General features: G+C 46.6%; 1 protein-coding gene across 2 annotated transcripts; it reads left to right on the top strand.

Annotated features, from left to right (window-relative positions):
- Positions 1-12,652: 12,652 nt before the first annotated feature.
- On the top strand, positions 12,653-46,592 carry GLRX3 (glutaredoxin 3). Of its 2 annotated transcripts, none has more exons than XM_020978346.2 (11): positions 12,653-12,849; positions 15,890-15,998; positions 30,743-30,817; positions 31,651-31,846; positions 37,271-37,443; positions 37,997-38,058; positions 40,061-40,118; positions 41,393-41,445; positions 43,039-43,078; positions 43,174-43,266; positions 46,320-46,592. In XM_020978346.2, exons 1-11 carry the CDS (start codon positions 12,689-12,691, stop codon positions 46,368-46,370), a joined length of 1,071 nt encoding a protein of 356 aa, XP_020834005.1. In that variant the 5' UTR covers positions 12,653-12,688; the 3' UTR covers positions 46,371-46,592. The 2 variants fall into 2 exon arrangements, with proteins under 2 accessions (XP_020834005.1, XP_078006810.1); XM_078150684.1 differs by having other exon boundaries at positions 43,174-43,346.
- The last annotated feature ends 24,115 nt before the right edge of the window (positions 46,593-70,707 follow it).

The raw sequence follows: 70,707 nt of genomic DNA, 5'->3' as shown, positions 1-70,707 counted from the left end.
TCCGAGAATGCAGTGTTCCTTAGAGGTGTGCTTGTCCAAGGAGAGGATTCTCAGGGGAGTATTCATCCCAGCCATCCCAATCTGCCCTGGGCAATCCACTCTGGTAAATCTTGTGAAGGACGGATCCTTGCAGAGCTGGCTCAAACCCAGATCCATTCTCGGCAGTTCAGTGTTATTTTCTTATTTCCAAGCCTCCCTCCAAAGTGCTGCGAGCTTCCCTGGGAGCTGCTGCCTGAAGCCACTGACTGGTCTAATTAGCTGCCTCCTCTGCAGGGGAGCAGGCCTGTCCGGCTAAACAGTGGACTACCCTGCAAGGAACATGCCTTCTTGGGAAGCTGTCTGAGCACGTGGTGGGAGAATCTTTAGGGTGGGGACATTTACAGCCAGTGTTCAAATGCAGGCCTGGAAGGACCTCAGTAGGACAAGAAAGCTGAGGTCATCTGACCCATCACAGAAAAGAATTAGAGATGTTTTTGTCTTTTTCCTTAGGCAAAACAAAACAAAACAAAAACGAGCCCTCCTTCCCTATACACACAAACACTCATTTGGAAAAATTATGGAAAGGTTTAGAATTCTTTGCTATTTATCAGGGTCCCTCTTGTAAAAAAAAGCTAATGATGATGCCTGGAAGTGGTTACCGTTCAGCTCCCCACTTACAGTGGGGACAGGAGTGCTTTGGGGTCAATCTGGCACTCACTGGTTAAGCTCCCCATGTACTGGGGACTACATTGGGCTCCCGGAATACAAAGATAGAAATGTTCTCTGCTTTTGGGGAGTTTATATTCTCTGGTGGAACTCCAGGTTAAGAGCTTTGGTTTTCCTCATAGCTACTTATCCTTAGAGTTGGTGTGGATGACTGAACTGATCTGTAAAGTGTGGTGTGTGCCCTGGGTGATGCCATGTTCCCTCCTTCCGTCTATCAACACTAATTTTCCAAACAATCACTATCAACAGCAATAAAAATGGCTGCTAGATTTCTGACTAAGGCTTTAAGGTGTGCAAAGCACTTTATTCACCCAGACGGCCTCACCAGAGCCTCAAAACAAGCCTTCCAGGAAAGTGCTTTATGATCCCCATTTTACAGAGGACATTAGGTAAATACCTGTTTTGTACAGGCATCATGGGGTGTTAACAAATGAATGTGGAATCACAGTCAAGACAGATCTGGGTGGAACCAGATCCCACTTCTGGCATTTACTACCTGTGACCAAGGTAAAGTCTCTTCAGCTCCTCAAGCCTCAGTTTCTTCATCTGTAGATTGGGTACAGTAACACCAACCATATTATTCTCTTCTCTAGGCTGTTGTGAGGATTACATATGACAATAAATGAATGATGGGAAGGGAAAGGGGTGGGTGGGAAGGGAATGGAATGGAATAAATATTCATATGGTGCCTCCTACATGCTGGACACTGTGCTAAGAGCTTTGGATAAATATCATCTCATTTGATCCTCCCAACACCCCTGGGAGGTAGGTGCTATTATTCTTCTCATTTAAAGCTGAGGAAATCGAGGAAAACAGAGGTGAAGTGATGTGCCCAGAGTCACACGGCTAGTAAGGGCCTGAGGCTAGATCTGAACACAGGTTTTCCTGACTCCAGGCCCAGAACTATTTACTGCGTGTCTCCACCTGCTCTATCAATGCTAGCCACTCTTCTTATTCCAGTGTGCAGAGCCCTGGGGACATAGAAAACTTGGCCAGCACACAATGTTTGCCCTTGTGGAGCTGAGGGTCAAGGAGGAGGAAAAGGCATGAGGACAGACAGCCACTTTACACGTTTGCACCTGGCAAATATTTTCTTCCTTTCATTCCCTCCCCGGCTCCATACTGGCGTCGGTAGAGGACAATAACATCACCTCCCACTTATCTTCCTACCTATCCTCCTGTAAGTTAATCGAATTGGGAATATAGGACTGACAGCGACATGATCATAGGCTGGAGACTGGAAGAGACCTTAAATGTCACTGAGTCCAGCCATGGGTCTTCTTTTACAAATGAGGAAACTGAGGCTCAGCAAGGGAAAATGATGTGCCCAAGATCACTGAGATAGTAAAGAGCAGGGATTTGAACCCAAGCCCCCAGGCTCAAGTCCAAGGGCTCCTTCCACTCTGACAGCTGTCATGACCCCCTCAACGACCAGTCCAACACATCAGAGTGATGGGTGTGGGTAAAGCAGGTGGTGACAAGGCCGGAAGGAGGATTGAAGGAGAGGGGCTGGCCAAGGTGTCTCTAGATGGCAGGAAGGTTAAGTGTAGGAAGAAAAATCCAAAAAACAAACAAAAAGCATAGTCCACATATCCTCTGCTGGCGTGAACACCCCATTCTTTTCCCTGAAAATAGCACCAGCTTTTTGGACAGTGGATGCTTTCAGTGGATTAGGAAAAGGCTAGGTTTCTGTGAATCTGGAATCACAACCTACCTAGATGAAACGAAGAGCAGATTTAACAAAGGACGCTTTCCCCTTCTGCCTGTAGAAGCTGCTGACGCCATCTACAGCCTCGAAGCTCTCTCTACAGCCCACGCCATCAGCCTTGGAGGAGGGGGCCGTAGCACAGGATTAAGGGATGCTAGCTAGACCTAGCGCTGGGCAACTTAAATACTAAGGACACCTACTCTAAAGTGATTCTAGCAGATGATTTTTGACCCCTAGGGAGTGTGGCAATTGAGTCATGAAGTGATAAATCAAAATATTCCAACCCCTGCCTGGCTACACTGCTCGGCCCTATGCTGGGCAGTCTCTCATTTGCTCTGTCTCATTATGCCCCAGACCATTTTAGAAAGCATCTGTCTATCCGGGTGTGTTTTGGGAACAGTGTAACCATGGCCCCATGAAGCTACCAGATACAATGCTCGTCTTCTGGAAAGAAATAGAATTTTTTTCATTGGCAAGAAGAATGCCAAGATGAAGTATGTCCTGAAATCTATTTTACAAATAAACTTGCACATAAATTTTCCATTCACTGCTTTGAAAATTTTTTTCACTTTCTGAGGGGCTGTCAGACATCCCAATAAACAGTAAGCCTTATTTAGTTTACTGGATATGTAATTCTTCTTTTCTTTGAAAATAATTATTTTTCAGGCAAGTGCAGCAAAAATACTACCAATAAAAATCTCACTATGACAGCATAAACCACATTTATGGCAAACATATACATACAGGTCTTCTAATAAAAGCAATTCTTTGTCAGGGAGCCAACAGAGGAAATTGTAGTCCTTGGGTTTTTTGATCTGAGGTTCAGGACTCATGGATGTTATGAGAAGAAGCCAAACAAAATAGCTCCCTTTCTGGGTCACTAACTGATTCTGGCTGCTAAGATATGATCTCAGTAACACGAACTGTCAGAGTGTGATGATGGCCAAGAATAAGTTGGAGGCAGCTTCCAATTTGGGAAGCCAATAATGGATTAATCCAAAAAAATTGGGAGAGATACGTTTTCTTATTATGTTCATTAAAAAGAAAATCTGCACTTCAGTCTAATCAACCAAAGAAGCATACATCCATCAGTGCCTCACATCCGAGAGGACCTTCCTACAAATGTCCTCCCGGCTTCTCTGCTGCCCCATCTGTGCCCTTCTGGTCTCGCCTTCATTCCTCTCCATCTCTGTCTACATTTTTCCTCTTGTATATTTACAATCAAATACTTCCAGTGTTCTGGTTCTGCCCCTCTTTGCTCGGCATTACTACATAGAAGTCTTTCCAAAAATCTTTATATTTTCTTTACTTCATTGCACAACAGGATCACTTTCCACTTTGAGGGTAAAGATCATCCAACTCTTCACCAATGGGTAGGTTGTGTCCATTTTAGAGCTGAGAAAACAGACTAAAGAAAGGAAGTGATCAATAATAGGTCCTTGAGACTGACACTCTGACCTCTCTGACCTGCTAGGGCGAGCTTTTCCTGGCCCAGAGTTTCGTACTTTGTTAACTTCTCTGTGGTCTCCCCATTTGTTATTAACCTCATAGTTTTGTTCTTTTATTCCTAACTGGACAGGGACAATCCTTATGGAAATATTCCTAGCCTCGTGTCCCTGCCTTCCAAACCCACTGCAAGCACCTCCTTGCTGGGTTGCTGGGCTTCCTGGGCAGCTTGGGGAGGCTGAAGCTGTTGGGTCTGTCCTGGATGCCCCTCCATCAGCCCCAGCTAGTTACAGGGTGGCACTCAGGGCTAATAGTGACGGGGCATGTCAGGGGTTGGTCCCCAGGTGCTGCCTGTATTCTCTTGGCCCTGGTGCTAATGGACTCACTGTTGAGCATGGTGTTAACAAGTTCCTTGTGGAGACACTCTTGCTCATTTATGCTTTTTATAGTGCTGGAGAAGATGTTATCACAGCTTGAGAACAGAAATTAAAATATGTTTCCTTCAGGTGCAAATCGGCTGTACTTACGGCTGGCCTACTTCTCCGCAGGGGGCTCTGTTAATCTGGGAAGAGTGAAATTCCAAAGGAAATTAATTCCCTCCAGTTGAGATGATTCTCTACTGGTCTTTGGGGGAGGAGTAATTGGAATGGCCAAGTCTTGCTTAGAGAAAGGAAATGGTGGCTGTTTGATAGGAATGGCCCTCATTTTCAAGGCCAGGCTTTCCCTGTTCTTGGAGTCCTCTTTCTCAGTTCTCCCAGTCCTTTTAGACTTGGGAGGTGTTTCTCCATCGCTCAGCGTGTCTCACTATGATGCTGCAGTGGGATCAGGCCATCTGGCCCCCAGACCTTTTCTCCTGGTTCACACCGTTCACAGGGGTTAGAAGGGATCTGGAAGATGGTCACACATGGAGGAAAGGTAGGGTTCAATCCAAGGTCTTTTGTCAATACTTCATCAACACTTGGACATTTTTTTCAAACTTTCTATAGTGTTTTAGTGGAAATATTATTTGCCAGTGAAGGCAAACCTGAGAGAACAGAAATTACTCTAAGGCCCAAATTGTGGAATGATGTGAAACACCCTAAATTTGGAGTCAGGAGACAGAACTTCTCACCTATGGGCAGCTAAGTGGTAGAGTGCACAGAGAGACAGAGAAATGAATTCAAATCCAGCCTCAGACATTTTCTAGCTGTGGGATCCTCGGCAAGTCAGTCACCTCCTTTAGCCTCCATTTCTTCCTTTGTAAAAAGAGAATCATAATTACCTTTCTCTCCCAGATTGCTGTGAGGATACTATTTCTAAAGCACATTGCAAACCTTAAAATACCGTACAAATGCGCGCTGTTACTTCAGCTGTGTGATCTTGGAGAATTCACTTTCCTGGCCCACAAGTGTTTCCTGATCTGTAAAATGAAGTGGAGAAGGAACAGCAAACTGCTCCAGTTGTTGAAGAGGACCTGGACATCAGGGAGGTGATGCAGACTGCTTCAGTATCTCTGCCAGTTCAGCCCAGAACGACTGAGACACCAGTGTTTCCTCGTCTACAAAATGAGGACGAGATGACCAAAATCCTTTCCAGCGCCAGCTCTCATGATCCTGGAAACCACACGCCCAGGGAGGTAACAGGGTCTTCAACTGTTTTGCAAATTTGAAAGTCATAGTCCTGTTTTTCCATAGGTACAGTGCAAAGAGCTCTGGTTTCTAAGCCACAAGATCTGCTTCTCTCACTCACAACCTGTGTGACCCTGGGCAAGTCACTTCCTCCATGGGAACCTCAGTTCCCTCAACTATGAAATGAGGGAGTTTAACCAGTGGATCCTCTGAGGTCCTTTCCAGTTGGACCCCAGATCCCATGATTGCTGGAAGGGGTTTCTCTGGGCTAATGGGAAAAAGGAACTGAACCACTGACTACAAACGCTTGGTAAATTTCTATGTCATTTGCATGGCCAAAGGGTAGCTACATGGCTCAATGGATAGGGCCTGGGGCCTGAAGTCAGGAAGACTCATCTTCTCGAGTTCAAATCCAACCTTAGAAACTTATTAGCTGTATGATCCTGGGCAAGTCACTTAACATGTTTGCCTCAGTTTCCTCACCTGTAAAATGAGCTGGGGAAGGAAATGGCCAATCACTCTAGGATCTTTGCCAAGAAAACCCCAGATGGCATCCTAAAGAGTCAGCCACCAAACAACAACAGCACGAATGGTCAAAAGGCTCAGGATGCTCTCTTTCTTTCTTCTCCGGCCCCTTCTGGCCCTCTAGGCCACCTTGTACTCCTCCAGTTCCCACAGCCCAGGCTGCTTCCTCATAGGTGGCCCCAAGGCTCTGTACTCTCCACCTAGTCTGATGGTCCCAATTCTCCCAAAACTTTATTGACTTACCTACTCGAAGCAGCTTTGAAAGTGTTTTTTTTTCAATTGGTCAACAGGTATTTATTAAGTACGTACTTTCAATTCAATTCAATAAACATTTATTGAGCAAGTCATGGGGGATTTTTTGAAATTAAGTGTCATGTATGAGGAACAACATGTAAGTAATTATAATAAAGTACATGAAGGAAAATAGTACATGAAAAGAGTACCAAGGCAGGATATGAATAAAATGTGAAGGGCTTTAAATGACAAAAAGAGAAGTCTCTGCTTCATCTCAGATATACAAGGGAGACACCGGAATTTTTTGAATATATTTATTGGCGAGAGGTCTAAACATTTTGGTAAACCATAACACACTCTTGACCTTGAGATGTCACCAAAAGACTTCACCATGTTCTTCAATGCCAATTAATTATTCAACAAGCATTTATTAAATACCTACTTTGTACCAGGCATGGGGGACAGCCTTTGCAAAGATACACAGAAGGGAAATGAAATGTCATGTGTGAGGAAAAGCCAGCAGGCAAATCTTGCTGAATAGAGCTCCAGAAGGGGAATAGTCACTTCCTACCTTTCCAATCTTCTTGTACCTTAGTCTTTCAACCAGAGACACTGGCCTCCTGGCTATTCCACAAGGAGAACACTCCATCTTGCAGCTCCCAGAATTTTCTTTGGCTGTCCATTATGCTGGGAATGCTCTTCTTTCTCATCGCTGCCTACTCATTTCCCTGGCTTTAATTAAGTCCCCACTAAAATCCCTTCGTTTGTAAGAAGACTGTCCTACCCCATCTTAATTCTAACGTCTTCCTTTGGTTAATTATTTCTCATTTATTCTGTATACGGCTTGTTTGTATGTGTTGGTTTCTTGTCTCCCCAGCTTTGGAAGTTGGTGCGAGGTTCACCACAAAATCGGGCCCCACGAAGCAAGGCAGTTAATCAGGAAGTATCAGCATCCTAGTGGGAGCAGGAGGTTGGGCAGACAGAAGCCGGAGGATGCTTATAAATGGGTCACCCTAATGACCGACGTAGGTAGCGACTAGCTCCCTTGAACACCAGCAATCCTGCTCCCTAATGTCATGCTTTCAAGGTGTTTCGAGCTACTGAGCACTAATTGGGTGATCAGGGTGAGTTATGAAAGTACCATATAAATGTGAACACTTCAGCCAATTCCCTTTTACAATGTTTTTTTTTTTTAAAGACAGAGAACATGGCAAGATTAGTATGATCTTCATACTCTCCTACTAGTCAAAGAAAGCCCTTTGTTAAATCTGGGGTCACAGAAAACCTGTGTACTTACCTACAACTTGGGCCTTGTTCAAGGGTGATATTGAGCACAGTGTCTAGGATACAGTTAGCATCTAATAAATGCTTGTTGTCTGACTGACTCTATGGCATCCACAAAAAGTGGTCATCCAGCCTTTTCTTGAAGATGTTCAGTGAGAGGAGTCTCTGGGAGACTTATTGGTCTTAGGTTTCTAAGAATTACATTACCTTAGTATATGCCATCAACATAATGAGCATTAAACAAGTGTGTGTGGAAAGGGACTGAATATACATCTACTTATGAAAGGATAAACCGTCCATTATAGCATGAGGGCATGTTGGACAGAGGATAGAGCAGAGGATTTGGATGCAGAAGAACTGGGTGCAAATCCTGCTTCAGATACTAAGTCAAGTCAGCAAAGATTTCTCAAGCACTTACAATCTACCAGGCATGCCAGGCTCTGGACTAAGTGTTGGGAAGACAAGCAGAAAGAAATAGAGTCATGGGGCTTCCATGATAATGGGGGAAGAGAACCCATAAAAGGCAGCTGAAGGGGAAGAAGAGGGGGACCAAGGGAACTGGTAGGCAGGGCATGGTAGAGGAAGTCCTGCAGTGGAGCCAGGAGAAGAGTGAGACTTGAGATAGCTCAAGTGCCTGCCTTAAGTGGAAGATCTAGGAGGTACTAACTACTGAAGAAGAGGGAGAGGCCATAGGGCAGACAGAAGTTAAAATGTGTGAATTCCAGGGCTAGAGTGAGGATGCTTCCGGAGGAAAGAAGTTTCTTGGGCATGGAGATCTAGCATAGTCCTAAAGCTATGATCCTATTATACCTTACAAAGAGATGTGCTCCTATGGTCAAAGGATATGCATAGGCAGTTTTCAGATGAAGAAATTAAAGCTATCTATAATCATATGAAAAAATGCTCTAAATAACTATTGATTAGAAAAATGTAAATCAAAAAACTCTGAGGTACCACATCACACCTATCACATTGGCTAACATAACAAAACAGGAAAATGATAAGTGTTGGAGAAGATGTGGGAAAATTGGAACACTAACGCATTGTTGGTGGAGTTGTGAAATGATCCACTTTGGAGAGCAATTTGAAACTATGCCCAAAGGGCTATAAAACTGTGCATGCTCTTTGACCCAGCAATACCGCTTCTAGGGCTGTATCCCAAAGAGATCATAAAAATGGGAAAAGGACCCACATGTATAAAAATATTTATAGCAGCTCTTTCTGTGGTGGTGAAAAATTGGAAATTCAGGGGATACTCACCCATTGGGGAATGGCTGAACAAGTTGTGGTACATTAACGTAATGAAATACTGTTGTGCTACAAGACATGATAGGCAGGCAGACTTCAGAAAAGCCTGGGAAGACTTGCTGATGGTGAATGAAGTGAGCAGAACCAGAAGAACATTGTACATAGTAACTGCCACACTGTTCGATGACTTTGATAGACTTAGGTCTTCCCAGCAATGCAAGGATCTAAGATGACTCCAAAAGACTCATGATGAAAAATGCTGTCCATACCCAGAGAAAGAACTATGGAGTCTGAATGCAGATGGAAGCATACTGTTTGCTTTCTTTCTTTTTTTTTTCCTTCTTTCTCATAGTTCTTCCCATTCGTTCTGATTCTTCTTTACAACATGACTAATGGGAAAATACGTTTAATAGGAATGTATATATATAGCCTATTGCATGCCATCTTGGGGAGGGGGAAGGGGAGCGAGGCAGAGAAGACCTAACACTCAAAATCTTATGGAAGTGAATGTTGAAAACTAAAAAGAGAGAAAGAGAGAGAGAGAGTCAGAGAGAGACAGATGGTGAGACAGACAGAGAAAGAGAGAGAGACAGAGATGCATTCCTGGCCTTTTTTAAAATAGAAACCTGGAAAGTCAAATATGACTTGATTTACAAAATCTGGATTTCCAGGCAGCTCTTTAATGTTTATTGGTAAGTGAGGTTCTTTTCATACTCATTCCTTAAAAAAAATCACATAGGCCCTTTCTGACAGATGCCCAAGTAGCTGTGTTCTTTCCTTGCCTCCCTTCCTTTCCCCTCCACCCTGTCCTCCTCCTCTTCTCCCCCCCAACTCCACTTCTTCACCCCTTAGAAATGTCTCTACATACCTGTTCTCTCCTGTTCTACCTGCGTAACTATCAGCTAGCAACTAGTGCTGACTTTCATCTATGTACCTCAGTCCCTGATTCTGGCCTTTTCTCATACTTAGGGTCCTCTCATATTATTCATTATTAACTGCTCTCCTAAGTCACAGAAAATAGGTTAGGTGTGGGACACAGAAGGAAGAACAGGATGGACATACCAGGTTGTGTTAAACCTAGGAAACATTAACACATTGATTTAAGCTCCAGAGCATGACTATTCTGTTGTTGCTTGCCTGTTTTACTGGGAGAAGGTATTTCTTTACATTTTTTTTCTCCTCAATTTCCCTCACTTTTATATTTATGAAGTAATAAAAAAAATTTTTAGGGCATTTTCACCATCTGGGATGGCCACAGCCCTTTCCATACCTTCATGTACAATTTAATTAGCTGCTGTGGGGTTCTGGGTTGTCACATGCCACAAACGCTGAAGAATTATGGGCCACCCAAAGAGGGAGAATGTGTTGTAGGCCTGAGTTGGCTGTGATCCATTACCAAAGAACCACGAAGAAGTAGAAAAGAGGACATTATCCAAGAGCAGTGACCAGAAAAAAGGATCATAATGGTGAGGGATGGTGGATAGACAGTCTTGGGCACCATTGACATCCCCACAATGTTGAGTGATGTGATGGAAGGAATTATTAGAGGGTACAGAGAAGGCTCATGGGCAGCTAGGTGGTGAAGTGTCTAGAATACCCAGCCTGGAGTAAGGAGGGCCTGAGTTCAAATATGGCCTCAGATACTTACTAGCTGTGTGGCCCTGGGCAACTCACTTAACCTTGTTTGCCTCAGTTTCCTCATCTGTAAAATGAGCTGGAAAAGGCAAACCACTCCAGCATATTTGCCAAGAAGACCCCAAATGGGGTCATGAAGAGTTGGACATGACTGAAAAACAACCGAGCAACAATGAAATAAGGTTTATGCAACATGAGAAGGCTTGGGTGGATGGTGAGCTTCATTGTCAGAGGGAAAACCCACATCATTGCTGTCAATGATCCATTTAAACATGGAAACTGACTGAAAATGCTTATACTCTAGAGGTGGCATGGCAGAAAAACCTCTGCCCTGACCTATGCTGGTACTCATGGCACATGGTAGGGTGGACTGGAAGATGACAGACTCATCAAACCATGTTAAGGAGATGGGACCTCAGAGGTCACTGAGTCCAACTCCCGTATTTTAGAGATGAGGAAACTGAGGCCCAGGGGGTAATGGACCTTGCCCAATGTCACACCGGTGATAACTGGCAGAATTAGAACCAATCCTCTGGTTCCAAATCCAATAGCCCTCACACCAGGCTGCCTCCAGTGATTCATTGGGTGTAAGAGGCCCTGGAGGACACCTATGCTAAAGGAAGCTATATTTACACAAAATACAAGAGAAAAGCACCCAGGGACAGATGGGGCAAGAGTTGTGGTGGACATGAGGCCTAGAGGAAGGGGCTGCAAGGAACGCCAGGTGCCAGGGGGTGGAAGCCTTGCTGGGCCTGGCCTCACCCATTGTATAAGGCTGAGGGACAGTCAGGTTTAAGTGGCAGAATTTTCTTGACTCTCTATGGGACTGTGAGTGAGCCCTTTTGACTAGCCCTGTGGGAAGTGGGAGACTTTCTTCTTTTCTTTTTTGCTACCTACAGGCTTGGTTGGGAGCCCTTTCTTTGTGTTTTTCATTTTGCCAGGCGCCCACTACTGACCGCTATGGCTTCTTTCCCACCCCAAATTGCGTCTTTTTCGCTCATTCCTCAGTGTCAGATGTTAGAGATAGAACGAAGCCAGGCCGCCCGGGAGGCCTGAGCGCTAAGAGCATTGTAGATCGTGTAGTGAGAAGCACCCTTAGCACCCGCCTGCCTCCCACCCCCACGGGCCTTCCCAGAGCAGCGGATACAAAGTATCTTGGGAGTCTTCGAGGGGCAGAGGCCACAAAGTATCCCAGGGGGGCTGGGAGGGCCAGGATCACGGAGATACTCGTCTCGGGGCCACTCGGGCCCCCCACTGACCCTGAGGGGCTGGCCTTTGGCTCTTCCACCGGGACGCTGATGCCCTTCAAGGGTCTAGGAGGAGGAGAATGACGCCAAGGTCAAAGAGCCCGGTGCGGCTACTGGTGACCTCTTGTGAGGGGAGGGGAGGCACGGGGTGCTGGGCTCCAGAGGGGTGGCAGTGGTCACATCAGGTATCAGTTTCCTCAAATGTAAAAAAGGGGGGGAAGAATAGGCTGGTGACATCACGGGTGACATCACGGGTCCCATCCGGCCCTGGGGGTCTAGGAAGTCACTTCCGCATCCGAGCCTCGGCTGGTGTACCTATAAAATGGGCGGGCACCTCATGAGGCAGCGCTGGCCTCCCGTCCGGCCCTGCACGAGTCTTCGTTAGGAATGCGTCTTCCCACTTCCAAGCCCGGGCCCAGAAGCCTCGGACGTAGAAGCGTGTTTGACCCTCGGGCCTACACAGCGTAGCAGCTGCGCCCTAGAATGGCCCCTGTGCGCCTGCATCTGCGCCAGAATGACAAGAGGCCGACAGGGAAGGGAAGGGTGGAAGAGGTAGGGGAGGGACTTCTTTTGACTTCCCCATTCCACGCCCCACTTTCACCTCGCAGTCAGAATCGGACTAGGCAAACTCCTCCCCCTCCGCCTTCGGGTGACCCAATCATAACCTCTTCTGGAGCCAAAGGGGAGGGGCGGAGGAAAAGAGGGAGTGGCCTCCCTCGACCTCTCGATCAGCCTTTTCTTCCTTCCTCTTGCTGCTTCTCCGGTGATCCAATCACGGCCTCTCCTGGAGCTAGAGGGGCTGGGCGGGTCTTGGAGCGTCCGCCTTTGCCTTTCGGCTATCCAATCCCAGCGCCGGCCGGGTCGGAGGCGTGGTCTCTTGGGCTCTCTCTCAGCTTCATCCGCTCTCGTGCCTGGCCCCCGGGCTTGCGCAGTCGTAGCTCGGCGCTCGGTGCTCGGTGCTGCTGCCTGGCCGGAGGCGGGGCCGTGGACGGCGCTCTTTTACTTCTGCCTGACGGCGGCGGCAGCGGGGCGCGCGGGCGGTGGGTAGCATGGCGTCCGAGGCGGCGGCGGCGGCTGGGGCCGAGGTGGCGGCGGGGGCCGGGGCAGGGCGCGGGCCGGATGCCGAGGTCAAACCCAAGCCCAGGCCGAGGCCTCTGCTGGAGGTGGCGTCCCGCGCGAGGTTCGAGGAGCTGCTGCATCTCCAGGCCAGGTACGGGCCGGCCGGGGCGCCATTCCACAGAGAGGGAAACTGAGGCTGCTGGGACGTGGCTGCCGGGGCGGGGGGATGGGCGGTGCTCCGAGGCCTTGGAACCCCTGAGGCAGGTAAACTGAGGCCCAGCCCGCCGAACTCGCCCCCAGCGTGCGTTCATCTAGGCCCTGGCCGAAGCCCGCTGGGGATGGGCAGCTCACTACCTCCGAGAGACAGCCCGCCCCCCCGCACCCTGCCACACCCAGCCCGAAGCGGGTTTCGGGGTTTCTCCTGGGGGCCCTTTTCCCAGCCGAGCTGTTGGAACGAAGCGGTTAAACGAGGCGGCCCTGGTTCCGGTTGGCCGGGGTCGTTCTAACCTGGGCTTGGGGCGGGGTCCCTACTGCGGGACCCTGGGGGCTCTGGCGCTGGGTGGGGCCGCGGGCCTGCCGGCCCCCCCCGTAGGAATGACGCCCCGAAAGCCGCGTTAGGTGCCTTGGGCTCGGTTGAAATGGGGGAGGGGCCGCCGGCCCTGTGCCCGGGGGGGGGCGGGGAGACGGGTGCGCCCACCCCGGCCTGATCCTTCGTGCTCACACGTGCCTGAGTGCAGAGTGCCGGCCCGCGGGCAACCCCGTCCGGGGACGACGCGTCCTGCCACCCACGGGTCACTTCACCCAGTTTGCCTCAGTTTCACCATCGGTAAAATGGGGCTTATGAGAGCACCCCTCTCCCAGGGTCGTTGGAAGGACCCAGTGAGGCCTCCGTTGTAAAGCCCCGTGGAAAGGGGCGACTTGGAGAAGGGCGTGCAATGTCGAACCTCGGCTTAAAGAAGCCTGGCTCTGGGAACGAGAGACGAGGCCCCTGCCCTGGTGGGGCTCTGCACGGTCTGGAGCAGCCAGGAACAGCGTGGCCGTGCTTGTCGGGCCCCTGTGGACCCGCCCCCGAGGAAGCTTGAGCCCGCTGACCCCGATGCACAGGCCTGGGGTCGCAGCCCCCGTCAAGGGGGTGCGCCACTGCTTTATCCGTGTTCTTGTTCCTCTCAGATCCACAGGGATTAATTTAAATTGAGCCCATGGGAGCCCTTGGCAGGTGGGGAAGGAAAGTATGCTATCAGATTTTCAATAGTGAGTTGTAAATGCACTAAAAAAAATCTCTTCTGCCCTCCTCAGTTACTTGTTAAACTCACACGTTAAACAAACCTTTTTCATGGAGGTTTTGGGGCCTGGGGGACCCACGTTGGGGTGTCCAGAGCTGCCTCAGTGCCCCCACAAGTTCTTTTATCAGCCGAGTAACACAACTGTGTCTTGTGGCTCCTTTGGGGATCACAGGGCTCCATGGAAGTGAATTTTCCAGATACCTGCAACTTACTCTTTAGGTGGAAAGCATCCTAAGTTACATCACTTCTTCCAAATTGTTTGAAACACAACCTGTTGAATTGCTCCTGGCTCCCAGTTGAGAGGTGGCAGGGCTTTAGAAGCTATCTTGTCCAATCCCTGCTTTTTAAGATGAGGAAACTGAGGCCAGGCAGGCTAAGGAAGTCCAGTAACCTTGGGGCTCAGTGATGAAGTGGCATAACCCTTTGGTCATGTCCATTAGATGTGCAAACATGGTCGCCAGCATCAGCCCCCCATTCAGGATTGGGCTCAGGGTGGTAGAGTGCTCCAAGCCCTTTTTGTGTGCCTACTTCAGTGGGGCTGATTGAGGCCTGGGTGTGTTCTGAAGGTTTGTGCTTAAGCTGGGTGTGGTGGGGGGAGTAGAGTTGGCCATCTGGTCTTGTTCTCTTGGAAAATATGTTACAATGGGGGGGGGTGTTATGTCACAGTGTTTCCCCAAGAGCACCCTCCTCAGTCTTTTCCCAGCATGGCAGTTGGGGCCCCTTTTCAATTCTAGAAGATGTCACTGGGGACTCTCAACTTCAGGTGCCCATTGGTCTCTCCCTGGGGGGGCAGGGTCTCCAGCAGAGGAGGCTTGGTGGGGCTGGGGGCTTTAATAATTAGGTGCAGTGATGGAATAACAGAGAGCTCCAGACCATTTCCCCTTCCTTGGCTGGCTCACCACTCCTTCCTTGTCTTTTTCTTCTGTGAGTTGCTTCTCTTACTGTTGCCGGGATTTAAAAACCATCTTTTGCCCTTCTCCCCCAGCTTCTTTTCTAAAAGATATTATTAGCCTTGTGGGGCTAAATTCCAGGGAGAGGCTGGCGTAGGCCATCCTGGGATCCCAGATGGGGACAGGGACCTTGAGGTGAAGGACAGGATGGTAGACCATCCTGGGATCCCAGATGGGGACAGGGACCTTGAGGTGAAGGACAGGATGGGGGGATTATCCTTCCTAAGCCTAGTCTGCTTGGACTCAGGCCGACCAGACAAGGAAGGAAGACATTATGGTTTTGGGTTGTCTTTCTTGCTTGAAGGCCCTCCCCTAGGCCAGTCCATCCTCCCTGCTTGCTCACCTGTCCTCCGATTCTTCTTCAAGCTTAGCTTTGACTGCTGCTCCCCATCAGTTAGCTGCCTGAAGCATTAAATAGAAAATCCTCCATTGGCATTCAAAGCTCTTCACCCCCAGCTCCCTGCTTCCTTCCTTTCCCCCTCATGGTCTGCCTGCCAGTGACATTGGCCTCCTGGAACCAGAGCAGTGATCTCTCTGTTCTGCATTTTTCCTGGCTGTCCCCCATTCCTGGAATCCTCTTCATCTCCTGACCTCCCTGGCTCCCTTTAAATACGTGCCAAAATCTCACCTTCCACAGGAAGCCTTTCATGAACTGCCTTCATGCACCAGGGCATGAAGATTTTCTTGTGATCTGTCATGTAATAATGGCATTTTGGTACAGAGTTGTCTGCCTGTTGTCTTCTCCCACTGGGGTGGGGTGGGGCGGGGCAGGGTCCTTGAGGCCTGGAACGGGCTTTTGTCTTTCTTTGTACTCCCAGGGCTTCACCCAGCTTTGTACCAGGGTGGACTAAATGCTGGCCTAGTGGCAGTACTTGGCTTGAACAGTATCTGCATTTGGATAAGTGTATCTTTAAAAAGACTTTAATATGTATTTTAAACCTAGATATTTGGTTTACAGGTCCCTCATTGTCATCCATTTCTGGGCACCGTGGGCTCCTCAGTGCACACAGATGAATGGTGTCATGGAGGAATTAGCCAAGGAATACCCCCAAGTGGCATTTGTGAAGGTACGTCTAATTGTTTCTACTTCTTTCTTTTGAAGATTAGTTGCCTTTTAGGGATGAGAGGGCTACAGTTCTCCAGCACCTCTTATAAGCTGTTCCATTTCCCGTATTAACCTTTCTCTTCTGTATCCCCTGACTTGAGCCACCAGCATTTTGAAAGTAGTTTGGGGAATAATATTGTAGGTAGTCAGAAAGGTACTTTTAATTAATTCTGTAATTAATTACATATTGCTTCTGGCAGCAAATTGACCATCATGACTGTCTTGCTTAGACTATGCAGACTAGGCGCAGTGGGTAGAACTCGGCCTGGAGCTGGGAAGATCTGAGATCAAATCCTGCTGCCCACACTAGTTAGCTATGTGACTCTAGGCAGGTTACTTAGGTTTTCTCAGCCCTGGTGTCTGATCTGTAAGAGTGGAATGCTAATAGCCATTGATAATGGTAATGATAAAACCCTGCTGGTTGTTGTGAGGATCCAGATCTCTGAAGTACTTTGCAGATTGTTCCCAAGTGCAATATAAATGCAGTCTTTCTCCTTCTCCCCCCACCCCTTCCTTCCCCACCTCCTCCTCCTGCTCTTCATCTTTCTTTCCCCTCCCCAGTGCTGCCTACCTGGGTAGCCTTGGGGGAGCAGCAGCTCCATGGGGCTGGGAGTGATTACAGACAGTCTCTTTAGCAAGCAGAAGGATTGACTTTAGTTAAAATATTAATAGGAAATGGACAAAGTGGAAAGAAAGGAATGTTAAAACATAGGATAAAGAAGGAACATGTAAGGATTAGGGGACCTGATGGAAGTGAAAGGCAGCTGGTTGTGAAGCAGGTGATCTTGAGGAAGGAAGCTGTGCTGTTTGAGTTCAGTGCTCAGAGGGGAAGAAGCAGGCTGCGTAGGGAGAGGCCTCTTTGGTCTTCACATGCTTGGTCCTTCTCCAAGGCTCCAGGCTCTGCTGTGCTGAGGAATAACCTGGTTTCCAGTTTTTGCCTTGTTTAGTAATAGAGAATTCCTTGGAAATGTTCAGCTGTTCATTTTTCCCTGACTCTAATTCATTTTCCTTCAAATATATAGCTTAATAAAAAAGAGTGCTAGGATTAAACTTTGCTTAATACAGGACAGTGATAAATTGTGACGGTTGTCACTACTGGTCAAGGCACTTTGGGGAACCCCTGCCCTCCTCCGCCCCCATTTTGAGAGTCTTGGAAGTGACTTTTTGCCATGTGATAAATCCAGTCTAAATCAAGTGTACTCAACATTGAATTCAGAGATTCAATGAGAAGAAATAAAAAAGTATTCAATAACTTTCCAGCTAGTTGTAGCTATTTCCATGTACAGAGTTTGTGTAGAGATACACATACTCCCCCACACCCCCTTCAGGATCAAAACCCTTCATCTGTTTCCTCCTCCCTTTCCCGGCTTCCTACACCTTACTCCCCAACTCATACTCCTTGATCCAGTAACATTGGCTGGCTGTGCCACGAATAAGACCCTCATCTCATGGCTCCAGACATTCTCTCCAGCCTCCCCTAGGTCTGGAAGGCTCTCCCTTCTTTCTGACCACTGGCCTCCCTGGCTTCCTTTAAGTGACAACTAAAATCCCGCCTTCCCCAACCCCCCTTAATTCCAGGGCCTTCCCTCTGTTAATTATCTCCAGTTTATCCTGTATAGACCTGGCTTCCTTTGCCTGTCGTCTGCCCTATTAGATGGTAAACTCTTGAGGGTAAGACTGTCTTTTGCCTCCTTTTGTAACCCTAGCACTTAGCACATTCATAAATGTTAGTTGATACACACACACACACACACCCTATTTCTCTTCCAACTTTGTACATGGAAACACAGCTGATATACATATATAATATATTATAAGTACATATATTACACACAATATACATATATGTATAAATATGCATTTTTCTGTTTTCTGCAGAATGAACTGAATTCTGACAAGCTGATACATGCTACAGTTGACATCACAGTTTTAAAGTAGTGAGCTTTTAAACATTTTGGTAGGCACATGGAAAATGGCAATGAAAGAGATAATGTGACCTTAGACCATAACCCTAAAAAAAACCCAGCCCTGATATCAACTCTAGGAGGTGTAACATTATAACTTTGTGTTTAGCCTCAGATAAAAGATAATGATTACAGGAAGTGAGATTAATGATTCATTATTTCAATCCTGGGATTAATCAAGATAAAGGTAATTGTTCTGTGTTAGTTTTGATGGGAATCATGTTACTAGTTTAAGTAATGCTGCTCACCCCATGATTTATTTAGAGTGAAGACAGAATTACCTGCACATTGGTGCTCTGGCTGTAAGGTTTTAAGTTGTTAAGATGCTTAAAGGCACTTGTGAAGGCTTTATCTTCATTTCTGACACCTGAGCTTCAGATAAGGTAGCCAGAGAGTAGTTCAGGCCTGGCTTGGTCTGCCATGACCTGAGTGAAGACACCTAGAGTGGATTGGAAATCCTTTCAGGATTCATGACTTTCCTAAAATTCTCTATTTGCTTTCATTTTTTTTTTACTCAGGAGGTCTCAAGGGCAAATTGTAGCCTTTGTAGAATTTTTAAGGTAGCTCATTGAAAGTACTGCACTTCTCTTTGGTCTGAGGTGTTCTGGGGCAGTAAGGAAATAGAAGGCATTGTTTTCTGAGGGAGAAGCTGAATTTCTTAGTCCAGGGGGCCATGTAGGCAAAATTAATACACTAGCTAGTGCAGGTCATTTGAAAACAATTCTCTTCTTTCTGAGACTTTGGGATCACAAGGGCATTGACTTCGTAAGCACATGGGATCAAGATTGGATTCACCATTTCCGCCAACATCTTGGTTTCCTTCTTAGCTCGGTGTGGTCTTTTGGGAAGGGCAGTGACTGTTTTGTTTTCAGTGCTACAAAGTTACAAATTCACATGAATTGTCAGAGGACTCTGGCCCAGCCCTCTCATTTTACATAAGGAAACTGAGGCCAGCACATGTCAAGTGACTTGTCAGTAGCCATGAAATTACTAATAGAACTAGGTTTAAACCCGTATCTTTAGATTCCTAGGAAGCCTCCTGTTTTTTATTTTTATTCTGTAAAATTCAAATTTTTTTGGTGGACTTCAAGCAGTTTCATTTTTTAGCAAATGACAAAATAGTGTCTTAAATAACTAGCAATATGTTTTGTTTTATGTGGTTCGATTTTTTTTCAGTATATGTTTTTTGTTAAATATTTTCCAGTTACACGTAAAATCTTTAACATTCATTTTTAAAAATTTTGAGTTCCAAATTCCCTCTGTCCCTCCTGATGCTCTTTTCTCCTTGAGAAGGCAAGGAATTTGATATCGATTACACGGGTGAGATCATGCAAAACATATTTCCACATTAGGCATGCTGCAAAAGAAAACACACACAAAAAATTGAAGTTCAAAAAAGTATGCTTCAGTCTGCATTCAGAGTTCATCAGTTCTTTCCCTGGAGGTGGATAACATTTTCCATCATGGGTCTTTTGGGATTGTCTTAGATTATTGTATTGCAGAGAATGGCTAAGTCATTTACAACTCTTCATCGTACAGTATTGCTGTTACTGTGTACAATGTTCTCCTGGTTCTGCTCACTTCACTTTGAATCAGTTCATAGAAGTCTTCCCAGTTTTTTTTTCTGAAATCATCCTGCTCGTCATTTTTTAAAACTTTCTTTTTATTTATTTATTTTTTATGATTCTTTTTTATTAATTTATTTTAATTTATCAATAATCACTTCCATAAGCTTTCGAGTTTTAAATTTTTCTCCCATCCCTCCTCATTTCCCTCCCCAAGATGGCACACAGTCTGTTGTAGGCTACACATATACATTCCTATTAAACATATTTTTACATTAGTCATGTTGTAAGGAAGAATTAGAACCAATAGGAGGAACCACAGGAAAGAGGAAACAAAACAAAACAGAAGGGAAAAAAAGCAAATAGTATGCTTCGATCTGCGTTCAAGCTCCATAGTTCTTTTTTTTGTTGTTCAGTTTTCACATTAGTCATGTTGTAAGGAAGAAATAAAACCAATAGGAGGAACCACAAGAAAGAGGAAACAAAACAAAACAAGAAAAAAAAAAGACTGAGCAAGTCACTTAACCCCAGTTGCCTCACCAAAAAAAAAAAAGAGCAAATAATGTACTTCGGTCTGCATTCAGACTCCATAGTTCTTTCTCTGGATGTGGACAGCATTTTCCATTATGAGGCCTCTGGAGATGTGTTTGATCCTTGCATTGCTGAGAGGAGGTGAGTCTATCAATATCAGTCATCGCACAACGTAGCTGTCATTGTGTGCAGTGTTCTCCTGGCTCTGCTCACTTCACTCAGCATCAGACCATACACGTCTGTCCAGGTTTTTCTGAAGTCTGCCTGTTCATCATTTCTTATAGCACAGCTGTGTTCCATTACATTCATAGACCACAGTTTGTTCAGCCATTCTCCGGTTGGTGGACATCCAGTGTAGTTTGATAGAAAGGAGGTAGAGGAACATGTCCCGGAGACTCTCACACGCCTCACTCGGGCTGCATCCCTTCCCTGAGTTCAATATGGCAAACAGTTTTGAAGTGCCTGTTAGGTGCCCTGTGCTGTGCCAGGTGCTAGAGAGATCAAGACAGCAATACAATGATGCCTGAGCTTAAAGTCATGCTTTACTATTGGGCTGTAAGAAATGATGAGCCAAAGGCTATGAACAGGCAGTTTTCAAATGAAGAAATTAAAATTGTCTAGAGCCATATAAAAAAGAGCTCTAATCACTATTGATTAGAGACATGCAGATTAAAGCAACTCTGAGGTACCACCTCACACCTATCAGATTGGCTAATATGACAGAAAAGGAAAATGATAAATGTTGGAGAAAATTTGGGAAAATTGGAACACTAATGCATTGTTGATTGAACTGTAATCCACCATTCTGGAGAGAAATTTGGAACTATGCCCAAAGGGCTATAAAGCTTTGCATGCCCTTTGACCCAGCAATACCACTGCTAGGGCTGTATCCCAAAGAGATCATAAAAATGGGAAAAGGACCCACACGTACAGAAATATTTACAGCAGCTCTTTTTGTGGTGGCAAAGAATTGGAAATGGAGGGGATGCTTGTCAGTTGGGGAATGGCTGAACAAGTTGTGGTATATGAATGTAATGCAGTACTATTGTGCTATAAGAAATGATGAACAGGCGGATTTCAGAAAAACCTGGAAAGACTTTTCATGAACTGATGCTGAGTGAAGTGAGCAGAACCAGGAGAACGTTGTACACAGTAACAGCAACATTGTGCCATGGTCAGCTATGATTGACATAGCTTTTCTCAGCAAGATAATGATATGAGACAATTTTAAAAGACTTATAACGGAAAATGCTGTCTACATCCAGAGAAAGAACTATGGAGTCTGAATGCAGATCGAAGCATGCTATTTTTGCTTTTTTTGTTTTTTCTTTCTCATGGTTTTTCCCTTTTGTTCTGATTCTTTGAGAACATGACTAATGTGGAAATATGTTTAACGTGGTTGTACATGTATAACCTGTATCAGATCACTTGCTTTCTTGAGGAGGCGAGAGGGGAAGGAGAACAATTTGGAACTCAAAATCTTATAAAAATGAATGTTAAAAACTGTCTTTGCACCCAATTGTAAAAAAGTAAAATACTATTAATTGGAAACAAGCAAAAAGAAGTGATGAGCAAAATGGTTTCAGAAAAATCAGTGAACTGATGTGGAGTGAAGTGAGCAGAAGCAGGAAAACAAAGTACACAGTAACAGCAACTTTGTAACGATGATCGACTGTGAAAGAAGTAGCTACTTTGATCAAGACAATGATCCATGGCAACTCAGAAGGACTCAGTGATACAAAATGCTATCTACCTCCAGAGGGAGAAATGAGAGACCTTAAGTGTAGATTGAAGCATTTTTTTCTTTTATTATTTTTTTACTGGAACTCAGTTAATGCAGAAATATTATTTTGCCTGACTTCATGTGTAAAATGGGTATCCTACTTTTTACTTTCTCAGTGAGAAGAGATGTAGGGGAGAAGGGAGAGAATTTGGAACTGAAAAATACAAAAAAGTGAAAAACCACATTTTTTTAGAGGAAATGCAACATACACAAAAGTTTGTTTAGTACAAGTTGATTTGAAGAGAAGGAAATTTTAGCAATTGGAGAATGTCAGGGAAGGCTTTTCTTTCCTTTTCTCTCCCCAGTTATTGAGCATTTATTTTCCTTCTCTCTTACCTTCCTCTTCCGCATTGGAAAACAAATAAATCTAGTGACATAAATATAGTCAAGCAAAATTAAGTCACCTTTGGCAGTGTCCAAAATTTTTGTCTTGGTCTGCATTTTGAATTCCTTACCTACTTGTCTGTGAGAGGGGAGGTGGCGTGCTTGGTTGTCCTTGGGAATAGTGGCTGGCCATTGCAGTGATCAGAGTTCTTAAGTCTTTCCAAGTTGTTTGTTGTTTACTGTTGTTGCATAAATTATTCTGATTCTATTCCATCTCCTTCAGTGGTAGATACAAATCTGTCCCGGTTTACTTTTTGTCTTGTCGGATAACGCACTAGTATTTCATTATGTTCATGTCATAATTTGTTCTGCTGCTCCGCAGTGGTAGACACTACCTTAGTTTCCATTTCTTTGCCTTCATACAAAAGAGATCCAGGAAAAGTTCCCTGAAGATTTGGTATTTGAGCAGAGCCTCTATGGATGTGAGATTAGAGTGAGTAGAGATAAGGAAAGAAGGAATTGCTGACCCTGAGGCAGCTTGTGTGAATGTCTGAGGGTAGGAAACTGCTAGGAAAGAAGGGGAGTGGTCTGAAGCCCTGGGATTTTGTGTCATTAGGGCCATTCTACAGCATGCTTTTTGTGTGGTATAGAGATGAGATCAGAGACTTAGAAAGTTTCTTAGGAAGGCTCCTTGGGTGGCTGGAGAGGGGAGAGACTGAAGGCAGGCTGGTAGACTAGATGTCCTGAGAAGCAGCAGCCTGCCTGCCCCCCATGACTGCAGGGCCGGTGCCTGGGTGCCCAGAGTCAGGGACAGACTTTGTGGGTCAGGAGGGACCTCAGGGGCTCTTGAACTGGGGGATTACAACTCAGTGGCTGTTTCCTGGGGCAGCTAAGAATGGTGGGACTTCCCTGGACAAAAGGGAATTTTGAAGGCAGCAGGGTTATGGAGGTGGGGTGCTCCCGTGACTTCCGTCTGGGCCTGTTGAGTATGAGGTGCTGCCAGCTTCTAGACGAAATTACGCAGCAGTAGATGGGTGATGTGGACCTGGAGCTCCCAAGGGAGCTCAGGGCTGGGCCTATAGATTTTCCAGTCATCCTTGCAGTAGAGAGCATGCTTGCCCCTCTGGCAGTGGTGAGGTTAGCCTGGGAGAAGGTGGGAAAAGGGGGTCTAGGACAGCACCTGGTAGGGCACCCCCCCTCCTTAGGCAGTAGCATGGGAAGCATTGGTCTTTTGTGTGTGAGAGGTACTGTAGTATTGTCAGGGGACCAGTTCTGTCCTGATTTTCAAAAAAGGGTTGACGGTGGATCTGCCAACTCGAGTTAGCCAGTTTGCTTTCAATTCCTTGTCAAATTCCTGAACTCATTAAACGAGTGATTAGTGAGCGCTGAGCAGAGGTGTTGATCACTGTAAGCCAATATCGCTTCAGCCAGAACAGATCATAGCAGACTAAGGTTATTTTTGGTCTTGAAGCCTGCTATGTTAGGGCAGTTTCCCAGGATTTTCATAAAACTTTTGACAAAGTCTTTTCTACTGAGACAGTATAAAAGATGGAGAGATGGGGTGGATGTCAGCGCCTTTGGGATGACTTTAGAACTGCTTGGTTTGGGCCTTGGCTGCTGTCACTGAGAATGCCAGAGGTAGAGATGTCTCACCTGCCACGTTTACAGGTAACACAGGAGAAGGGATGCCGTGTGGGGTGTAGCTGACCAGAATCCACAAAGACTTTGGTGGGCCAGAATGTCAGGGCAGGCAAGTGAGAGGCACCATGGTGGAGACCAGGAGTAAAGCGTGGCTCTTGGGTTTCAGAAAGCCACTTCCCAAGTCAAGGCTGTGGAAGTCATTCGGCCTGTGCAGACCCTCCCTGCGCGCTGGGACGGTTCTGGGTTCTACACGTTAGCAGAGACTTGGGCAGCCCATGGATGGACTGGGAGGCCCTGGCTGTGTTGGATCCGAGCAAGAGAAGGTGGGGAGACAAAGGCACCTAATCAGTCAGCAGACATTTATTAACACTAGTTACCATGTGCTGAGCTCTGTGCAAAGGACTGCAGATACAGAGAAAGGCCAACCACAGTCCCTGCTGCCAAGGAGGAAGCTTTCTTGTTTGGTTCCCCTCTGGCTAGCTGAGCCAGGAGCCACAGGGGGACGTTGCAGAGGGGCCAGCTGAGCTAGTCCCCCCCCCCAAGCTCTCAGGGGAGACCATTTAATACTGAGAGATGTCTTGGGCTGTCCTGGGAAGGAATCCATGGCTCTCCTTTGAGGCAGACTGAGCATGCGTCTGTGGGAGGCCAAAGGAATCTGGGTTGAGAGCTGAGCTCTCTTCAGCCCTAGGGCTGAGCGCCCGTAACCCCAAAAGAACCATTTTGGTAGAGCTGGGAGATCAGAAACCCGAGCTGTTCGGTCATTTCACTCATGTTCAACTCTTTCTTGAGCCCATTTGGGGTTTTCTTGGCAAAGAGGAAAGAGAAAGGTTGGTTTGCCATTTTTTTCTCTAGCTCATTTTACAGATGAGGAAACTGAGGCAAGCAGGGTCACACAGCTAGTAAGTGTCTGAGGTTGAATTTGAATTCAGGTCCTCCTGACTCCAGGCATGATGCTGTATCTGCTGCAGTGCCCAGATGTCCCCAGAAACCTGAGAGCTAGGGGTTAAAAATGAGTGGGTAATGAGGAAGTGGAGTCAGTGAACAGAGCTGCCTCTTTCTTGGAGGCTGGCTGTGAAAGACAGGAGAGAGGTGTTATTAATAACATAACTGATGTGCAGTATTTTAATGTTTGCAAAGCATGTCACCTATAATGTCCTTTCACCAACTCTGTGAGCTAAGTGTTGCAAGCACTTTTATCCTCATCTTATTTATACAGAATACGGAGATGAAGTGTTAGGTGAAGTCATTTTGCCATGTTTGCAGTGAAATTGGAACCTAGGGCCTGCCTAACTCCCAAGTCTAGTCTCTTTCTGCTAGACTAGGTCAAATCAAGGTTTTTTTTTTTTCCCCTAAAGGTAAGTGGTTTTGTGTGTGTGGCCATCAGAGGAGCTAGGACAAGGTCAGGTGGAGGGGATAGGAAGAAGTGAGCCCTGGTGAGGTGGAAGTCTACCTCTTCCCCACATGCAGGGGCAGAAGAGAAGAGGAGAGATGAGGTGTGAAACAGGAGATGAGAGGGCTCCAGACATACCTTTGATTTTCCCATCGGAGAGGAAGTGAGATCATCTGCGGTTGAGAGAGGATGGGGCATGGGCCTTAGGGAGGAGGTGGGTGGGAAGCAGGACTTTCTGCGGAGGAGCCCCAAGATGCTTGCTGGACAGCCCCAAGGGCTCAGCTGAGAGGGGAGAACTTGCCTTTGTGGTGTGTTTGTGTGGAGTGGATGCAGGACTTCTTCCTCCTCTCCCTCCTTCACCTTCACAGTTCAGCAGCTGGGAATAGGAGCAGAGAGTGGCAGCATGGGGCTGGCCAGGGGCTGAGGTGGGCAGAGTACACTGACTTGAGGCTTTCAAGCTTGTGATGCATGCTGCATGCATCTTGTTACTAACTTGTATCCCCATTTTGAGATTGGGGATGCTAAGATTCTGAGAGGCTCAGTGACCTGTCTGTGGTCACTTAGCTAGGGAGGGTCTGAACCCTGATTTTCCTGACTTAAAACTGGCCTCTGTCCGATGTTGCTTATCTATGATATCAGGACTGCAAACAGGAGAGATGGAGGATAGAGCCCGGATGCAGGCCTGGGAGAAGAGAGAAAGTGGGATGAAGGGAATGGATAGAGGATTAAGTTTAGAAGGCATGAGATCAGAAAGAAACTTGAGAAGTGAGGATCATAAAATCAGAGCCATTTGGGGGGATGATGAGTTCTTTGGTGTGGCTTGCCAGTGGGCCACTGAAGCAGACAGCTGACAATTGAGTTGGATGTGAGGGTGTTCAAAGGACCATGCTAGTCATTTGGGGAGGTGAAGAGGAGGACTTGGCTTTCTGCAGATGCTAATGGAATCTGGGAAGGAGGGCTGTGGAGGGCAAAACCTGCTTTGTGCTCCTTGGGAATGCCCCACTGGCTGTTGCTGCGTTCCCCCGGCATTCTGTCTGTCACCCCAGTTTCCCAGAGGAGCTAGCTTAAAGAGCTCGAGTGCTTCCACAGTCCTTTTCCTTTATACAATAGTTCCCTGCCTTTCTGGGATGACTGCACTGACTCTCCCACTGTGCTGACACACAGCAGTGGGAGAAGAAAAGGTAAGGAGAGAAGTAGAAGTTAGTGTGTCGATGTTCTTAAGAAAATGAGCCCTCAATTCCCTTTGTGGCTTTAGGGTTGGATTCCCACTGTAGTGCGAAGTAGAAACCTTGACTTTCTGCAGAAATATTCCTTCTCTTTGGAAGAGTCCACCTGACCTTTTCCTTGATGGGGTTGTATTTGTGAGTCATCTGGATGGCATCCAGGCATTGGTGAGAGTTCCCTGGTCAGGGAGGGAGGTCCTGTTCCAGGCTCCATCTCAGGGTGTGGTTCTGTGAAACCCAGAAGGGTAGGTCACCTAGGAGAAAGCAGGAAGAAGGTCACAAAGAAGAGGCTTGTAAAAACCTATCACAAATTTCAGATAGGTAGACAATCCCTATGTCTCATTCTAGCTTTATAGTAGACTATTTTGTGTCTAGCTTGGCTTTTATTTAGTTTCTGGTTTTAGGTTTTTCTATATAATTATTGATTGCATGCCACAATGAAATTGAATTTTTTAACAATTATAGTAAAGAAGTAATTGGTATATGTGGCTTAAGCTTTCTTGCAGTTAAAATTATTTTTTGAAGGGGTTTTCATTATCCAAACTTTGTTACGTAAGGTAAGGACGTGTTTTGGCAAAAGGAATTCTAAACACATGTCTAGTTAGTACAGTCCAGGTCTAATTCATTGAAAAAATACAAACATTTTTATTTTACAATTTATAGAGTAGGCAAAAATATTTATAATTATGATGAGTAGGTACCTTGGTGTTAAAGTGTTTAATGGGTAGCCTGAGTATTGAAAGTGCTATTTCCATCCCCTGACATCACTGATTTTGTTTTGAAATATTTCTTTTTGGATGTATTTTCTGGGCTCTAAGGGGCTGCAGAGTCGCTTCTTGCTGCAGAATACCTCCTTCTTATGGGGAAGTGAAACGGAGGCACTTCTTCATTGCTTTCTTTTCCTTTTATATTTGTGGGAGGGAGGCAAATTTTTTTTTAGCTACATGACTATATTTTTTTGAAAAATGATTTATTTTAGCTTCCATTATTTATAATATGGAAATGATACAAAGGAAAATAAATCAAGAAAAATGAAAATCAGAATAATCTTTAGAAAGTCAGTGATTAGATCTACATGATAATGAAATGATTTCTGAATAAAGATACTCTCTTGAAGGGGGATGATTTCTGCAATAGAAAACTAGTAGATTGTAATTTGTCCTGAGGTCTCTGTTCTTTACATTTTATTATAGTCTAAAAGATCACCCTTTTCATTAATTAACCTAGCAAGCTTTTCAAGAGCGATGGAACAAAGAAAATACAGAAATTAGATTACACTGGAAACTCAGAAAGTCAATCAATATACAATGTTTGGAGCTCTTGAAAGAATCTCAGAGTATCAGTCTTTGTGGACCCTCAGGGGAGAGTCCTAGGACCTGGAGGCATGAGGTTAGAGGCATCAGTGTAACAGCAGGGCAGCGTCTCCTTGCTAGCTTTTAGTACCTGATTGCAATTTGGATGAATCATGTCGTGAATGCATTAGAATATATTTGAGCCCTCCTGCCAAAAAGTGGCCTTTGAAGCTGATAAGTTTACTGTGAATCTGTTCTGAAATGTGAATTTTTATATTGCCCTGACCTACCTCGTGCCTGGAAATCATAGGGTCATCGTGTTACAGCTGGAAGGGATGTAGAGACCAGAGAAAACTGAGTGAGGAGGGGTGAAGGCTTCTGCCTAGGTCCCGCTGCTTGCCAGTAAATGTCCATGGCCACATTTGAACTCAGGCTCTCCTGACTCCATCCACTGCTTCATCCTCCATACCCTTGGAAGCCTCAGGGTGCTGAGAGTCATTTTTAAATTCTGAATTTAGAGAAAACCGAAGAGAGGGACCGAAAGAGGTTATAGGTGAAAGGCAAAGCTGTTTAGTAACAAAGTGCAGAATGAATGAGCCTGTTGCTTTCAAAGTTTCTCTGCTCGTCTCGCCTTCCTTTTGAGCTTCCTTCGGTTTTCATCTGTGCATTTTTAAAGGTGCTCCTTCACTTGCTCTTGTCGTCTTGTCCACCCTGTTACTGGCTCCCTTCTTCCCCAAGGCCTCCGCAATGAAAAGAGAAAACCCCAGTCCTTGTAGCAAATGGACATCGTCAAGCAAAACAGATCAGCGCCTTTGCTGTGTCCCAGAATGTCTGTCTCCTGTCCCTGCAGCCCAGGTGGGAGGTCATGTGCTTCACCATCAGGCACCTGGACCTGTGTGCTTGGGCCTGGCTTTGACTCTGCGTCTTTCAAAGGTCATTGTCTTAATGATGTTGTTGGTACTGTATCCTTGCTGCTCCTGGCCTTGCTCATCCAAGCTCATCCAAGTCTGCATTTCTCTTGAATTGTCTTTTCTTGTGGCTTAATCATATTCCATTGCATGGATATTCCATAAGTTCATCTCTCTTATTCACCATTTACTTGAGTGCCTCCTCGATTTCCAGTTCTTTCTTATGAAAAAATGAACTGCTATGATATTTTTGGGGACAAATATGGGTCCTTTTCCTCTTTATTCTTTGGTGCGTGGGCCAGAAGTGGTATTGCTTGGGTCAAGGGGGCATATACATTTTTGCAGATTTGGGGGCAGAGTTCAGCCTTCTTTGCCGAATTAACTGCACCAGTTCATGTCTCCACCAACAGTGAAGCAGTGTGCCCGTTTTTCCTGCAGTCTTTCTAACAGTTCTTGTGCCAAATAGAATTTTGGATTGGATCCGAGACTGCCTCTTTACAGAGGAAAAAGGGACTATTCGTTGTAAATCACTTGTAACTTAGAACTGAGTGTGATGAGCTTTCATCAAGGAGCTGGGATTGCCTCTGCTGGAGGAGACAGTTTGGTAGCCTCTTGGCATTCTGTTCAGTCCATGAAAAGGATGGAGGAAAAATGGTGGGGTAGCAGGTAGATCTCACCCTCTAGAAGCCCCTCATTGTTTTCATGAAGTGGGCAAGAGTGTGTCTGGGCTGCAGTGGCGTGAAACGAGGGAGTTGAGTAAGAGGCGTCGAAATTTCACAACAGCCATGTTTGCCGTTCTTAGCGCTGCTGCTGCTGCTGCTGTGGTCTTGTCTCCTTTTAGTGTTCCAGTAATTAGTCCACTTGAATCGGTGGTGTCAAATTCAGAGAATTTTCACGTTAGGATTTTGAATATTAGAAGTGCAGAGTTGTGTAGAGAAAGGATTTGCCAAATGTTGTTCAAAGGTGCCTCACAAACACACAATAAAATACCTAGAGAAGAGTCAGAAAACCCAGGAGTGTGCAAGGTGAAAGAGACAAACAAAAGATAAATTACTCTTCCTTCTCTATTGTATAGTCAAGGTTCATTAAAAGAAATAAATTCTGACTGGGTAAAGCTTTAGAGAAAAATAGTATTTTCAGTCCCCTGGAAATCTGTCAGATTCTTGAAAAAAAATGAGTGTATATTTAAAAAAACCTTTTAACAATATAATTTATCAATATATTTTATTTCCTTCAGGTATAATGTTAATGTAGGCTCTTATTGGTTTCAAAAAGTTTATATTAAATTGACAGTCCTTTGAGGGAAAAACATAATGTCCTTGACTTTTTCTCAAAGCATCCCATTGATAAACCTCAACATAAAGTAGTTTACTGTAGTTGAATTCGAATGTCCAATTTAGAAATTCTAGTACTAAATATGTTTTCACAGCCATGTTTCAGATATTGCATTGTATTGTAGTTCAGAGGCCTCGATGAAATTATCCAACGTAATGCTGCCATCTTGTTTTTTCTTTGAGTACACATTGAAATGTATAAATAGACTCACTGACGGGTTGCCTCGCAAGTTTCCTGCTCTCTGGCTAGCAGCCTTGCAGGAGTTAAAAGTAAAATGTATCAGACATCAATAGTTTATTGGAGAAATACTCCTTTTGCTTCATAATTTGCAGAAGGCCGCAGCTGTCAGTCATGATGTACTGCCTCTCGGAATTAGTCAATAGAGCAAACAGGAAGAATTGCTGTGGGCAGAAAATAAGCACTGTAATCATGACATAACTGGGGTCAGTGATTTATGGATTTCAATATAGTAGGAGCTGCATATGATTGAAAATTTACTAGGTCACTAGTGCACCAAAAGCCTCCAGGCATCTTCTGAAATGTGCAACAAAATAAAACCCTCTGAACCTGTTTTGACACTGTGCATGCGCCCGCGAGTGAGTCTCATTTAAATGTAAATGTGTCGTAAACTTTTGCACCAAACTCTTTTAAAACATAAAATTCTTCAAAGGACATAACGTGTAAGATTGATTCCTGTTATTGAGACACAAAACCCTCTGTTGATCAAGTCTGTTTTTTCTTCTTTTGAAGTTGGAAGCGGAAGCTGTTCCTGAAGTGTCTGAGAAATATGAAATTAGTTCTGTCCCGACCTTTCTGTTCTTTAAGGTAAGTCTGAAGCCAGCCAGGAGATCTCCTTGCTACCTGGTCAGTGGAGAAACCTTTCCATTCCCCTTTCTCCTGACCTTGAACTCTGAGTCAGAGGCCTGACTTCTGTCTTCCTTGGCTTGGGTGTGGGGTGCTGAGGCTGAGGACACCACTGTGCACGTAGCTCCCCACTTCTTGGATTTCTGTTGCTCCTCTCTGATGAAGAGGAACCAGGCCCATGGGGCAAGAGCCTGAGATCCCTCTGCCCACTTATGTTTGTGCTCTTTGGAAGCAGTGAGCCAGTCGTCTTTGGTTTTGGAGTCAGCCAGCTTGGTTGACCGGAGCTGCCTCCTGAGCAAGGGCTGTTGGGAGCCTCGTTTGTGCGAGGTCCTCCTATACTTTCGGTTCTGAGCTTGGGAGCTGGGTGGCTTGGTTTGGAGCCATGACCTTCTTAGAGCGAGGGCTTGTGTGCAGACAAATGATGTCCTTGTTCTCTTAGGGCCCTTGTGGCCATAGCTACCTTAGGTCCAGAAATCCTGGGGTGTTGGATTTGTGTCCGTACTGGGATTAGCCTGGCCACTGTGGATTCAGTCCAGGGAGCTATTGAGACTTTGGTGGTCTCTTCGTTTGGGGTCGGCCTTCAGTCTGGTGGATCTGATACGCAGGAGAACCACCTCCATGTCTCTGTGGGATTTGGCACTGTCCCTTTTGGTGAAGAGATCCTTTGCTTTTCCATTGAGCCCTAGCCCCCTTTTTGTTCCTGTTGGGGATGTGTTTCCTTGGTACTGCAGTTCGTGGAGGCCCCGTGTAGACTGAACAGTAAACGTTTGCCAATGCTTCTTTCCTTGTTTTAGAACACACAGAGAGTGGATCGGTTAGATGGTGCCCATGCCCCTGAGCTGACCAGGAAGGTGGAGTGCCACATCTCCAGCAGTGTTCTTCCCCGGGCTGAATTCATAAAGGAAGACCTTGACCGTCGGCTGAAGAAGCTGATAAATGCTGCCCCATGCATGCTCTTCATGAAAGGGTCACCACAAGAACCCCGCTGTGGTGAGCATCTTCTCACGGGGCCAGGCCCAGAATGGAAGAAGAGCTTATTCCCATGGGTCAGAAGAGGGGCTCCTCTCCTAAAACCACAGACCGGTAGAGCAGCCAGGGCCACAAGAGCTCACAGGCCTAGACAGGACAGAAGCCCCTTAAGGGCAGGGCTGGCCATCTTTGCCTTTGTGTCCCCAGGGCTTGGCCTAGTGCTTGACACATGATTGATTGATGGAAGTCTGCGTTCCTCCCTAGGGCTTGGTCATGGTTTTTGGCAGACCCTTCTGGCCCTCCTTGGTCCTCCTTCTGGACTGTCTTAAGGGGTTACAGAGCTTACGTGCCCTTTCTTTGCTTAGCTGCCACCAACCTTGGTGGGACCTTGGACCCTGCTTCTAGCATCAAGGTGCCACAATTCTGGGAGGCACTGGTGGCTGGAGACACGGAAGTCGGACGCTCTGTGCTCAGTCTCCATTTTGTTTTTTGAATTTATTGTTCTGCTTTCAATTCAAGAGGCTTCAGACCTTTCTGATTCTTCAAGGATTGGGTTTGGTTGAAGGAATCCCCTTGGGCTGGTGGCACCCCCCAGCTCGTGCCACTTGGTGGCCTGCCCTCCCTGCCCTGGGGAGCCTTGGTTTTGAGGCTGTGTTTGTTTTCATCTGCATCAGGTGGGATTTATGAAAGTAGGTGCCAGTCAAATGAGGTACAGTGGGTCTCCGGCCCTTGGGACTTGATCAACATGACCACACCTACATTTGGCTCTGATTTCTGCAGGGTCGTCAGAAATTGTAGCTCAGGTTATGAAAGTTGCAGAAGAGTGAGGCTGTAATAGATGATGGTGGTTGTTTCATTTGGTCTGCCTGAAGTGTCCCTTGCTGTTGATTATCAGCTTGCAGGTTTGCAGTCTACTCTCTGTTCTCTGCCTGTCCAGGTGGGTGAGAGGTGATGGCTTCAGGGCCTGACTGACGTTCCTGCAGCACTACCAAGGCTCTATAGGAAGAAACAGTCAAGTCTTTTGGGTTATGTTCAGTTCCCTTCATGTAAGAAGTGTCTATGTGTGCGTGCATTAGTGTGTCCCCTCCCCTCAGAGGGCAGGAAAGCATGTGAATGCTACTGCTTGGGATGAGAATGCAGGTCCTCCTTAGGGCTGATCAATACCATTGATTTTGTGTGATGCGTAAGGTGCGTGGAAGCAAACCCTAGACAGATAGTGAACACAGAGGCTGATGGTAGATATAATTTTCCGAAATTCTGTGGGAGGAGATGGGAGAATGAACATTACTGAGACTGCAGAAGACTTGGGTTTGAGCCTGACTTGTTACTTGTTATGGAAATTTGGGCACATCATTTAACTTCTCTTGCCTCAGTTTCCTCCTTATGAAAACAGAGAAGTTAGACTTGAAGGTTCAGGTTCAGGTCCTTGTCAGCTTGGAAACCAAGCTGGAAAAGTAGGTTCTTGAGCCGTCTCCCCTTGAAATAAAATCTCTGTTGTTCAGTAATTGTAATGTGTTTATATGTCTCGGTCTGATTTCATTGTGCCCCAGGCAGTCTTTCAAAAGATTTGAGCAAATAAGAGCAATTTCTTTGTACACATACATATGTGTGCATGCCTGTGGGTGTGTAGAGAATATGCTGTTCCAAGGGCTTTCAGCCTTTTAGAGTTGTCTTGCAGCCTTCAAACCCTGTCTGGTCAAATTAGACAAATTGAACATGTTGCTAATAAAGGAGAAGGTTCATGGAATCTATCCTTGGAGTGGGCAGGGAGCTCAGAAGGCCTCTTATCTAGCGCCATCCTTTTAGGTGAGGACATGGGGCTGCTTGGCAGGCTGTGGGTCAGTGGCTGGGCCTCAGTCCCTGGAATCTGTGCAGGTTTAATGGGAACTTAAGTCAAACCAAATCAAAAAACCCTCTGGGTCTCCACAGGGAAATCCCCGTTACCACCATTACTTCCTTCTTGGGATGACTTTAACCTCCTATGAGGCAAAGAGAAGGCGGGTTTTCTGTGCTGCCGTTTCCCCCCCCAGGTGCTGCCCTTTCAGATCGGACTTCTGTTCTGCCGTGGCCTTGGCCTGGTTAGGTGCCTTCACTCTGAGCAGCGGTCCACGTAGTAGATGCTGACATACTGATGAACCAGTGCCTTTAATTTGTTCAATTTCTTCTAAACTGTATTCCCTTTTTGGAGCTTTTCACATTTCAGTAGATAAGAGGGCTGTTTATTTGTACCTATTTTTCTTATAATTAATTGCTTCCATTGTCATTGCATTGGCACATGGACAGTGTGGTGTCGTGGAAGACCCCTGATTTTGAAATCCCTGGATTCAGATCCCAGTCTGTCGTCTTGTTTCCTGTGTGTTCTTTGGCCTCGGTTTCCGTCTCTTTGGAATGACGGGCTTGGCCTGGGTGGCCGCTGAGGGCTCCTGGGGTGAGGGGGTCAGTCTCTCTGAGCGGTACCTTGGGGGCATGGCTGAGCTGTGATGATAGCATCCCATGAGCATCTGCTGTAGACCTGTCCCTCGGAGGTTCCCTTCCCTTGCACCAGATCCCTTTTCACTCCGTGCCGCTGATGCCAGCCGCACGGAGGTTTTCTTTGCTGTCGTTTCTAGGGGTGATGCCTTTTGGGAGAAGCTCTCTGCTGCTTCAGTGTCTTGATGCCGTGAGCAGCCTGCTGTGTGAATGTCACAGTCATTCCGTTGGAGGACACCTTTAATGTATGTTGTTGAATGTCTCCTGGCTGACTCAGTGCCCCGACCTCACTATGGTTTGACTGATTCAGCGCGGGTGCTGCTTCTCCCTTTGCAGCTTACTGACCAGGGAAAGGCAGGTGAAGAGACTGAGAAGCTTCAGAGGTGTTTTCAGGAAAGTCTTTTTTAGGGTCTGCCCTGGAGTCGGTGCAGAGTCAGCCTAAGCTCCATAGGCCTTCTCTGCTTTTCTTGTCAAATGTGCTTGGCTTTGCCTTGCCACAGCACCCACACGGAGCCTGGGACTTTTTCCCCTGAGCTGCAGCCGAGACTTCTCATGGTGTCGGCTCCCCTGTTAAGAGGGGAGCCCTTTGGGCAGGCTGTCTGCTGTCTTTGTTTGTGTCCCCACACTCAGCACAGTGCCTGGCACACAGTTACTGGCGCTTTCGAGATCTGTCCAGTGACTTCTGTACCGTGACCTCCCACGAGCTGGGCACACAGAAAGGAAATGATAGCCTCTGCCCTCCAGAACCACTGTGTACACAGACAAGTCAATACAAGATGAATAAAGAATCAGTGGTGTTGGGGGGATGACCACAAGCAGCTGGGGGTGTTGGCTGAGATAGGAGCCAGCCCCCCACTGAGCCTCAAGGGGAACTATGGCCCATGTGAAAGGCGGCAGTAAGAGGAAGGGGCGTGAGCAGCCGGGGCCAGGTTGTGGAGGCAGGAGGGCGCCCTGGGACTTGGGGAGGGAGGGTGACTTGGGCAGATGCACTTTGGGGAGAGCACTTTGGGAGCTGTAGCAGACAGGAAGGAGATGGCTTGAGAGGGAGCTGTCGAGAGGAGGAGAGAGTAAGGGGATGCCTGGGAGGGACGTGCCTCAGGCATCAGGGAAAATGTGAATGAGGCTCACCCCCTGGCCTCCTGAAGGGCAGGGAGGGACTGCGAAAAGGTAAAAATGAGCAAATGTAGTGCTCTTCTGCAGAGCATTTTGTTGCTGAAGTGCTTGAGATGACCTCACTGGCAGCTGCTTGGACTTGATACCACAGAGAGCTGTTGGCCGGGATGCAGGCTGAGGGCTGCTTAACCTATGCTTGACCTGTCCCTTAGAGGGGCCCGATTTGGGCTCTTCTCCTTCCTTCTGAGCTGTGCTTTTTGGGTCTTTGTTAAGGATTAAACTTGGGTTTGCTTTGGTTTTATTTATGTCATCTATCATGAAGCAAATTGAACAGTGATTGTGTGGTTGCACAGTTAAAACATGGTGTTTGCAGCTTTGTAGGTGAGGACCTCCCTTCTGGAGTCTGCATAAGTCTTTTGGTCTAGGAGTAAAGCCTGCCTTCCTGTTTTATCCCTAAGCATAACATTTCCAGGCTGCTACTTTAACCCTTAAAAATGAAAGCCTCCCAATCAATCTTCTAGGCTACGCGTAATTGCCTACAGCAAAAATAGAGCTTTTTCTCAGCCTGTTACAGTAGAAATGAGTTACTGTATTGGCAACAGAATAACCATCAGCAATCAGCCGTTAGCTGTTTACTAATGAACTCCCCGATGAATGAGGAAGCTCAGAAGCAGCGCTTTACCCCAGGCTGTACGTGAACTTGATGCTGCAGTTGTAGGAAAAGCGGCTTAGATGCTGTACAGATAAATGTTGAGGCTTTGCCTCTCAGTAAACTGCAGATCAGGGAAACTGTGCCAGGCTCTGGCAGAGATCTCTATCTCAACAAATGAGGGTGGTCTTGGCTGACATCAAGCAAAGGCCATTCTTGTGATGGATTTCAGTGTTGACTTCAGGAGTGCTGGCTGTCGCTGGGTCTAGGGACATGCTGGATTGAAGGAGGCACCTTCTTTCTAGTGATTTTGAAGTAAAAAGGAGAGGGTGTCATGATTACTATTTTATGTTCGAATCTTGTTCTTTAAAGTTAATGTGTATCTACACACTGTTGGGGAGAGTCATCCTAGAATTCTCATGGAGAGACAAATAGCCTTTTTTTTAGACTAGACTAATAGACTTAGAAAAGATGAGTATTCACTCTTATTGTTTAGCACTAATGTTATAATAAGGAAGTAATGTCAGAAAAGTATCTAACAATGTGTCACAAAAGTATAATAAAATCCTAGTACATAATAAAAAATTGTCACCAAAGTGCAGTAAAAATCACATGATGAACTTTGGGGAATGTAAGTTGTTTTAAAAATGAACCCATCAGGTTGTTATGACGTGAAAAGGGGGAAAGCACTGTTAACAACCAGTGACAACTTTCAGTGAGCTGCTGAGGATGGACTTTAAAAATGGAAGTTTCTGAAAGTGTTCTGGGTTAAAAGAGAAGTCCCATTTTCCTTCTCCCTGACAGGTGAAGAGTCGAGGTGGGGATTAGCGCTATAGAGGTGGGCATGTTTTCAGGTGGCTCCGAGGATGGGGTGATCTGGGGTTACTGGAAAGAAGACCCACGACCTCTTTATTCTCTTAGAGAGATCTAGTTTGACCCCTCACTTCAGTTAAGGAGGCCAGGCCGCACAGAGCAGGTGCCCTTGTCATTGGACTGAAGATGCCTTTCTCTGCCTGAGAGTCCCCTCTGGCATCTATAGTTGGTGTTCAGGTAGGGAGATGATCTTCCTGCCTGTAGTAGGACCATTATTGGGTCCTTCTCCAGTACATCAGGCAGGCTAATTCACTGTTAAAAGTGGCAGACGAATGAAATGGAATGATTAAGACATTTATAATTTATCTCAGGGAAACTAATTGTTTTTCCCCTACATACAGGCTTCAGCAAGCAGATGGTAGAAATTCTTAACAAGCATAATATTCAGTTTAGCAGTTTTGATATCTTTTCGGATGAAGACGTGCGTCAAGGACTCAAAATATACTCCAGTTGGCCCACTTATCCTCAGCTATATGTGTCTGGAGAGCTGATAGGAGGCCTCGATATTGTCAAGGTGGGAACTTGAGAAAATTGCTACTTAATGCTTTGTAGACAATTTCTTTTTAAGAAACGTTTTGTTGATACCTTTTTAAATCAAGCATCCCGAGACAGAGATGGCCCTAGATGCTGAGATGCCCCTAGATGCAGAGGTGCCCCTAGACAAAGGAAGGCCCCTAGATGTAGGGATGATCCTAGACGCAGAGGCGCCCCTAGACAAAGGGCATCCCTAGACGCAGGTGTGCCCTTGACACTTGGGAATTGCTTAGTATTGTTTAATAAAGAAAAACCGTGAAGCCAAAGCCCCTGATGAAGGTGGTCCTGGTGCACGCTGGCAGCCACACTGCCCTGGTTTCCACGTCCTTTGCTTCGAGGGAGGGAAGTCTCTGTCGTTGTAGCTGCTTCTTCATCTTCTCGTCATTGACGTTGTCTTAGCATCTCCATTGCGAGGACGAGATTATAAGGATGAGAAGTGGCAGGAGGGATTACTTGTGGGCAGTGTGATTGGCTGGCATGTGCATTCTTTCCTGCTGGTGTACTTGTTTTAACTGTTGTTTGGTCTCTTGTAGGAGCTGGCAGCATCTAATGAGCTTGACAAAATTTGCCCCAAAGCCCCCAAATTAGAAGAAAGGTAAGAAAGGTGCTTTGTTGTAGATACTTTTTGAAGTTTTAAATGCTGTCCCCCTCTCCCTATTTGGGGTTCATATACTGTGTTTGTTGCACTTACTTTTTGCAAGAAAACTCCTTCTTTTGTAGGTCTGGGGTGTGTCAGTGCTCACGCTTTTATTATTTGCCTTTGAACTAGTTATGAAAAATATCTGATAAACTCATAAGCCAAAGCAGGTGTGATTGCAGGTTCATTTTAGAGGTGGGCTCAAGGATTTCCCTTTCAATTCACAGCGGTCCTCTTCTTGAAAGTCAACACTGGATTTTCTCTGTTGGTTTTCAGGGTCCCTTTGTGTCAGTGTTCAGGCTGTTGCGGCCACAGCTTTTCCTAACTTGTACTGTATGTGTCCAGGGGCTTTTTGGTCTCCAGTAGGGCTGCCAGGATGCAGCATTGTCTCTCTGATTTTCAGAGCTTCCATATTTTGACTATTTCCAGTTGCTTTTCAAAAACCACGAACATTTAAAGTTCGTAAAGGAACATGGGGTTTACTTTGTGACAGAGTTTTTTTGTGCCTTAAGTCGATGGTGTTCTGAGGCTTGAGAGCACGGTAGGGAGGAGATTGGAGATTGTCACTCTTCCCCTCCCCCTAATTTAATCTAATTTGATTTAGAAACAAAATTTAATTTATTTTAAAAGGCTTCAATACATCAGGTGCCACATCCTTCACGACTAAGGTGAGCAGTTGGGCTAGCAAAGCATGTTCTGTTCATCTCCTGAAGTGAATTTAAAAAATTCAGATGTGTGCACGTGCCCTTCAGTTACTGGACACCATGGAAGAATTCTCAGTAAGTTCGGCCCAGGCTCACCCCTTCAGCTTTCAGCCACTAATTGCAGCTTGCTGCCTCTTCACGAAGAGGATGCCGAGCACGAGCTAAGCATTCTCAGTGATCCTGGTTGTGACCGCGAATGTCATGCAGTGAGTGAGGGAGGGAGTCAGGAGGGACGTCACCCAGGACTCCAGGGGCGGAGAGGCCTCCCCGCCGAAGGAGCTGCCGGACCCAGCCAGAGGTTGGTTGGGCATTATGGTGGTGGTTCAGGTGCCGGTTCTTGCTTCTTGGCAGCACACACTGGGCTCTTCCCTCCTTTTTGTAATTTGCTGTTTCTAATCAAGTGGAGATTGTAGAAATTGGCTGATCAAGTTTGTTAGAGTAGTGTATGAAATAGGAGGAGGTGAGCTCTGGGTCTGCGGCCTGAAAGGGGCTTTGCTAAGTCACTTTATCTGGTGAGCTCTCTTTTGAAGGCTCAGGCCCCTTTTTCCTTTTGGGTTTTTTTTGCTGTATTCCTGCTAAGTGACTTCATTATGAATGAGGTAGTGACTGTGGTTTTTTCCCTACCATTTATTCAAGGAGTTTAAACTTTCCCCTCAGACATTATGCAGTTAATCCTCTAAACACCATTGTTAGAACTAAAATGGGCACGTGACATTAGTTTTTCCTTTTGCGACTTAGAAAGGTTGGCTCACTGAATCCTGAGGGCGTCTGTGGGAGCTCGAGATGTTTCTCCATGGCTCTGACGGGCTCTAGGCGGCCCTCAGGAGCACCTCACGGAGCAGGGCATTGGGACGTTTCTCGGTGTCACCGGTGGCAGCAGCTTCCAGGTCCCCTCTGGATGTCTCCCAGGGCGGCTGACTGGGTGTGTGGGATGGCAGCGGCCTGGCCCCGAGCCATTCTGGATAGACAGAGTGCTCAGTCAGGCTCGGGTCCCATGCAGAACTGGCTGCTGCTTTTTTAGCGTGAGGAGCCTGAGGGCTTAAATTGCCACTTTAAGGCACATTCGTGGCTTTATGAGCAGTCTTGTGCTTTATAGTGGCTTAGGGAAGGAGTGAAATAAAAGCAAATATAAATGCATTTACTTGTTTAATGTGAGCTCTCATCTCGCTGTTCCTCCAACGCACATGTTCCTGATGATGGGGAGCCTGAGCCGTGTTTCATGACTGAGCTGAGCCTTTATGGTCTTCTCTCCGTAGGCTGAAAGTACTGACAAATAAAGCTTCTGTGATGCTGTTTATGAAAGGAAGCAAACAGGTAAGGACTCAGAAATGGTTTGGTGGGTAATTTCTTGGCATGTTACCATCTGCAGCAAGGGGACAGTTAGCTGTCTTTCCTCACTTTAGCTAATGAAACTTGGGGGTGTCAGGAAGCTCTCCCTGCCTTAATTGGTGCTTCTGTAGCTCAAACCGGGTCCTCTGAGTCCTGCTGCGCTCCATCATCGCCACTCCAGGGGGGCCTTTCTGCTCGATGCCAGACTTTTATCCATCACATTGGTCACTCTGCAGGCTCTCCAGTCACCACATCCTCGCTGCTGAATTACATTTTGAGGTGGCTCTTGCTGCTCGTGCCTTTTAGAGTAGGCTCCTTGGGTTTAGTAGACAGCCCAGAGCAACGAACCCACCACTTCCAGAGTGTGTCCCTACTTGTGATCTCTGGGCTGCTAGTCCTGATAGGGCACCATGGCACTTAGCTCGGGCCACGGGAGATGGCTTTGGGAATTCATAGCCCACTGTGTGCCCGACACAGCCTTTTAAAAAAATCTGGATTTGGAAGTATGCGGCCAGTGATGTGAGTAGGAGGGAGCCTGTGGACTGCTGGTTTGAGGAATGCACATTATGCTCTAATTATTAGAATTAGAGGGAGCTCCAAAAAACTAGGCACAATGATGACTTTCTGGAGTCCTATCTCTGTGCCTCATCTAATCTTCAGAGGAGCCTTCTGAAGTAGGCAGGGCTTGTGATGACATCTCTGTGGTACAAATGAGGAAGCCCAGAGTTGGGGTGGGAGTGCCTCCATCCAGGTCCTGCCGGGCATGCAAGGCCGATCTCTGAAGAAGGTGGGGAGTCAGGGTCCTTGCTCGCTGGCCTTTCCTGTCTCAGAGTTTGAGGCCTCCTGCACCCCGGAGAGCAGAGGGAGAATGGAACAAGTCCAGCTGGGAATCCCCCAAAAAACATTTTTCCTCATTGATTTAAGTAAATTAGGATTTTTTATCTTGAACAGTAGGAGAGTAGCAAGCATTCCACGACTTCATATTTTTACTGAGAATTGGTTTGAATATTGGCAAGAGAGATTTTTAGATAGACAGTTACTGTTTGAAGATGGAGCACATGCTACTAGGGTGGAGGGATGAAGAGAAGTAATGCATGAAAGTCTGAGATCCCCCGTCACCCTGGAATGCTGCCTTGGGGACAGTAACTGGGTGGAGGGAGGAAGTGTGGTGTGAAGAGTAAGACTTGGGACTTGTGGGAAGGGCGAGGATGATGACCCCACTCACTTTCAAAGCTTGACTGAAATTGTGTTTTATTTAGATGGCAAAATGTGGATTCAGCAAACAAATTCTAGAAATTCTTAATGAAACTGGGTAAGTAAATAATAGCCCATAGCATTACGATAGAAGAGATGTCTGTCTTAAAGTGACACTGTTTCACTCCCACACTGGGTGAATATCTGGAATAGCCTTTTACAGGAAATCTTTCTCTTAATTGTTAAATAATGGTAGTATTGAGGAGCCTTTGGGCAGCTGTGGAAATGGTCACTTGCCAACCAGCTGGGGTGAAGGATGATGCAGGTTCAGCCAGCTGGAAGAGATATTTTTGTGAAATGTGTGTTGCTGCCGTTTTTTTTCATTCTCTGGTTAGGGAGTAAGTAACCTGTGCATTGATGCTTGCTTCTGGGAAGCCTGAGCACCTTGGGGAGAAAGATGCCAGGTCCTGAGGTGTGCAGCTTGGGCAGTGTTTTCCAGCATGTGCAACAGGCAGATTTTCCTCGTGAGAATATCAACAGGCATCCTGGCAAAGGAGCAGTTTGTCTTTCCAGAAATAAGTACTGGCCACTTTGTCCCCAGCTTGTCTTGGTCTTCCTGCAAACAAAAACCCCACCGGCCACCCTGCCACAACTAGAGAATCTGAAATCTCGAAGCTCAGTGCTGTCCTTGGTACCTTCCTGGTAGTCTTTCTGGACACTTCCTTCTGACGTTGCTGTCTCTGTCAGGAGGTAGAATCCTTGTTTTGACTGCCACTGCTCCCCCCTCCGCCATCTCTGTGAAAGTTGTAGGCAAAGGGAATTCCCTGTGTGCTTTGGAGGCCCCTTGACCGCTCGCCCAGAGTGAGTTAGAATCGAAGGGCAGGCTCGGGCAGCACAACCCTTTTCCTGTCGGGTTTTTTTCATGTCTCTGGGCGTGAGTGCTCTGGGCTCATGGTTATGTCATTCTGGGGTGACGGCTGCCTGTCGAGGGGCAGGGAAGCACTCTCTTTTCCAGAAGGGCTGCTTTACCGTCGCAGCCACAGACTCACCCAGTGCAGCACAGCTGTTGTGTCCCAGCGGGACTTGAAGCCCATGTCTCCTGACTCCATGGGACTCACTGGCTCTTCCAACCCCTTTGAGTATCACAGAGGATGAACCTGGGCTCCAAGCCTGGAGCCGACCTGGGTTTCCAGTGGAGTTTGGAGGTGATGCCGGCCTTCAAGGCTCCCTGTGGAGTACAAGCCGTCAAGAGTGCTCTTCTGCTGGCAGCTTGTCACTTGGTGGCCGTCTCTGCTCAGCTAAAGGAGGCTGGCCTCCAGGGAATGGGTGGTATTGGTCATAGTCGTCACCAGTGAACTGTCTAGAGAGGTGTGGCAGGGTTGGGACCTGCTTTGACCTGTGCTGAGGCCTTCGTGGCCCTGATGAAGCAGTGGGCTTAGTGTATCAGAGCTGGCCTAAAGAGGATGGCTCAGATGATGGACTCTTCTCCGGGCTCTTGTCCGTGGGTAGCAGAACTTTCTGGCCAGGCAGCGGTGGCAGCGGGTTTGCAGGAGGGCTGGCTGCTGGGGTGTAGGGGGGGCTCCTCCAGTTTCATGGCCATGTGCAGCCTACAGGAGGGGTTGTTGGGGTTTTGGGGGGGAGGGTAGAGGGGGGAATTTGCATTTGTGTAAACTAGTTGTATAATTGTGGAAAACTTTCTTGTTTCTCGTAGTGTTGATTTTGAGACGTTTGATATCTTGGAAGATGAAGAAGTAAGGCCTGCTTCTTTCTTATTCTCTTTCTTCTTCATTTTAGTCTTCCTCATCCAGAGTCTGGTTGGAGAATCATGTTCCCTTTGTTCCCTCAGGTGCGGCAAGGACTGAAAGCTTTCTCCAACTGGCCAACGTACCCCCAGCTGTACGTGAAGGGCGAGCTGGTTGGAGGGTTGGACATAGTGAAGGTGAGGGCGCTGTTCGCCGCGGGCTGCTTCATGCGCCGGGTTGGTCAGAGCGATTCTTGGCTTTGAAGATACATTGAGGGGTAAACCTTGCTTTATTGAAGCTCCTTCTGTAATTTTAAGCAGGATCAGTGAGTCCCTCCCCATTAAAAGATTCAGTGTTTTATTGGTGGTTTTTAAAAACACTTTCCAAAACTGGCATCTCCTCGTTCTCCCTCCAGCACAGTCGTCTTTGTAACAAAGAAGCAGAGCCGATCAGCGTTGGTTGGGGGGGGCGGCACAGAGCGATTGTATGGGGTCACGTGGCTAATCCAGATTACACATGCCACTTGATCCCAGGTCTTTCTGGCTCGGAGGCAGGCCCCCACCCACTCTGCTGTCCTGCCTCTCCAGGGATTTCTTTCCTCTGGGAATGCAGCAAATCTTAAGGTGTCAGTCGATGGGAAGTAATATTCACTGTATAGGAATGTATCATGTGACTTTGCTGGAATATCTTCATTGCCAGTGCATACCTGGATTTCAGTAAGTGATGGTATATTACTTATTCTCAGCATGAGCACTTTTGGAGGTCATCACCAGCTCCGTGTGTCTTTTTAAACCCGTAGTTGGTTCTTTTGACGACACAGGCGGCTTTCCCCTGTAGCTACATTTTTATGGGTTTCTTTGCTGCTCAGTTTGAGAGTTGACATTGCTCTTCTCAGAAAAGGCAGGGAGACATTTTTTTTCCCTTGCAAACATCCTCATTCTTGAAAAGTGGAAGGTTTAATGTAGTAGTATTTTGAACAAGCCCCGAAGCAACAGAAATAGATCTGCATTTGTTAGCATGTTTTTTGATTTTTGTCACAGAGAAAGGCAGTCTCCTCCACCCTAAATCCTCTGGAGTCTGGTCTTGTCGGAATGTTTGATGGTCTGTGCCTCAGCCAGGGGAACTCCTGGGAAGATCCAATCGATACAGTCATTTAATTCTAAAAATAAGTTGTACATACAGTAACTTCTTTTCTGTCACCTCACAGGAATTAGCCATTTTTCCTGGTCACATGCTGTTATCTAGATGTGATTTAAAAAGATTTGCAGGATTTTCTCTTAACATTTTCACTTGGTTTGGTGGGGGCTGCAATAATTCATATCCTGACATCTGGGTTCATTTCTGGCAATGAATGCATTTTCCTATTTTCAGTAAGCCCAGTGTGATTGATTTTTTTTTTAAATTGAGGGGCTCATATTTTAATTCGTCAAAAGGGAACCAGGTGTCCATTTTAAGAAAAGGAATGGGTGTATGCATTTTCTCAGGCCATGACAAGAATAGCTTGCTTAGTACGTTGAAGGAGGTAGCAAGGCCTCCTGAAGGAGTGTAGCCGGGGTCTGTTGGCTGGCCTGATTCCTGGGATCCCTGGCTAGCTGCTGAAGCTGGCTCATACAGGCTGACGCACCCTCCTGTTCGCTCTTTTAGATGAGCAGGAATGTCTTTCTGCCTTTGGGATCCTGTATGTGAGGTGCTCGCTTACGGGGAAAGGTGTTGCCTCCCTGTAGGCTTTCATTTTGGCTGAAGGAATGCTCCAGGACTCTAAGGTGGCTTGATTTCATCCTGTTAGGAAGTCAGGCCACATTCTGATGCTGGTCTTCTGCTCATCTCTCTCTATCTGTCCACCTCACTTTTTTTTTTCCTATCACCTTCATTTCCAGATTCTTCCTTTCTTCCCTCTTCATGCCTAGATAGTTGTCTCCTTCTAGGAGGAATACTAGGTTAAAACAAAGGAATCTTCCGCAGAACTGAGCAGCTGCACATTCACTGAGTTTGTGCCCCACCCCACAGGCCTCAGGGACATTACTTTGTCAGCCCGCCTCTGCCCCGTAAATGAGACGTGGTCCTCCCAGTTTGTCCTGGAGCCACACTCCAGACCACCTCCGCTCAGTGAGTGTCTGTCCTCTGTCCCCTGCTGCTGGGGATGCCTGCCGGGGCTCTTGGCTTGTCCCCCTTTGGTGTTCGGTTGCCTGCCAAAGGGTTTTTGAAGGGTCAGAGTGCTGCTTGTCCACTTCTGTCCTACTTGAAGATCGTGAGAAGTAAGTGGTCCTCCCAAACATGTCTGCTTTTCTCTGTGTTGTTGTTTGGTTGTTTTCAGTCATGTCCAACGCTTCATGACCCCGTCTGGGGTTTACTTGGCAAAGATACTGGAGTGGTTTGTAATTTACTTCTCCAGCTCATTTTACAGATGAGAAAACTGAGGCCAACAGAGGTAAGTGACTTGCCCATGGTCACACAACTAGTAAGTGTCTGAGGCTGGATTTGAACTCAGGTCTTCTGACTCCAGTCCTGGAGTTCTGTGCTCTGTGATTCCCCCAGTTGCCCTTTGCATACAGAAGCATGTTGTTAGACTGCTGGACAGCTGGAGCTCAGTTTCTGCCTCAGGCCCTCCCCAGCTGTGTGGCCTGGACATGTCACGAAACTTCCCTGACAGGAGTATCTGTAGTCCTTAAGGTCCCAGGGTCGTCATGACGGTCGGGTGAGGCGGCACAGGAAGAGAGGCTCTCCACTCCTGGAGACGCTTGCTCTGTGGTTGCTCCAGGCACCGATCTGTTGTTGAGTCACTCAGCTCAGAGAGATCCTCCCATTGATGAAACCACACTGGGCCCCGGTCAGTCTCCTGTTGGGAGTCGGCCTAGCCATCGATCCCAGAAAGGGCCCCGGGAAGGCTGTGGGTGTCAGAGGACAAGCCGGCTCACGATCAGTCTTCCCCGCTGTCTCCTGGCCTGCGTTGGCCTCCTCCTGTCCCAGTCATTCCTGCTTACAAGAGATGTGTACAGAGATACAGACCCATGTGCTTTGGATAGAATTGTCTGTTGATTAATAATCCATTAAATTGCTTTTGAATCATTTCTCCTTTTAATGTTCCCATTTTGGATCATCCTCTGTTCGGGTGCTTGTGTGTTTAAGTTAGAGATTTCTAACTGCTAAAATTCACCTTCTAGTCATTTGGCTATTTCTTACAGGGCTTTGGTGTGTCCGTGGAAATGAAACTCCTGACTTAGAGGTTTTCCTCAAATTTCTGTCTTTGCAGGAACTGAAGGAAAATGGCGAATTGTTGTCTGTCCTAAAAGGAGAAACTTAAGGATCCGCAGGGCTGCAGAGTGCTGCCTGAAGCATTTCCTGAGCACTGAACGATTCATGAGTCAGTCCTGGGGAGTGGGGGAGGAGCCTAGGGCTTCTTCACCTGTTCATCACTTGCATCTGGCCTTCCTGCCCATGCTCATGCTCCATGTACACGGTCACATTTGCCCTCTTCCCCTCCCCCAAAACATCTCAAAATTCAATTAAAAAAGAATGCATTAAAGAGGTTTCTCTTTTTTTTCTTGAAGGTGTTGATGTATGTATAACTCCCTGTAATGAAGTGAAGTAAGACCCTCTTGTCCCTTGATATGGACAGCTCATACCCATCAGAAGGTTCAGCGTATGGTCAGTAGGTAGGCCATGCAATCCACTTTGCATTAATTTTCCTACTCCAAGCCTATGGCTCCCCTCACTGGCTGATAGATCTCTTGGCAGCCCTGGAAAAACTGTTGAAATGTGGGTACTTGGTACAGGTGGGATGGCAGAGACAGCTCCTTCCAGTAGTGGCCAAAGCACTGCCCAGATTTTAGAAACCAGGAAAAATCTTAAGGAATGGAGTCTGAAAAAATACCAGGTGTGGAAACGTATTTATTGTATTCAGCTGCTTTGTATTTTTATGTTAAAAGACCCAACTCCAGCTTTGTAAATGGCTGTTAAAATCTTCTAAGTCATGAGAACTTCCCCAGCTTTCTTTTGATCCTAGATCAGTGGTTGAGACCATGTGAGCATCCAGAAAGGGGGCGTCATTCCTTGGAAATGGCAGCTGCTTCTGTCACACTTTCAGATATGAAGTACTCTCCTCCCCACAGCCCCGAGAGGTAGGTAGGATAAGGGCCTCAGCGCCGGTGTCGGAAGAGGAGCTGGGGCTTGGGCGGCTGAGGGCGCAGCTGTGTGGCGTTCCGACTGCACTAGGTGACTCAGACTGGCTCTTCAGGAGCTTCTGAGCTTTTGAGAAGCTTTAGGTGACCTGGTTTCTAACTTCAGCTCTGCAGCGCTCCCACCCTCTGCCTCCTTCAGCCGCCTGCCACTTCACTGAGCTGGAATCAATTAGGAGCCCCACAAGAGCATCTGGACAGATTTGCATGACGCCAGCTGGACCCTCACTGCTGAAAGGCAAACCCTTTCTCCCTCTACCGGTCTCTGTTCCATTCTCCACAGTAACTGTTCCCAGCTCCATGGCCCCTTCTCTCCCATACATACTCACTCAGGTGAAGGAGGCTGTTCAGTAGGAGCTGCCCCTCATCTCCTTCAGCCTGCTGTCTTCCCCTATTGACTCCTCCCTCCCTCTGGTCTCTGTCTGCACCTTTGATCCTGTCTGCTCCTGACTTCTGCAGCAAGTTACCTGCATGTCAGCCCTGGTGTCTGACTCCTGTCTGCTACCTCCTCTCCTGAAGCCTGCTGTATCCGTGTGTCTCTCTCCCCTTAAAGACCCCGTCACTTGGTCAGAGCGTCCCTGCTCCCCTCTCACCCTGTGGCTCCCTTCTTTGTGTGTCCGGTCTACATCTGACACCTCCACTTCTACTCCTCAGCTTTCTGTAGTCTGGCTTTCAGTCTCTGAACTAAAACTGCTTTCCAGAGTTACCAGCTTGGGGTTTTCTTGGGTTGATTTCTGCTGCTTGTGTGGTGGTCATTGTGTCTCTTCTTCTGGCTCTCCTTCACTCTGCATCAGTTCATGGAGAACTTGCCCTGTTTCTCCCTGTTCATCACATTATTCATTTCTTATGTTCCATTATATTCATGTACCATTTCATATAGCCGTTCCCCAGTAGATGGGCATCACAAAAAGTGGTGCTATGAAGACTTTGGTGTATGGGGACACTTTCTATCGACGTTCTTCTGGGGGTATGAGCCTAGTAGTGGAACCTCTGGTCAGAGAGTCATTTGCATAATTCCAGACTGCTTCCCAAAATGGTTGTACTGATTGCCAGTAATGCCTCTCCCCACCACCCTTGTGAGGTGAAACCTCAGGGTTGTTTGTCATGCATTGTCCTGTCTTGGTATTTTGGAGCTTTGTTTCCTACTTTGTTAGTAGTTTGCAATTCTTTTGAGAATTATTTGTTCCTTTCCTTTGACTCCTTATGATCTCTTAATTCTCAAATCTAGTCTTGATCTTTTTTTGACCTACTTGCAGCCTTTGATACTGTTTATCACTCCCCTTGGATGCCCTTTCCTCTCTGGGTTCTTGGGACCCTGGTCTCTCCTGCTTCTCCTCTCGGTCTGTCTTCCCGTGCCCTTCGCTGGTTCTTTCTCCGGGTCATGCCCCCTAGTTATCAGTGTCTCCCATGGCTCTGTCCCGGGCCCTCTTTTCTTTGCACTCGACGCCGTCTCCCGTGGTGAACTCCTTGGCTCCCACATGGTCAGTCACTGCCATGCTGCTGATTCTGGGGTCTCCATTCAGCAGTAGCCCGCTCCGATCTCTAGTCTGCATCAGCAGAAATGCCTCTTAAATGTCTCACACTAAGGTATCCAAAACAATTGGTTAGTTCCCAGCCCTCACCTTTTCTTCAGGTCCTCAGGACTGTTAAAGGCACCACTGTTCCTCCAGTCCTGTAAGGTCAGCCTCAGTGGCCCACTGGCACTCAGCTCACACTGCTGTTTTTGCCACTCACAGAACCTGCTCTCATTAGGGCTCTTGCTTCAGTAGCCTTCTATCTCATCTCCCCATTTCACATTTCCCCGCATCCAAATGGAGGTCTGTCCATGTTGCTTCTGCCCTCTCTGAGCACCTGTGGCTCTCTCTTACGTCCTGGATCAAATGTGGTGGCTGACGAATTAGCCTGATTTTATAGATGCCACCCAAGGGCTCAGAGAGGGTCACAGTGCTAGGCAGCCCCAGCCAAGATCCAAAGCCTCCATTCAGAGTGTTTGAGCAAAGCCCTGCTGTTAGACGGGTCCTGATTGTTGGAAGGTTTGAGCAGCTGCCTCCATGGCTGTACAAGGAGGCTCCTTGCTCAGAAATCCTGAGTTACTGTGAAGATTCCTGTTCGTGCTGAAGTGTAAGAAAGTAAAGATTCCTTACCATGTTGGTTCTATAAGATAAAGACACATAAATGAAGCCGAGTGTCATCTGTAAAGCTTGCGCTGGGTGATAATAGGCATAATGTCTTCTAAATTTTTGTTTTCTGAACTTGAGAAACGTGAACATTTTCATACACAAAGAACAGGAAAAAGGTATAATCTCCCAATCTTGTGAGGATAAAATAATATTTGTAAAGTGCTTAGCACGGTGCCTGACACACAGTAGGTGCTGTATAAGTGCTAGTTTTTATTGTATGTGTATATGTGAACACTTAATTTCTAAGTCATTCTACTTTGTCTTCCTCTCAATTTCTGTTTTTAAACAAGCAAACAAACACCCTTTTTGGCATTACTGTTCTTAACCCTGCTGCCCCTTTCTTTCCCCATCCCTCCAACCTGTTTTGAAGAAAAGAGAATGTGCCACTTTTAATAAATAAGTGTCATCAAGCAAAGCAAATTGATGCATTGGCTGTGTCTGAAAACGTGTCTTGTTCTGCACCTCTGCTGCGTTTCTTCTCTGTCAAGACGAATGTCCTGCGTCTCCAGAGTTGTGCTTGGTGGTTACATTGGTAATTCTTCAGCCTCTTGGCAGTGTCATTGACTAACTTGTTCTCTCACTCCGCTTTCGATCAAAGAAGTCTTCTCAAGTTTCTCCGAATCCATCCCTTTCATCATTCCTTATGGCACAGTGATATTCGTAATATTCTTAGTCAGTAAACATATATTAAGTGCCTGCTACATGCCAGGCACTGTGCTAAGTGCTAGAGATACGAGAAGAGACAAGCGTCTCTGCCCACAATCTGAAGGAGAAAAAAAGTAAAAGAAATATGTACCCAAAAAGGAGAAGCAGATAATGAACAGAGAATGAAGAGGGTTTAGGAAAGGTTTCCTGTAGAATCTGAGATTTCAGTTGGGATTTAAGGGAAGCCAGGGAGGTAGGTAGAGCACATTCCAGGCATGGGGGACAGCCAGAGAAAATGCCTAGAGCTGAGAGATGGAGTTTGTGGCACAGCCAGGAGCCTGAGTCACTGCATTGAAGAGTGTGCTTTGGTGAGTAAGGTATAAGGAAAGTGGAAGTGAGGAGGGGCCGGGTAATAAAGGACTTTGAATGCCAAATGGCATTTTGTATTTGATCCTGGAGGTGATAGGGAGCCACTGGAGTTTGAGTACAGGAATGACAACAATGCTCAGAGCTGTGCTTTAGGAAAATCGCTTTGGTGGTTGAAGGGACTAGAGTGGGGAGAGCTGGCAGACCCACCTGCAGCTACTGCACTAGTCCAGGTGTGGTGAGGGCCTGCATGAGGGTGAGGGAAGGGGGTGTATTTGGGAGGTGTTGCAGAGGTGAAGCTGGCAGGTCTTGGTGCCATATTGGACCTGGGGTGGTGACACGTACTGAGGAGTCCGGGATGACCCCCAGGGTGTGAGCCTGAAGAACTGAGAGGATGGTGGTACCCTCTACGGTAAAAGGGAAGGTAGGGTGGGGGAATATTCTCTATCATTACTTGTTCGGACTGGTAACCCTTTAAGTTTCTGTTCTTTGGAAAAACAGAAGTGCTGCCGTGAATGTTTTGGTGTGTGTGAGTAATAGGATGGTGGATTTCAAGCTGGGAAGGATATAGAAGCTATCAAATCCAGCCCCTTCATTTCACAAATGAGGAGACTGAGTCCCAGGATTCTCCAATGCACTTGTGCTGCCTCTGCCGTTTTGGTTTCTGAAGGGGGATGTGCCTTGTGGTGGGCGGCACTGCCTCCAAGGTTACATGCAGTTTCAGGGTATAGTTCTACGTTGCTTTCCAGAATGGCTGGACCAATTCATGATTCCACCAGCAGTGCATTAATGTCGCTTTCTTTCTCAGAGACCTAACCGTTGTCATTTTCTGTTTTTGTCATTTTTGCCAATGTGATTTCATGTGAAGTAGAACCATAGTTGTTTTAAAATGTTTCTTTTGGGGGCAGCTAGGTGGCGCAGTGGATAGAGCACCGGCCCTGGATTCAGGAGGACCTGAGTTGGAATTCGGCCTCAGACACATAACACTCACTAGCTGTGTGACCCTGGGCAAGTCACTTAACTCCATTGCCTCCCCTCTTCCCCCCCAGTGCATTTCTTCTAGTGATTTGAGGCATTTTTCTACGTGGTTGTTGATAGCTTGTATTTCTTTTGAGAAAGAGTGTGTGTCCCTGGACTTTCTTTGGGAGAATGCCTCTTGGTCTCGTTGATTTGGATCTGCTCCCTGTAGGTCTTGGACATCAGAGCTCCAGAAGCTTGATGCAAAGACTTTTCCCCAGTGAACCGCTCACTACCTCATGTTAACTGCAGTGACTTCGTTGTTCTTGCTCAGAAGCTTCTCAAGCCTGTCTAACTAAAGCTGCACATTTTGCTTCTGTCAATCCTCCCTGTCCCTTGTCTGGCCACAGGCCGCTTCCTTTCCCTGTGCTTGTGAGAGGTGTCTCCCCTGGGCTCTTCTGATTTGTTCAGGTCCCGTGTCTGTTTGAAGCTTCTTGTGAGGTACGCTGTGAGCTTCTGGTCTAAACCTGGTTTCTGTCAGATTACTTTGCAGGTTCCCCAGTAGTTTTTCTTCACTGCTGTAGTTGGAGTCTGCTGCTGTTTGCTGTGCACCTCATTGACTTTTCTGCTTTGTAGCCGTGACAGAATGGTTGGGGTGGTTACTGCTGTCCCTGCCCCTCCTAGGTGGTTGTAATCATTTGTAAGCGTCTTCTGTTGAGCCTACCTGCCCTCTGCTCCTGGTTCTGCCCATGCAGGACAAATCCACGCCTGCTGCCACATTCCCAGGTCCTTCACCTGCTCCTTGTAAGGCACCAACTTGGCTTTCCTCCAGATGTTTCCCAAAATGTATAAAGCAGAACTACTGTGCCCGATGAGGAAACATGAAAAAGTGCTCCTTCTGTGGGACTGATTCATGAATCCCAAACAGGAATTTCAGAATAGGCCTTCCTGCCCTTTCCTCTTTGGGATGTGGATCATTCTCTGTTCACAGGCAGAGGCCCCTTTGGGGTGGAGTCTCTGCTAATGGAGAGAAGAAAGCCAGTGGAAGTGTTACCTAGGAGGCTTATTGAACTAGGCTAGGGGATCAGGAGAGTGAGGGAGATCATTTACTTGGGTTTTAGCAAAGCATTTGATAAAGTAGCCCTTACAATCTTATGGGCAGTGGATGGAACACTGGGCTTGGAACCAGGGAGACTCACCTTCAAGAGTTCAAATCCAGCCTCAGACACTTAGTAGCTGTGTGACCCTGAGCAATTCACTTTAGCCTGTTTGCCTCAGTTTCCTCATCTGTAAAATGAGCTGGAGAAGTATCTCTGCCAAGAAAACCCCAAACGGAGTCATGGGGAGTTGGACATGACTGAAACCGTTGAACAACAAAAACAACTATTGTCATGGGAAGCATGAAGCAAGTTGGGCTAGACAATGGTGCGGTGAGATTGGTGCCTGTTGGGTGTCCTGCCTCACGTCAGTTTGTACGAGATGCCCTGTGATGTACCTCAGGGGTCTGTGCTCTCAACATCTTTTAGCAGTGGCTTAGGCAAAGGCAGAAGTGACGTCTTTACAAATTTGCAAAGCTGCACCAGACAGTTGATGCAGTGTGAGGCAGATAAGATCCAGAAAGACTGCGATGGGCTGGAATGCTGGACTGCATCTAATAAGACACTTTACGAGGGAAAAATGTTAGTCTTACCCTTGAATTCAGGAAAGACTTCACAGTTGTAAGGTGAGGGAAGCAGCAGTTCGTTTGAAGGAGATTTGGGGATTTTAGTGACTTAGTTCAATGGAAGTCAACTGTGTGATGGTGATGAAAAAAGCCAGTATGTTCATGGGTTGTATTGATATTGCTTTGTTTTTTCCTTTCCTTTTTGGTTGGCAGGGAGGTGGTGATATGGATGGCGTTTTGGACTTGGCTGAGGCCAAATCCTCCCTTACATACTTATTAGCTAGTGACCCTGGGCAAGTCACTTAACTTCTATTGGCCTCTGTTTCCCTGTTTCCTCATCTTGAAAATGAAGAGAATAGTGTCTCTCTTCCACTGTTGTGGTGAGGATCAGATTATACTGCATGCAAGCTACTCTGCCAACCCTAAAGTGCGGTATAAATACTAGTGACTCGTCATCATCATCATCAGAAAGAATCTGGACCTGGGCTTTAATCAGTAAGGAAGAGAACAATGGGAAAGCTCCCCACACTGATGTAGCTCAGCGGCCCATCCGAGCCATGATTTGACATTGGACAGCCCCCTTTTGTTGGAGGGCTTTGAGCAGAGGCTGGTGAGCAGTTGGGTATTTCGTGAGATGCCTTATAAGCCTCTTCCCATTCAGATCCTGAGTCCTGCTCTGGCTCCATCTTATGATCCTTGTACCCACTCCTCACCTGGATTCATGACCCTCTGCTTACTGAGTGACATTTTAAGCGTAACAGTGGCGGTGGCCAGTGGAGAGCTAGTCCTGAGAGCATGCCCAGGAGCCCACATGTGCCCTAGGAGGCTGGCTGCCGAGGGGCCCACTTCCTATTCTGGCGCCAGTGCTTAGGGCCCCAATGTCATTTGCCACTCAGCAGTATCATTTAACCAGTGGATCTCCTCAATATCATCCATAAGGGTTAGCTTTTAGAAAGACATACTAAAAAAACCGTGGCCAGAAGCAAAGTACAAAAACATCTCCCTGACCGGGGTTACACTCTCTTTGGCCCCTCCTGAGAATGGGCTCGGATTGGGCTGTTTGCTCACCCCTGAATGGCGGTGTGCTCATGGGACACAGCATCTTAGCTGCCTGGCAGTCCATTGTTGAGCAGAGTCAAACTGGTCGTTGTTCAGGGACAGCCCCTTCCTGGGCGTGGCCATTGGCCCTCCAGTGTCTCTTCCAAACTTTTGAGATTTCACTGGGCCCTGCATCAAGGAAGAAAGTCTCTAACAGAAGGAGGCAGGCCCAGTCCCAGAGAGCCATTGCTAGGAGGCCAGGCGCTTGTGGGCTTCATCATCAACGGGGAGGAAGGAGAGAGATCCTCTAGAGCCTTTTGTCCGTCTGCTTGGTTCTGGCTTGGCGGCCAGCTCAAAGGCAGCAAATAACGATATCTGTGCAGGGTCGCTTCATCATATGTGATCCTACATTTCCAGAAGCAAGCACATTGAGCGCCTGTGCGAGTTGGCAGGAGGCAGAGCCCCTGTACTTGCAGCCCAAGTGTAGAGGATTTAGTGTGTAAGTGCAGAGTATGAAGCTTCAGATGAAACTGTCAGGAATTTAATCAGGCTTCCATCCCTTCTCCTGACTTGTTGGTTCCTTGGGGCCCTGACAACATCCAGGTCTAAAAACTTGGCAGACTGTAGCTACGATCTGTATGGTTAGGAACTGAATCTCCTGGAGGCAGATGCTCGAGTTTCAAGTCCATCTCCTTGAGGGCTTTCTGGATCTGTGGATCTCAGCGGGCCTTATTCACTGCTCCCGGACCAAGGAAGCGGTTTGGGGGTACACCCACCTCCACTCCAAGAAGCGTTTGCCAAAGAAGGAAGAACAAGCAGGATTCTTGGGCATGAGCCGTCCCCCCAAATGGCCATTTGTTCTAGCAAAGTGACGTAGCATTGAAAATGGCATAAACTTTTAGAGTACTAGGTGTATTTTTGTAATTGTAAAATCTAGTTTTGATGAGTCTCCTTGTTAAAGAAAACCACATCTTCACCACGAAAGCAAGTTTTAATTAATCTCTGAAAGTGAATTACAATCTATTCCTGTTAATCCTTACCTACCTCATTAGAGATTATCCAAAAAGTATATCCCTGTGGTCAAATTAGACTTTAAAAGCTTAATTAAGCCACCATTTAAAAATGAAATCTAATTCTTGTTTTAATTTTTTAATTAAAATCTATTTCCTTAAGTTTGATAACTGGTTCTTGTTATCAAAATGCAGCACAAACCATTTGATTTCCAAATAGAAATGATGTGATTCTGCTATGCAGATAAATTGGTTTTCTCTGCACAAATTTCAAATGTTTATTTCTGGGAATGTATGTAGGCTGAAATAGCTTTTTGATGCAACTAGTAAATGGAAGGAATTATTCAATTCAGCGGAACCTGTCATTTCATAGATAAGTGCCATGTATTGAGAGCGATTGTTCAACTTTGAAAATATGGATTCCAATAGAGATTTTAGAATGCTTAGGGGATTGCCACCACCTCTCTCATATTTATAACACTAGAATCCTGGAAGGTGGGACATTTGTTAGGAACATTAAGGAATTAATCCATGGGGAGCCAAAGCATAGACAGGCAAGACCAGCTCAAGACTAGGGAGGAAAGCTCTCAATTAGGACAGGGGTGGGGGGCCTGTGGCCATTTGTTCTGTGAAGTTTGGATTTGGTCAAAGGGCCACACCTGAGGACCTAGAGGGCCACATGGGGCCTCGAGGCTGAGGGTTCCCCACCCCTGAACTAGGTAGGCCTAACTAATAGGAGGCTTCTGCTCAGAAATAAGAACTGAAATCGCCCTTTCCCATTAATATGTGGTGGTGAGTCGGGGAGATGGGAAAGGCACTTCTGCCCTAGAGACTTGGGCCCCAGCTCCACCATTAGCTGACTCACTTTGAATGAACCATTTCCTCTCTCCTGTGATCATGGCATGTAGAGGTGGAAGGGACCTAGAAATCACTTACTCCAACCCATCATTTTAGTTTTAGAAATTTTTTTTAAATGCATAGCATGGCAAAAATATCCTTCAAAATTTTTTGTTTCCTCTTACTACCTCACTCCAACTAAGTAAGTAACCTCCCCCCTCAAAAAAAAAGCAAACCCAAAGCCCTCAGGACATTCTCCATCGTCTGCCAAAACGTGCACCTAAGCCCCATCTGAAAATGTTTGTCTTTGTGCATTCTAAGCTTGTCATCCTTCCATCAGGGGTGAGAGGCGTGGCTCATCTTCATGGGTTTCATCTTTGACTCATGCCAGCTACACCCTTTGATAAAGGAGACCCAGAGGTAGGAAGGACCAGAGCCAGGGCTTGAATCTGGTTCTCTGCCTCTCAATAGGCCTTTCCCCACTCCTCCCGCCAGCCCCAGGTCCCTTTGGACCTTTCCTTCTCTGGCCTGCCTGAGTCTGTTTGGTTACATGGAAAACCAGGGGCGTTAGGCTTACTGAAGCTTTGGTTCCTTCCTCTGGTCACCGTCTATGGCTGTCCATATCACCTATACACTTATTAAGCACCTACTATGGGCTAGACACTGTGCTAAGTGCTGGGGATCCAAAAATGACGAAAGACAGCGTCCACCCTCAACACTCTCGAGGTGGAGATGCACCCAAAGGGTCTGTGTGGCCACGCACACTGATGGTGACCGGGTGCCTGGTTGGTGGGGTAGGGCATGGTGCTAGGCCAGCACCCCCAAGCCCAACTTTGCCCCTCTCTTGCCACAGACTGTCTCCTCTCGACGCTGGCTGGCTGTCCAGCAGGTGGGCCATGGTGGGTGGGTGGATTGGCAACGGTCCTGGGTACTGCGGGGAGGCCCAGGGAGCCTCATTGTAACCGGAGCTAAGAGTGGATTGCTTGAGGTGGGTATTCTCCTTCCTCCTCATGGGGACATTTTGACTTTTGGCCCAGGGGCTTAAGTTGCTACCCAGTTTGTTACTGGGACAATTCATTCAGGAGGTAGCACTTCGCTCAGCTCTGTGTCAGAAGAGAGGGCCGCTCCATGGGGCCAGCACCAGGGCAGGCCCAGAGGCTGCTTGCCCACAGATCTAACACATCATCTTTTGGTGGAGGCTGCCTCTGTGTGGTGGAGTGCTGTACTGACCACCCAGAGTGCCCCTCTCCTCTCCTCTCTCCCCTTTTCCTTCTCCCCTCTCCTCTCTCTTCTCCCTTCTGCCCTCTCCCCTGTCTCGCCTTTCTTCTCTCTCTTCTCCTTTGCCCCCTGTTCCCTGTTCCTTCTTCCCTCTCTTCTCCTTTCTCCCTTCTCCCTTCAGTTCTGTTATAGAGAGGTTGCAGGATCTAGATGTAGGAAGGACCTTTGGAGATTATCTTGGCTAACCCTCTCTTTTTTCTGTTGGGATAACGGAACCGGAGGATAGGAATTTACTGAAATTTCCTGTGTGACAACACAGGTATTAAAGGAGCTGAGCTGAAAGCTGAAGCCAGATCTCCTGACTCCAAATATAGGCTTTTCCCTCTAGGTTACACTTCCATGTGGCCAAAGGAGGGAGCTTTGCTGAATTTGGCTTGGGCATGTCCCATGATGCCCACACACCAAAGAGTGCCCTCTATGCCAGAACAGGAGAAGAAGAGGCAGCAAAACCTTCCTCCCAGAAGGCATCCAGGGGCCCTGATGGCTCTGAAAATCCTGCCGGGAGGCCTGGGTGGGGTCAGTTTGTCTGGCCTCTACCAAGATTCTGGTTCAATATAACAGTAAGGAAAACCCCAAACTATGGAAGAAAGCTCCGCCTCTTCCAAGTGTGAGAACTGTTCAGAAGGCAAGCCTGGCTGCTGTGTATCGCTCTCCTTCCTTCGGCTCACCCCAGCCACAGGGGCCAGAGTTAAATGAGGTCCCCAGGTGACAATCCCACCTTCCATCATGGGGTGTAGGATGCAGCTTCAGCCACTGCAGCGGGTAATGCCAAAATGGCTCCTGAAATAAGGGGCTTAAAAGCTGCTCAAGGCCTTCTGTTTTCCATAGGACGGGAAGTGGATGGACTCACCTTCCAATAGCAGCGTTCCTTTCCATCTGGAAGCAGAAGGGTACAGTGATAAGAGCACTGGCTTCCACCCACAGCAGTCAAGACGTGGGTTCAAACCTTGCCCCCAGCACTTACTCCCCGTGTGACCTCGGGCAAGTCTCCTAGTTTTCCCAGGCCTCAGTTTCTTAATCTGTGTGATGAGGGGCTTGGGCTAGCTGGTCTCCAACATCTCTTCCAGCTCTGGACCCATGCTCCAAAGTGTCTTTGTCTTGAGACTTGGGATGTATGGGAGCAGAGAAGGGCCTGGGCTGGTCACACGGCAGAAATAAGAGATGACGGATGGATGTCCTGACTGCTTTGCTGGTCGGAGCCCCAGAGGTGTTGGAAGGCTGCAAGAAAGGCTTCCCAAGCACCCTTCAGTTTACAGAGGACTTCTGTCAAAGTATGGATTAGATTAGACTGCCTCTGAGGTTTTTTCCTACTTCCAGATTATGGCATGTATGTAAATCCTGGGGTAAGAATTATACTGGGTGAAAGGGCACAAAGGGCCTTCCTTGTTGGTGGAACCCTAACACTATTGCCTACAGCATTAAATATAAAATCCTCCATTTGGCTTTTAAAGCCCTTCAGAACCTGGTCCCTTCTTACCTTTCCAATGTTCTTAATGCCTTATTCATCCCCACACACTCTGTGGTCCAGCTTCTGCTTAGGACATTGTCCTTGCCCCTTGGCATGGAGCGCACCCCTCTTTGTCTCTACCTCCCATCTTCCTTGGTTTCCTTCAAGTACCAACCAAAGCCCTCCTACAGGGAGCTTTAACCATCCCCTCCTAATTCTAGTGCCTTCCCTCTGTTGCTTCTCTGCAGTTTATCCTGTTACCCAGCTCTGCTTGGTCAACTCCATCCTGCCCCACCAGGAGATGCTGGTCACCTGAAATCTCGCCGTCAGGCTCATTGTCGAAGTTTTCGATGCTCACCAGCATCTCAACTCTCTGTCTCCTCTCCCCTCTGACTGGAGGGCTGGAACATACCTTTATAGAGGGCCGGATCTGGACTTTGCAGCTAACTCTTCACTTTGCACAGTGGCTTTGCTTGGTTTTGACTCCACGGAGCATCTTACAGCCCAGCACCAGGTCCTGCTTAATGCCTCCTCCGTCCCTTACCTTGTGTGTTTTTCGTTACCTCCTTGAAGGCAGGGACTGTTTTTTGCCTTTCTTTATATCTTGTGTGCTCAGCACAGAGTTAGTCGTTTGCCTGGAGGGCTGACCTGTCCACCCACCTACCGACTGTGGAGAGAATCCTTCACTCGCCAAGAGCGGTGTCTCCTTGGAGGCCCTCACACTTTTCAGTGTAGGCCCCACCCAGTGCTAGAATTCCCCATCCTGCAGGATCCTTCTGTGTCAGAGACATCTAGTACCAGAACTGCCCCAGCCACAGAAAGCTCAGTGTTTTTATATGTCAGCTGGTCAGACCTTTGGCCTCAGAGAGATGCCCTTCTTTGGAGTCAATCTATCAGTGTCACTTGCTTCATTTCCCTTCAATGTAACATCACGGAGCACAGGACACTTTGGATTTTCTTCAGCAAGGTCCATGGTGCACAAGCTCTGGAAATTCTACCAAGCTGGGAAGACTTCCAGTAAGGCCCAGGGTCTCATGTGAGGTTTGTCCCCAGGCAGCCCCAAAGACTATGGCTTAGACACCGTGGCTAGGTGGGAGAGGGACCATGGTCTGTACTGGTGAAAGATGAAGTGCTAGTTCTGAAATCCTTGAAGCACTGAAGGGAAGGCTGTGTTAGTCACCTGATAACATCGACTGGTTTCATGAACGTGAGGTGAGGTGAAGCAACATGACAGGGATATGTCAGTCCATCTAAATACCTCCTTGGTGAGTTCATGTATGTATCGTTAGTGACACACTTACCAGCTGGGATCCTTGGATGAGGAGGGAGCCCAAGCTTGGGGTAACTCAGGGGAGAGGAGGAGGAGGAGGAGGAAGGGGAAGGGGAGGAGAAAAGGGAGGAGGAAGAGGAAGAGGAGCTCGCTCGAAGCTGACTGGTTTTGAGGACACTCAGCAATGAGTATCCTGTGAGCGGTTGGGGCTGCTTTGGGGCATATGAGCAAGCACAAGACAAGCCCTTGAAGGCCTTGGGCCGTGGGAAGCTGGCAGTCTGGACACCCGAATACATGGCGCAGGACTGCACCCGTCCCCTGTGAGGCACACGCTCTCTTCCTCTCCTGCTGCTTTGGTTTCAGTGAACTTCCTCGTACCGGTGGTTCCCAGAGACCTGGCCCTTCTCTGAGTGCTTGCCGCGCCTCCCCGTTGGCTGTCCCACAGGTGTCTCAAGCTCAACACATTCAAAACGGACAAAAGCGGTGAGAACATCCAGCGTTGACATGACGCGCTAAGTTCTGCCAGGCGCATCACACTTATCGTGTCTCTTGATCCTCACAACAACTCTGTGAGGTTGGCGCTGTTAACATACCATTTTACAGATGGGGAAACTGAGGCAAAGAGCAGTTAGGGGACTTGCCCAGAGTCACACAGTGTCTTGAACTCCAGCCTTCCTGACTCCAAATCCTGCTTTCTATACCCACCGTGCCCCTTTGAATTCATTCTCTCTCCCCCTCCCCCCTCCCTCGTGACTTCCACGTATCTGTCAAATGCCCCCTCCTCCTTTCAGCTTGCCAGAGTTTCAGCCTCGCAGTGACTCTTGACTTTCCTTCTTTTCCTTTTCCATCCCTTCTATCTGTTGCTGTCTCTTCTACCTCCACAGGGTTTCTCCTTTCCACCCTCTTCTCTCCAGTCACTGAGGCCATGTCCCTTCAGCCCTTCTCCACCTCTTGCTTAGACGACGGCAGTAGCCATCTTCAGTCTCCCTGCCTCCACCACCCTCCTTCTCAAGTTTGTCCTTACTGGTGCCAAATGATGTTGCTAATGTGCCGTTCTGACCGTGCCGCTCCCCTGCTTAGGGAGCTCAGGGCATCCCTTTGGCTTCCAGGAGAACAGACAAATCACTCCATTTGGCATTCAAAGCCCTTCACCATCTGGTTGGACCCGGTGTTTCCAGGCTGCTTTCCTGTAACCTCTCAGCCTTGGGCATGGACTACTTGCTGTTCCATATACATATCATTTCATCTTCTGGCTCCAAGGCTTGGTGAATTTGCTCTCAGGCCTAGTGTCTTCTCCTTCCCCTCCACCTCTTGCAACCTTTTTCCTCTTTCAAGGCTCAGTGTGTGGCCCCCTCCTCTAGAAGAGATGCCCTTCCCTTCCCCGACCCCCAGCTTCTTGGGCCATTCCTGAAATGACACTGTATTTACTTTGCACAAACTTTGTATTTAACTAATCTGGGGACATACTGTATCCTTCCAGTAGAATGTAAGCCGTTTGAGGGCAAGGCTTGTTTTTATTTTGATCTTTGTATCTTCAGCACTTCCAACAGTGTCTAGAACACTGTAGGATAGGGATAGGGATAGGAATTGAACCTGTGATTTCATTGATATGAGGAACTCCCAAGTGAGGAAAGTCCCTCTACCAGTTTGGGCCAGCACCTTCTCTGCAACTCACTTGTTAAGTGACTTACTCAGGGTCATAAATCTATTCTGTGTCAGAAGCAGGACTCATTCCGGTTCTTCCTAGTCCAACATCCAGCTCTCTATCCACTATCCTCTAATAGGTGTTCAGTTCATTTCAATTCAGAATTGAGTTCCTTGATAAGCACCTATGTTCCAGGCCCTGGATTCCATGCTAGTGATGCCTCTTCCGTATTTCCAGGATCTGGGATTCAGAAGCAGTAGCATTCCCTCTACTAATGTAGATTATAGTTGCCCATAAATCCCAGAAGGTTTTGGAGAATTGCTGTGGCTCAACCTTTTCCTCAAACTCTCTGTTGGGACCTTGGATGATGAGGGCAGTCAGCCGGTACCAAGCCCATGTCGAGAACTTTTGTAGCCTTTGGCTGCAAGCTCTGGAAAAGCTTGTACCTGGAGCAGAGACTTCAACAAGGCCAATGTCAACAAGCACTTATCGTTTGTCACTTGAAGAACTGTGATGTTTTCAATGAACAAACACATCCTTTCTCTTATTCCTGCTCATCCTTTTTTGGGGCGAGGCCTGGTAATAAATATGTATTGTCAAGCAGAACACATTCCCTCACTGACCACGCCCAAAAGATGTGCCTCCTTTTACCTCTTAGACCAGCTGGGCGGGCACAGTTAGTAGAGTCAGGAAGACTCATCTTTTTGAGTTCAAATCTAGCTTCATGCACTCACTGGTTGTGTGTCAACATGTTTGCCTCAGTTTCCTCATCTGTAAAGTGATCTGGAGAAGGAAATGGCAATCCACTCCAGTGTCTTTGCCAAGAAAGCGCCAAACCAAGAGTCAGACACCACTGAAAATGACTGAACAGCAGCAACACACTGCCCGTTAGTCCATTGCCTCTGTCAGGTCATGGGCGGCAGTCTTCATCTGACCTCTGGGATCGAGGGTGGTCATTGCGCTGATCAGATCAATGAACGTTAAGTACTTACTATGTGTCAGGCCTTCAAGAGAGGTCACTGCCTCAAGGCAGTGAGTCTCTGAGGAGGCATCTAGTGAAGGGCTGGCTCTACAAAGGTGAAAAATGAGAAGACTAGGACATACAAATACAGGGCGCAGCAGAGGAGAGAGGTTAGATAAAGTCTTAGAAGACGATTTGAGGAGGAAGAGAATACTTGCACCTGAGGAGCTCATGGAAGGCTTCTTGCAGTAGCCTAGGCTGGGCCTGGAAGGAAAAGATGAATTCCAAGGGGTGGAGAGAGGGGGGATCTACATTCTGGGTGTGGAGCATGGCCTGTGTGAACACTTGGAATTGAGACATAGCAGCTGTTACTACCAGGAGAATCATTAGTAGTATATTGTAGCCAGAATATGGAGGCCGCAGATGGGGCCCGAGAGGAGATTGTGTAAAACAAGCTTGGGAAGGAAGTTGTGAGCCAGACAGTGGAAAGACTTGAATGCCAGCCTAAGGAGCTGGTATACCCAGCACTAAATAAGTATCACTCATGGACAGCTCCTTTGCAGGAGAGCTGCTTAAGCCCACCCTTTCCTGGCCTTGCAAAAACCAAGGCTCAGGGATTAGATTCAAGAACGCCTACAAGTAATAAATAAGGGAAGTGTGATACCAAATATACTAATACACAATTCTAAGTGGCAACATGGCACAGTGGACAGAGGGCTAGCCTCAAAGCTGGGAAGACATGGTTTCAAATCCCACTGGTGATATGTACTGACAATAGGCAAGTAGGGGCAGCTAGGTGGTGCAGTGGATAGAACACCGGCCCTGAAGTCAGGAGGACCTGGGTTCAAATCTGGCCTCAGACCAAACACCTGACACTTACTAGCTGTGTGACCCTGGGCAAGTCACTTAACCCCAAATGCCCCCTCCAAAAAAAGAAAAAAATAGGCAAGTAACTGATTCTCAGTGCTCCCAGGCCACTTTCAGAGACTATAACTTACTGAAGAGTTGCTGATCATCTTCGAAGAAGAGCTGGATAGGACCTCAGAGGCCATCCATTCCATCCTCATTTTATAGGTGAAGAGACTGAGTCCTTGGGCACAGTCACTTAACTAACCTCAAGGATCACCCAGCTAGTAAATGACAGTGGCTTCTGTGAAAGGAATTGTATGCAAGGAAGAAATCACAGGCCTGGGCTTGAATAAATGCAAACATGGAGACTTCCACAGGCAAGCAGGCTAGTCAGATAGTGGTTAGTTGGAGCCTTCCTTATCTGATATCAATAGGTGATAATCGATCACTTTGGAAACAAACATGTTGAGGTAAAAGTGAAACCAAAGACAAGATCTATGCTGGGATAGGAGGATTTAGAAGAAGCATGTACTCATTGGGCTGGAGCTGGAAGAGAGAAGCAGAGGTCAGGGAGCTCAACTCCATCCTATATATACAGAAATTGGATTTTAGGGAGAAAAAACCATTTGTCCAAGATCATAGTGGCAAGTATAAGAGGTGGGATTGAAACCCATGTCCACTCACTCCAGAGTCAGTGCCTTCTCCTCTCCCATTCTACCTCCTCAGAGCTATATACATATATACACACACATATATATATATATATACATATATACATATACATACACACACACACATATATACATATATACATATACACACACACACACACACACACACATATATATATATATATACATATATACATATACATACACACACACACATATATACATATATACATATACACACACACACACACACACATATATATATATATACACACACACACATACATGTACATACATACAGGTGGGAAAACTAAGGCCCAAAGACATTCTTCCCAGTAAAACAGAAGTTTCTTGAAGTCAGGGACTCTTTTGTTGATATCTTTATATCTCCATCATTTAACATCGTGCCTGGCATATAGTACTGAATAAATATTTATTGACTTGTTGCACTGAACTCAATCTTGTCTGTGATAATTTGTAGTTTGTGGATTTTTAGGTAATTTCTCTCTCTTCTCTACGACAGTAACACAAACCAATTCTCACTTTCTTGTTGTGCCTCAGTTGGGGTTGGGGATGGTGTTAGACAGTGGATGGGGCTAGTTATACACCTTGCACACTTGTATCTAATGTTGATTGAATCACTTTTACTGATCAGTTTTAGTTGGGAGCAAATAACAAAGACTTCCATTCAGGTAATTAAGGACTGTGAGCATTAGTTGGCAATGTGCCACGTCAATTTCGTACATCACTACAAAAGTTCCGAGCAAAGGAAAGCTGATTAAAAATGTAGGTAAATAAGGCTGAAGGCTCCACTCAACTTGAGTTAAACAAATGTAACCGGTGGTGACAGTGACGCTCGATTTCCACCAGAGGGAGCCGCACACCACACTAACGGACGCTGCCGCTGAGCAATCTTCGCCCTGACTAACACTAGGTGGCAGGAAAGCGCCTCCAATCGAAGTCCCAGCCTTGGCCTGTCAGTCAGAGAAGCCCGTTTCAGGACCACGGAGAGTTCCCCGCCTGCACAGCCCTGTGGGGCCCGGCGCCTGCCCCAGGCCAGCAGGCTCTGAGAGCAGCTGTGGGGGGCGGTTGAGGCTCCCTCCTCTCCCCCACTCCCCGCCCTCTCCGCATCCCCAAGCCTGCAGCTTTTAGGATTCTTTCTGTTGTCTGGGCAGCTAAGGGTCAGAAATTAGACACTTTTGATGGGCCAGCTCCCTGTCTTCCCCTCCTGCCACGGGGGACGAACAAGCAGAGAATGGGATGGACCCTCACATTTACTTTCCCCTTTGAAGCATTTCTTTGACCTTGTCTTTTGATAACTACTATTTAGATCCATTGGCTCACATAGTCTGTTTAGAGCTGGAAGGGACTTGAGAGGTTGTGAGGGCCAAGCGCTTTATTTTTCATGTTTGGAAACTGAAGTCCCAAAGGGCTCAAGATCACATGCTAATCAGAGCCAGAAGTGAGGCTAGAGCCCAGGGCTCCTAAACTACTTCTCTCTCTACAGCTTGGAAAGTTTGCCTGGTGTGTGTGTCTGTGTGAGTGTTCTGAAGAGGTGAATTTTGATTTTGTCACACAATCACATTTCTGTTCCTTATTAACTATCCTTCTCTGACTTACACCGAGAGGCAAAGACAGATACAGACATCTGTGCATAGTGAAGTCTCCAGTCTCTGTTCTACTAGTTTTACTCCCAAGCTGTCAGCTCCTCAGGGAAAAGGATGCATTATATCTATGGCTATATCTCTTTAATCTGCCTCATTTCCACCCCTTACCTCAGTTCAGATATTGTACACTGCATAAAGATCATAAATGTAGAGCTGCAAGGGACCCTAGGAATCCAGATCGTCCATGTTACATATGAGGAAACTGAGGCATAAAGAGATGGAATGGTTTTCCGCAAGGTCATAAACCTAGTATGTAACATAGCTTGGATTCTAACTGAAGGCCTCTGACAACAAATTCAGTGCTCTTAGGATCTGCCAGGGACCTAAAGGTCATTTAGTCCAAGCAAGCAATGAGTCAACACCAATTTTCTAAACTTGCCCAAAGACAAAAGTGACATGGTGGCTGTCCTCAAGGACTATTTATAAATGCCTATTGATTAACTTTCTTATGTTGATACTTTTATTTTAATGGGCATGTTTACATCCTAACCACTTTGTTGTACAGATGAAGAAACTGAGGTTAAAATCTTTAACTTGCTTCAAAGCTTAACTTAAATGTCACCTCCAACAATTCAATCATTTCCTGATTCCCCAGATACTAGTGCACTCCCCTGAAGTTATCTTGGATTTATCTGGAATGTATTTTGTACATACTTATATGTTTGTGGCCTCAGCAACATAGAATATAAGTCTCCGGGGCTTGGAGGGTTTTATTTTGTCTTTGTATCCCCAGAGATTAGCACAATGCCTCACACATAGAAAGTGCATATTGAATATTTGTTGATTGATTTTTTCTGTCCCAGGTCTCATTGGCAGTGGCACAGCCAGTATCCTTACTATTTTTTATAGTACCATTGCTTACTCACACAGAACAATATAATTCAACCAATATTAAGCACCCACTATTTGCCTGGCGCAGTGCTAGGTGCTGAGGAGACAAAGAAGTGACATCTATCTGTATACATATTGTTTTCACTCCCACCCTCCCATTAGAATGTAAGCTTTTTGAGAGCGGACATGATTTTGTTTTGCCAACTATGCCTCAATTTCATCATTTAGTTTTTATGTCTTACCACCAAAGAGACAGTGTGGTATAGTGGTTAGAAAATACATCAAAGACAGGAAGAGCTGTGATTAAGCCCCCTCTCTGCCACAGACTGGTGTGACCTTGTACAAAGAACATAAGCTCTTAGTGCTCCAGTTGTGGAGAAGGTGCTGTCCTGCATTGGTTGGGGGAGTTTGCTCACTTACGAGTTCTCTATGAAATCACAGGCCCATTCCCTTTCCCTAGCACTTAGCATAGTGACTGCAGCATATTGAATTGAAGTAGCTTATGTTTTAATAGGAGACACAATATGTGAGACAAATGATTAGATTCAAAAGAACTTGAGGAGGGAGTGAGCACTCACAGTTGGGGTGGGGGTGAGCTCAAGGAAGGCCTTGCAGTAGAAGAGATACCTTAGTTGAACTTTGAAGCAAGGAAGAGATTCTGAGTTGAGATGAGGAGGGAAGGAATTCCAAGGTTGGGCTATGATTTGTCCAAAGGCACAGAGATGAAAGATGCAACTCCAGTGCTGAGGTGAGGGAGGTGCTTTTTGGGAAAGCACAGTTCTCAAAGGCGTGTGATATGAAATAAGGTTGGAAAGATAGGGTGAGTTCAGACTGTAGAGGTTTTAGCTCTTAGGTGTAGGCTTTTGTATATTATCTTCACGGTACTGGGAAGCCATTGGAAGGTTCTGAACAGAGTAATGACAATATGTTAGGAAGATTACTAATGTAATCAATAAATATTTAGTAAGCACTGATAAGTGCTAGCGCCATACTAAGCACTGGAGATACAAAGAAAGGTAAAAGACAATCCCAGACTCCAAGAAGCTCACAGTCTAATGGAGGAGACAATGCACAAACCACTCTGCACAAACAAGCTATGCACAGGATAAATTTGAAATAATCAATAGAGGAAAGTCACTAGAATTAAAGGGGAATCTAGAAAGGCTTCATGTAGGAGGTGGGATATTAGTTGGGACTGGGAAGAACTTAGGGAAGCCAGGAGGTGGAGGTTAGGAGAGAGAGTATTACAGGCATAAGGGACAGTCAGTGAAGGTACCTGGAGTCAGGATGTTGAGTGTCTTGTTCAAGGAGGGAGGAGGCCAATCTCATTGGATTGTAGAGTACAAAGACAGAGGGTGATATGTAAGAAGACTGGAAAGGTAGTGAGGAGCAGGTTTGGAAGGATTTTCAGCACCAAACAGATTGTATTTGATCCTGGAAGCAATTATAGAATGGGGGTGGGTATCAGACCTATGCTTAGGAAGATCACTTTCACAGATAAATGGAGGATGGCCTGGAGTGGGGAGAGACTTGTGGCAGAAAGACCAACCAGCAGGTTATTGCAGTAGTCCAGGCATGAGGTGATGAGGGCCTGCACCAAACTGGCAGCAGTGTTATGGGAGAGAATAAGGCACATAGGAGAAATATTACAAAGGAAAAATTGACAGGCCTTGGTAATGGATTGGATATGAGGGATGAGTGAGGAGTTGAGGATAATGCCTAGGTTAAGAGTCTGAGTGACTGGGAGGATAGTGGTGGTCTCAATATCAATAGGAAGTATGGAAGAGAGGAGGGCATTTTTTTTGGGGGGTGGATAGTGAGTAAAGTTTGAGGACATGTGAGTTTAAGATGTCCATAGGATATCCAGTCCAAGATATCCAATAGGCAATTGAAGATATGTACTAGAGGTCAGCAGAGAGTTTAAGGACTGATAAATAGACCTCAGAGTTATCAGGGTAGAGATGATAACTGAATCCATGGGGGCTTGTTAGATCACAAAATCAAATAATTTAGGAGAAGAGAAGATGGCTTATGACAACCCTGTGGGGCACCTATGGTTTGTGGAAGTGACTTCGATGAAGATTCAGCAATAGAGACTGAGGAACATTCAGACAGGTTAGGAGAAGGAGCAGGAGAGGTTCTCTAAAAAAAAAAAGAGCATATCAAGGAGAAGAGAGTGATCAACAGTGTCAAAGGCTGCAGAGAGGTCAAAGAAGATGAGAACTGAAAAAAATCCATTTGATTGGGCAATTAAGAGATTGTTAATAACTTTGGAGAGAGCAGTTTCACTTAAATGATAAGGTCAGAAGCCAGACTATAGAGTTAAGAAGACAGTAAAAGGAAAGGAAGTGGAAGCATTTCAAGGAATTTAGCCACAAAAGGGGAGAATGTCAGACAATAGCTAGTGAGGATGGATGGCTGAAGTGAAGAGTTTTTTGAGCGTGTGAGAGACACAGGGATGTTGGTAGGTAGTAGGGAAGCAGCCGGCAGGCAGGGAAAGAGTGAAGAGAAGTGAGAGAATGGAGCAATAAAGGAAACGATCTGCTGGAGATGATGAGATGGAATGGTATGACTAGTCCATGCAGAAGGTTTGTCTTGACAAAGAGGAAGTCCACTTATTCAGGTGGCTGGCTGCCTGAGGTCACTAGCTGATTCAGTGCATAGAGGACTGGACCTGGAGTCAGAAAGATCTGAGTTTAAATCTGCTCTCAGACACTGAATAGCTGTGTGACTCATTTTTACCTCAGTTTCCTCAACTGAAAATGGAGATAATAATAGTGTCTACTTCATAAGGATGTTGTAAAGATCAAATGAATAAATATTTGTAAAGAGTGCATAGCACAGTGCCTGGCACACAGTAGGTACTGCATAAATACTTATTCTCTTCTCTACCTTCCTTCTTCATGTAAAGGACTAGGGTAAAGGAAGGGATAGTGGAAGAAGGTATCTGGGTGATATCAGATGAGGAGGAGGGGAGAACAGTGAATGGGCTCACTTTTTCAGTAAAATATGCATCAAGTTTCTCAGCTGAGAAGGTGGGGGGAGGGGGAACCATGGATTATTTGAGGAAGGATGCAAAGGTTTGGAACAGCTGATGTGGTGAGTAGGATAGTGAGTTAATTAGTGAGTTGTAAAAGAATCACCTTTCAGTAGTGAGGGCAAAGTTGAGGTTATTTAACATAAATTTGTAATGGACCCAGTCAATATGGTTTGATGGATTTAGCAGCATGTGCATGGGAGTGAAGACTGTGGATGGTGGGAACGATCCAAAGCTGAAGCTTTACAGGGCAAATCAGCAATATGAGAAGGGGGTAAGGGACTCAAAGGAAGAGGAGAGTATAGAGTTGAATTAGTTCTCCAAGGAATCAAGATGGGGAAAAGGAGAGTGTAGCTAGTTCAGAGTTGGTGACCTGGGAAAAAACTGAGAGGCAAAGCATTGGAGGTCACATAATCTATTTGCTGTGTGAGCTTAATTGGTTCACTTCACCTCTGTAGAATGGAACCTTTAATAAAATATCCTTCTCCTGATTCTTGATGTCAGGAGGCCAAATGAGGTGACCTTGTGAAGTTCCCTTTAGCCCTAAGATGGAAGGTCTTTGGACTTTTATGGAAGTTTTCAGACACCAACTTAACCACTGTGTTTCCAGATGTTTTGGGCACGGCCAAGACAGTCACCCAAGGCTATTTCTCATTCTGGGGCCGTGTGGCATTTAACTTAATTGAGCATCTCATGGTGGTTGTGAAGTAAGGATTTTCTAGCTCTAGGATATGGCTGGTAGTTATTAGTATGAGTGCTTACAGGAGATGATTGCCATTGTTTCAGGAATTAAGAAGTCATAGGGTTTCAGGGCTGCAAAGGGCCTTGGAGAGGATCTAGTCAAATCCTCTCATGTTGTAGAAGAGTTGCCGAAAAAGGGGAAGAGACTTGTGTGACATCACACGATTAATTTTTTTTGCAGAGCTTGGAGTAGATCTCCCAGTGTTCTTTCTAGTAACATCTGCCTATGATTTTACAGTAAAGACCTGAGGGTTGGGAAATTGTGTATATGGAAAACAGGAATGGAGAGTGCAGAGGCAATGTGGCATAGGAGAAAGCCCTGGCCCTGGAGTGGCTTGGACTCAGTTTGAATTCTGGGGCTGACACTTAC

This window comes from Phascolarctos cinereus, unplaced genomic scaffold (genome assembly GCF_003287225.1).
Source record: "Phascolarctos cinereus isolate Bilbo 61053 unplaced genomic scaffold, phaCin_HiC Scaffold_3;HRSCAF=262, whole genome shotgun sequence".
Classification (NCBI taxonomy): Eukaryota; Metazoa; Chordata; class Mammalia; order Diprotodontia; family Phascolarctidae; genus Phascolarctos; species Phascolarctos cinereus.
Note: the sequence above shows the minus strand (reverse complement) of the source record. Positions and strands in the feature narration are given on the sequence as shown.

Coding starts and splice junctions, on each gene's coding strand:
- GLRX3 (XM_078150684.1), top strand. CDS start 12,689: ATGGCGTCCGAGGCGGCGGCGGCGGCTGGGGCCGAGGTGGCGGCGGGG. Junction 15,999..30,742: donor CCCAAGTGGCATTTGTGAAG/GTACGTCTAATT, acceptor CTTCTTTTGAAG/TTGGAAGCGGAAGCTGTTCC. Junction 43,079..43,173: donor ATATCTTGGAAGATGAAGAA/GTAAGGCCTGCT, acceptor TTGTTCCCTCAG/GTGCGGCAAGGACTGAAAGC.